This window comes from Mya arenaria, chromosome 11 (genome assembly GCF_026914265.1).
Source record: "Mya arenaria isolate MELC-2E11 chromosome 11, ASM2691426v1".
Classification (NCBI taxonomy): domain Eukaryota; kingdom Metazoa; phylum Mollusca; class Bivalvia; order Myida; family Myidae; genus Mya; species Mya arenaria.
In genome coordinates this window covers 44,603,536-44,657,190 of record NC_069132.1, presented here as the reverse complement: position 1 = coordinate 44,657,190, position 53,655 = coordinate 44,603,536, and the positions used below count along the sequence as shown (strand labels likewise).

At 35.7% G+C, this 53,655-nt stretch overlaps 2 protein-coding genes across 2 annotated transcripts; one reads left to right on the top strand and one right to left on the bottom strand.

Annotated features, from left to right (window-relative positions):
* The first annotated feature begins 10,963 nt into the window (after positions 1 to 10,963).
* Positions 10,964 to 22,641, top strand: LOC128208897 (procathepsin L-like). The gene is made up of 9 exons (XM_052912587.1): positions 10,964 to 11,118; positions 12,991 to 13,172; positions 13,563 to 13,668; positions 14,480 to 14,647; positions 14,831 to 14,957; positions 15,545 to 15,645; positions 16,360 to 16,514; positions 17,506 to 17,625; positions 21,404 to 22,641. Exons 1-9 carry the CDS (start codon positions 11,113 to 11,115, stop codon positions 21,501 to 21,503), a joined length of 1,065 nt encoding a protein of 354 aa, XP_052768547.1. The 5' UTR covers positions 10,964 to 11,112; the 3' UTR covers positions 21,504 to 22,641.
* A 13,148-nt stretch (positions 22,642 to 35,789) lies between these two features.
* Positions 35,790 to 38,565, bottom strand: LOC128208565 (putative nuclease HARBI1). Its single transcript, XM_052912120.1, has 4 exons — positions 38,228 to 38,565; positions 37,691 to 37,798; positions 36,517 to 36,644; positions 35,790 to 35,794 (listed from the first exon to the last, which is right to left on the bottom strand). The coding sequence occupies exons 1-4, from the start codon at positions 38,551 to 38,553 to the stop codon at positions 35,790 to 35,792; spliced, it is 567 nt and encodes a 188-aa protein (XP_052768080.1). The 5' UTR covers positions 38,554 to 38,565.
* Positions 38,566 to 53,655: the final 15,090 nt, after the last annotated feature.

Here is a 53,655-nt window from a genome sequence, read left to right as displayed (position 1 = left end):
AAAAAACGAGCAAATATTAAGCTATAAGAATGAATAGCAGAGAATAATTTCTCAGCAAACCGAAAGTAGAAAAGTTGACAGCTATAATTATGCATGAGGGCCGCGCCCCACGGGTAGCGGCGTAAAGCCCACCCTTTTCAAAAAAGGGGGTAATTCAGAAATAAATAAAAAACAAACAAATAAAACTCCGAAAATAAGCATAAAAGAAACAGAAAATTTGTTTATTTCAGTGTAAGATCGTATTTAATTTCACTCGTGATCATAAAAAAAACTACATTTTCACTCGTGGCTTCGCCACTCGTGAAAATATGTTTTTCAATGACAATCGTGAAATAAAATACGATCTTACACTGAAATAAACAAATATCCTCTATATCTTGAAACAGGATGCAAATATTTAGTAAAATCATATTTATGATGACAAATACTTTTTTGGTTCACATTTTTAACATTCAATTGAGCATACTTGTTATAGGGTTTATATTCTTCCGAAATCTTATTGAACATTGAGATACTCGATAAAAATTCATGCAGCAGACATTGACTTAACAGAACGACACTCTTTATAAAACAATAATACACAAGTCAGAAATAAATCATATTCAGACAATTAAAATTGTCTCCGTGGTACGGAACCAGAATGAACGACTGTCGAAACATTTGCTTAGTAGTAATTCGTAGTCAAAACAAGTGACCGCGGGAACATGAGCTCAACGATGCTGTTTGTATCGAGCCTACGGCTGTCGCAAAATCAGTCATTATGATTGTCCCGAGCCATCGACTGCCAAAACATTGACACATTGATGAAATGTATTCATAGATTTTTTGCATATTATACAAGAAAACTTCTAAGATATTGATAATTGAGGGCTTCTTAATTTTCACTCAATTAATTTAAAAGTTGAAATTTCAACTTTTCGCCATTTGTTCTAATTTAAATGTTTGATTAGAAAATTCAATATTTAATTTAAAACTCATCTCATATCAAAGTCAATAATCAAGAGTGACTCCTTAACTTTTTACTCAATTAATTGAAAGTTAAATAGTTCGTCAATTGTTCAACTAAATGTCAGCTAAATGTCAACTGAATGTCAACTGAATGTCATCTTAATGTCAACTGAATGTCAGATTTTATCGAGGTTGATTTCTTTTAACTTGAGAAATAGAAATAGTCAAATGAAATTCTGCACCAATAAACCACCAATACTGATCTACTATTACTTATCATGGATTAGATGTTGAAAAACTGATGAATACAATCATAAAAAACTGTGTGAATACGGCCCATTGACGCCATAAAACAGAATCAAGAAAGAAGACAAAATGAGAGGGCGTCTATTGCAATATGACATTTTTTCGTTCACGTTAAACTAATTAGTGCAAAGGACACGAATGCCGGATCGATCAAGCACAACAAGTTTGTAAACAGGTTTACCGACTTGGCGTGATTTCATATATCTCATTAAATTTTTTATGATAATCCCAATTGCTGAATAATTACGTCTTATCCTTAGAAGTCAACAATTTTTCTTGATATTGCGTTTTTACTAGTGAAGAGTTAGTGTGGGATATGTTCGGAAACATTATTCCTTTTTGTTACGGCTTAACCATAATAAACGTAAATATGATTGCATGTTGTAAACTATTTTTTATCACATATTTCCATTTTATTGGTTTTATTGTCCGTTATCTCATATTAAATTGCGTTGTTATCTCAGCCAATGTACATGTATAATACGAAATGAGGGCGCAATAATTGGGTTCATCGACCTTGGCAACTTATTGAGCTACTCGGTCGTAGTTCAATATTTCATGATGAAACAGAGTGATATAAAAGTCTAATATATGTCGTATGTGACAGTTCTATCACCAGATGGAATCAGTACGTCTATTTGCATTTATTATCCATCATGAGTAGTCTTCACTTATGGGTTCAGAAGTTCAAATGAAGCACAGACCTATTGAAAATATTGACATATCAGAATACACGTTCTCTTCAGGAAAGCCCAGAAGCTGAATCTATGAAAATGTGGCGAAACTTTAATGCAGGCAGTTAACTACGCGCTGTATGATACAAGTCATTTTGAACATTCTCCAAAAATCATTTGGTTTTAAACATTTTTCTTATTGTTGATCTGTCAGCCTTAGGTCAAGACAGCTAATAACCATCTGAATGAGTATTTTACGCTAGCATTACTGCAATGTTGAGGCAGCTAGCACACATTGCTCTCCCCTGTAACAATTAGTGTCGCACATAGCCATTTTTAAATTATTTTCATAGTGTGCCTCTCACCATTTTCTTTCTGAAGATTGATCTCAAAAAGCCATCTCAGGAGCATCATATATAATCCTGTCTGATAACTTCAGATCGGAATCCATTTTGTTACGTTTCTGTTTGCTCTCGTCTTTTGACAAATGACAAACTCGAAAACAGTTATAAGGAAATGATGTGATACATGCAAATACTCAAAATAGAAACATTGATGTATCTACACGATAATACATTAATTTCAGCAGGTATGCATCATATTTTGTAAAGTATACTTTTCTTCAGGCATAATCTATTTCTTGAAATACATTAGAAAACACGAAATAAACAGCTTTGTTTTCATTGTTGATTATATGACAACAGAAAACAGACATAAAATGTCTTTTTAATTCTGAAGAATGTATACTTTTTTATCATTGTTTATTTATTATATTCTGATTCATTATATATTCTCTTCTTTCGTTAATCATCAATTCCAATGCTCAAGTTTTATGTATTACTTTACGAAATAATTACTGGTTAACTCCAAATACGAGATTTCGCTATGTTTAGAATGTCGCTTGACATCAATACATATGGTTATGATAAACCAGTTGTTCCATTGCCGAGGCCAATGATAATTGTCATTGTTTCGTCGTGATATGTAACGATCCCGAGGAGTAGCTGAAGGTACAAAGAAAGAGAGGAGTAGCTGAATGCATCAAAAAAGAGGAGTAGCAGACGGTGTTAAAATAGAGAGGAGTAGCTAAAAGTACGAAGAAAGTGAGGAGTAGCTAAAAGTACAACGAAAGAGAGGAGTAGCTAAAAGTACGAAGAAAGAGAGGAGTAGCTAAAAGTACGAAGAAAGAGAGGAGTAGCTAAAGGTACAAAGAAAGAGAGGAGTAGCTGAAGGTACAAAGAAGGTGAGGAGTAGCTTAAGGTATCAAAAAAGGGAGGAGTAGCTAAAGGTACAAAGAAAGAGAGGAGTAGCTAAAGGTACGAAGAAAGAGAGGAGTTAATAAAGGTACAAAGAAAGAGAGGAGTATCTAAAGGTACAAAGAAAGAGAGGAGTAGCTAAAGGTACGAAGAAAGAGAGGAGTAGCTTAAGGTACAAAGAAGGTGAGGAGTAGCTTAAGGTACAAAGAAAGAGAGGAGTATCTAAAGGTACAAAGAAAGAGAGGAGTATCTAAAGGTACAAAGAAAGAGAGGAGTAGCTAAAGGTACAAAGAAAGAGAGGAGTAGCTAAAGGTACAAAGAAAGTGAGGAGTAGCTAAAGGTACAAAGAAAGTGAGGAGTAGCTAAAGGTACAAAGAAAGAGAGGAGTAGCTAAAGGTATCAAAAAAGGGAGGAGTAGCTTAAGGTATCAAAAGATAGTAGCTTGAGGTACAAAGAAAGAGAGGAGTAGCTAAAGGTACAAAGAAAGTGAGGAGTAGCTAAAGGTACAAAGAAAGAGAGGAGTAGCTAAAGGTACAAAGAAGGTGAGGAGTAGCTTAAGGTACAAAGAAAGAGAGGAGTAGCTGAAGGTACAAAGAAGGTGAGGAGTAGCTTAAGGTATCAAAAAAGGGAGGAGTAGCTTAAGTTATCAAAAAGAGAGTAGCTTAAGGTACCACGAAAGAGAGGAGTAGCTAAAGGTACAAAGAAAGAGAGGAGTAGCTGAAGGTACAAAGAAGGTGAGGAGTAGCTTAAGGTACCGAGAAGGTGAGGAGTAGCCTAAGGTTTCATAAAGGGAGGAGTAGCTTAAGGTATCAAAAAAGAGAGGAGTAGCTTAAGGTACCAAGAAAGAGAGGAGTAGCTTAAGGTACAAAAAAGGGAGGGATAGCTTAAGGTATCAAAAAAGAGAGGTAATAGCTTAAGGTACCAAGAAAGAGAGGAGTAGCTTAAGGTACAAAAAAGGGAGGAGTAGCTTAAGGTATCAAAAAAGGGAGGAGTAGCTTAAGGTATCAAAAAAGAGAGGAGTAGCTTAAAGTACCACGAAAGAGAGGAGTAGCTTAAGATACAAAGAAAGAGAGGAGTAGCTGAAGGTACAAAGAAGGTGAGGAGTAGCTTAAGGTACCACGAAAGAGAGGAGTAGCTTAAGGTACAAAGACAGAGAGGAGTAGCTGAAGGTACAAAGAAGGTGAGGAGTAGCTTAAGGTACCGAGTAGGTGAGGAGTAGCCTAAGGTTTCAAAAAAGGGAGGAGTATCTTAAGGTACCAAAAAAGAGATGTAATAGCTTAAGGTACCAAGAAAGATTTGAGTAGCTTAAGGTACCAAGAAAGATTTGAGTAGCTTAAGGTACCAAGAAAGACAAAAGTAGCTGAAATAGAAGCATATAACAAGGAGTACTTATATATGAGGTTTGCCTCTTTATGCTTGCCTACCGCTTTACTAATTGATTTGTGTGACACAGCATTTATGAATGAATTACGTGTAAGAAGTGACCTAGTTGATTTTGCGTGAAAGATGAAGGGATCCTTTATTTACTTACTATTCATTCCATTAATTTAACAGTTGTAAAAGGGACCTTTCATCAATTGTAATTATTTAAATATTTGAATAAACTATTTAAGTTTAAACTACTCTCATAAAAAAGTAAATTGAATTTCAACTGAATGTCAGATATTTTATGTCGATTGCCTTTTCGAGTAATATCAAACCAAAGTTCTGCACCATGAAAAAGTCAACATAGATCAACGAAAATGGAAAAAAATTCCAACAACAACAGTGAACAAATATCAGTATTACCAATCATGAATTAGAAAAAAAATATTTTAAGGATAATGCATTCGCTTTAAAATTCTAAGTGAATAAGGCCCCTTGACGCCATAAAACAGAATCAAGAATGTAAAAGACGGCTCCTTTGGCAACCATTGCATTTTTTATTCACGTCGAACCAGTAAGTGCATAGGCTACAATTGCCAGATCGGTCTGGCTCAACAAGGGTGTAACCAGGTAAACCGACTTGGCGTGAATTTATTTCACTAAATCAACTTTTTCCATGATATTCCCCCGTGCTGTATAATTACGTCTCCTTATGAGAAGTCAGATAGTTTCTTGATATTGTGTTTTTCATTATTCCTTTTTGTTACGGCGTTACCGTAATAAACTTAAATATGATTGCATGTTGTAAATATTTTTCATCACAAATTTCCTTTGGTTTTATTGTCTGTAATCTTGTTTTGATGATGCATTTTTATCTTAATCAATGTATACTTAATTGTCTACCCTTATGATTATTAAAGACAGGGACGTCTGAAATGAGGGCGCAGTACTTGGGTTCATTGGCCACGGCAACTTATTGAGCTACTCGATAGTAGTTCCTTAAGCTTCATGCTGAAACAGAGTAATATAAAAGTCAAAGTATATGTCGTATGTGGCAGTTCAATCACCAATTGAAATCAGTACGTCTATTAGCATTTATATTTCAACATGAGTTGTCTTTAAGTAAGGGTTCAGAAGTTCAAATGACTGAAGACGACAGTGATAACTAAACAATGTATTCTCAGACCAAATAGGTCGGATAACAATTCAATGTTTACACCCATATTTGCTGATAGGCAAAACGTGTTGAGGTCAATCACCATCACCATCACCACCACCAGCAACATCACCTCCACCTCCACCTCCACCTCCACCTACGTCACCACCACCTTCATCACCTCCACCTCCATCACCTCAACCTCAATCACTATCACCATCACCTCCACCACCATCACCACCTCCACCTAAATCACCATCACCATCACCACCACCAGCAACATCACCTCCACCTCCACCTCCACCTCCACCTACGTCACCACCACCTTCATCACCTCCATCACCTCAACCTCAATCACTATCACCATCACCACCACCTCCATCACCATCACCGCCACCGGCTACTAGTAGTTCCTTAAGCTTCATGCTGAAACAGAGTGATATAAAAGTCAAATATATGTCGTATGTGGCAGTTATGTCACCAATAGGGATCAGTACGTCTACTTGCATTTATATTCCACCATAAACTGTCTTTAAATAAGGGTTCACAAGTTCAAATAAAGCACAGACATATCCAAAATGTTAGTGTGCAATTGATTTGACTGAAGTTCGACATTAATAATCAAACAATATTTTATCGGTTCAAATAGGAATTATAACAGTTCAATGTTTTCATATATATTTGGTGATTGTCCAAAAATGCAAATACTTGTCATTGTTCCATGTTTGAAGGTGTTTATGTGTGCTTTCGTCTTAACAGTAGCTCAATATCGGAACGGTAACACTACGTGGAGCATAATCGTTCAATAACTAGCATGCGGATAGATTACAACGATATTCACTTATAGTGCACGCTAATTATTGAACGTTGTCATTGACAACATAGTATAACACAGTTACGTAACCCACTTACCTCGTATACCTAGAATTAAAGCGGGCATGCATACTTCCTATAAGTTTGGTTGTTTGAGCCGTAACCGTTACGTGTACCATATTTTCTATGTTGTCGTCTGTATATTAACGTCCATATGGAGACGAAAATAGGCGGATCTACGTGGTTCAGTAACTAGCATGCGGATAAATAAAAAAGATATTTACTTATACCACACGCTAGTTATATCGCTAGTTGTGCTTGACAACATGGTACAAAACAGTTATGAAGCGCTGAATAAAAGATTCAATAAGACAGCTTGGAGCTGCATTTTTCTTCATGCTTATAACGGATTGGATGCTGATTTTAGGCAAAGACACAATAATTCGTGTAGTATATCGAAATATATCGAAGCAACATAGTATGATTTTACTTCATTAGTCAATCTCATAAGTGAAAGTTTAGAAAATGAATTTTTGTTTGAAATGAATGACATATTGAATTTAAATAAATTCAAGTAAAAACTCATCCATGTTGGCATTTCAGAAATATTCTTTCTCTTTAGGAAAGCTAAGAAACTGACTCAATGAAAGTGTGTCGAAACATTAATGCAGTTAATTTAGAGCTGTATGTTGCAAGTCTTTTATTTCATTCTCCAGAATTCATTTGGTTTTAAACATTTGTCATATCGTATGTCTGTCATCATTAGATTAAGACAATATATAACCGTCTCAATGAGTGTTTTACAATCTTATCTGCAATTTTGAGGCAGCTAGGGCACTGTTCTCTCCTCTGAAAACAGTTCATGTACCACACAGCCAGTTTTTCATTATTTTCAGCGTGTGCCTGTTATCATTTTCTTTCTGAATAATGACGGATCTCAAAGAGACGTCTCAAAAAGTTTCGTACATAATCCTGTCTGCAAGCTACTTCAGATAGGAATACGATTTGTTACGTTTCTCTATGCTGTCGTCTTTTGATTAATGACAAACTCAAAAACAGGTTTCAGGAAATAATGTATGACATGCAATAACTAAAAAAACAAACATTGATGTATCTACATGATAATACATTAATTTCTGTAAGTATATATCATCCGGCCAATATCCCATTTTGTAAGGGAAACTCTTCTGAAGGCGTCTATATTGTGTTTTCAAATGATTTGTGGAAATACATTCGAAAACACGAAATAATCAGCTTTGTTTTCATTGCTGATTAAATGACAACAGAAGAGAGACTTAGAAAGAAACAATTCATCTTGTTTTTTTCTCAATTCTGCAGAATTAATACTATTATTAGATTTTTTTTTATTATATTCATTTTAACTATGTTTTATCTACCTTCGTTATTTATCAGTTCAAATGCGCATGATTTATGAATTATGTTTCTGAAATAAATACTGGTTAAACCAAAAACACGAAATAACCCAACGTTTGAAAACTGTTCATTGACATCAATTATTATGGTGAAGACAACCCTATAGCTTCATAGCAGAGACCTTTCAGGGGCGGCACTGTTGTCGTGATGTGTATTAATCCCGAAATACCAATATTTCTCCCACCTGAGATAAGTAGATCCAATAATTTAACCATGCTAGATACTCTTATCTTGTCCACGGGCGATAAAATGCCCGTATGGAACTCCTTTTAACAATTGTAATTACCTCCCTTGTTGAAGACTATCGTCAGTAGCATCAAGAAAATCTGGTCTTATGGTAATATTTAGAACGCTTATTAATTATTTCTCGCTTCAAATGTCACCATAAAACAGTTTTCAGGCACCATTCAAGATATAATGCTTCATTCTCCTTAGAACTATTTAAAAAGACCGATTTGACTATTAACATTAACTGGATCACTGCGCGTATATCCATGAAAACCACGTGCTATCGCATATCCATACGCAATTATTTTCACTAACCAAAAAAAGTTCCAGCAAAAAATACATCTTTACTTAATTTTGTTTAACTGAGGTGGGAGAAAAAGCATCTACCATAGCCGCTCGTATAAGATAGGTTCATCCCGACCCTCGCGCAGGGTGTTTTGCGGAAATTCGGTAAACCTCGTTTCCGCAAAACACCCTACGCTAGGGTCGAAATGAATCTATCTTACACTCTCGGCCATGGACGATACTTATAATGCTAACCTTTAACAGCCGCCAAACAAACCGCAGCTGTATTGTAACATATAAGAAAAAAAATCCTAAGCACAACTTTTATCCGAGATTTTCCTCATAGGTTTATATTAATGTATTTTTGCACGACTGTAAAGACAGCTTAAAGCTGATATGAATGACCCTCGAGTCCATTTCCTGGGCAGAAACCATTACTTTGTCCATTTTAAGATTCAAGATTCTATTTTTCATATTCACTCATGGGTTGGTATTCAATATTCCACTTAAGTTAATCTTATGGCAATAGATCATTTATTCCATTCACGCTATTGGTCAGTTATAAATAACAAATAATCCGATTAGCTACATCTTTCTTAGATAAATTAAGACCAATATTGAATACCAGCCCTGCGATTATTTTTTTTTAATGTAATCTATTAGTTGTCTAGTGAATGCCAATAATGTTAATCATATTCACCATGTAACAAAACGCATTACATGTTTACGTTACTTAATAAATATGTTTGAATTGTTTAAAGCTGCAGTCTCACAGATATACCATTTTTACAACTTTTTTTATTTTTGTCTTGGAAAGAGAAATTATTTACGTAAATGTCTGCAAACCAATGATATAAGATTGCTGACAAAAAATGAGATCATAGATTTTCATATTACCGTTCGGAAATTAATGTTTTATGGCTTGAACCGTTACTAACGGTTTAAGAAAAATACATAAACATCATTTTTTTAACTTAAGTATTAAAATCTGCGATCTTATTTTTTGTCAGCATTCTTATATAACTTGTTTTCATACATTTTCGCAAAAATTGGCTCGTTCCAAGATAAAAAATAAAAATATTGTCAAATCGTCCAACCTGTGAGAGTGCAGCTTTAAATGATTAAGACGGTTTGAGAAGAGAGAGTTAAGAGTACAAGCAATGTATAGAAAAAAACACCTAACCTTCATAGCTTGTCCTTTCGCACAACTGCCAGAGGTGAGTATATTTACGATATTTTATATAACTTGTTGCTCTCCATATCCGGGTTGTCAATACGTTCAATCTGTGAGAGTGCAGCTTTAAAGACGTCATGAAAAAGTAACCCTGGTTGGATTCGAACCCATATCTTGGGTGAAAGGCGGACACCTTTACCACTTTTGCGTAATAGATCTGTGACAAATAGTTAGTTTACTCGTCCAAGGAAAACCGACTTGCCATGATTTATATTTCAGTAGGTCACTGCTTATGATAATTCCATCCTTCTAAATGACACCTTATTATTCTAAATCATTTATTTGTTCCTGACATTTCGTTTTTATTTATTAAGAACATGCGTAGGCTGTCAATTTAAAGGCCCACTTAGTTCGAGTTACGGAATTTACGATCTACGGCTTAAAGGCCTAGTCAAAGGAATGTTTGGCATGATAATCCCCTGCTGTGCATCTCCTGCTAATTGCACTAGTGTCACAATATGGGCCGATTTCCATTGTATTCGCTTATTGGCTCAGGGCCATTAAGGGTCCATTTTTATAATAAAACATCCCAAACTGAACAGCAAGATACTCAGATTGGAGATCCGATAAGACAATTAGGCAATAAGATTAAGATCAATAAACAGAGGTTTGTATAAATACACGTTTTTTTGGGTTTTTTTTAAGGGGGGGGGGGGGGGTCACTAATAGCAGGCTTAAACTAGGCCTTTAACAAGATTGCATGTTGGAAAATGTCTTCCAGCCAAAATGAATCACTGTTTTATGTATTTCTGAAATTAGATTTTAGCCTGATTTTATTTTCGGTTTTCAATTACTAGTATCTAGGTTTTGTTACTTTAATACCTTTCTTGTTTTAAATTCAATGGCATTAACTAAGAAGTACGATTATTATTTGTTCTAAGATTTAGAATTTTGCGTGCAAATGTAGTTAATCTTGTACCTTTATTTTATTTACAAACGAATGAATTTAGTGCTGAAAACAAAATGATGAATCTGTCAAAATAAATTCTGTTTACGATCATCGTTAAAGTTCGAATAACTTAAACGTTTAATTGTTTAGCTATTAGTATTTATTACCATTTTAAGTACTTTACTGATTTATCATTCAATAAAACTAATTACTGGTAAGCTGTAGTTTCCGACAAAACGTAAAGAAAATTAAAATCCCTCCTTAATAATGAGCATTTAGGAAACTGTTCCATTACGAACGGTGATAAGCGACACGGATGCCACTTAACCATTACCGTATATCGCAACAAAATCATCCCGTCATAATGAGCAAAAAGGAAGCATGTCACTCGCAATGGCGATAAGCGAGCCGGACACCACTTGCCATTTGCTGTCAATACTTTCTGACCCGGATATGGAGAGCAACACGGTATAATAAATATCGCAAATATACTCACCACTGGCAGTTGTGCGAAAGGACAAGCTATGAAGGTTAGGTGTTTATTCTATACATTGCTTATACTCTTAACTATCTCTTCTCAAACCGTCTTAATTATTTAAAGCTGCATTCTCACAGGTTGAACGTTTTGAAAATATTTTAAAAAAAAATGTCTTGGAACGAGCAAATTTTTGTGAAATCCATGGAAAACAGTTTTAAAAAACTTCTGACAAAAAATTAGATCGCAGAATTTTATATTTTAGCTCCAAAAATAATGTTTTATGCATTTTTCTTAAACCGCTAGTAACAGTTTAAGCTATAAAACATTAATTTTTGAACGGAAATATGCAAATCTGCGATCTAATCTTTTGTGAGAAATCTTTTATAATTTACGCAATAAATGCTCTTTCCAAGTCAAAAACTAAAACAAAAGTTGTAAAAAGGGTATATCTGTGAGAGTGAAGCTTTGAAGTTCTTATTTGTTAAAATGGCTTACTTAAATGCGCGGTCGCTTTCTGCGAATTTTCTTGTCACACGAAGTGTTAATCTCGTAATTATTTAAAGAATGAATGATTTACATGGCATATTTTGCAAATTTCAAACTATGTTTTCGAGAATTCCAACTTGAAGGATAAATATATATGGGTCGATTGTTTAGAACTTTGTTAGTTTACAACGTAATTGACGTCATCGTTGTAAAATCAATATTGCTCGGCAATTTTCTCAGATACACTTATGATTTGCAATATTCTTAACAAGAGTTAAGAAAACTGTTTCAGTTGCACTTGTGTTATTTAGATATGTGAGCACATCATCAACTATTTCACGTTAAAAGTTAACAATGATGTCGTTCATCAGGTTGTTAACTTTAACAAAGTTCTGGACAATCGGGCCAATGTTATTCTACTGTTTTGCGACGTTGCTATCGTAGTTGTACCGTTTCCTTCTGAAGTAAGCACTTTTTTATCGTCTGTTTGTTGTATGACGCATTTATTCGTATTCATTACTATCCGTTTCTCCTCCGTTAACGTATTCATAATTATTATAACGTCATGCGTTCCAGTGCATAGTGACGTTGTTTGCGCTATTGCGCTTGTACCGCTACATGCAATGTGTTCCGCTATTGACTATTTGTTCTCCGCGTCGAATGAACGAGGGTTGCCTTTTTCTATTGTGTCTGTGTAAGGCGACGTTGTCACCGATAATGTTAGGGTGGGACTTAAACCTCCCCCCACTGAAATGTGTGCGTCTTTAAAACGGCCCTTTTTCTCACTTTGGTATCTTTCTCTGACGTTAATGCGCTGTCCGATTTTGCACGAATACGGGTAACGTTTTCTTTTTGTTTTAACGTGCATTAAGTTATGCAATTGCTTTAGTGGGTTTCGACGTTGTTTGTGCTAGTCGACGCAGTTATCAAATGCCTTTTTTCCAACCCTTCTTTATCAGTACGTGTATACCACGTGATAAATTGCGTCATAAATGCTACGTCGGATGAAGACTTTAAACAAAGATCACTTCACCAATTTAAATGAAACATAGCGCAGTCTACGCCGTTAAGGAGGCCCGCCTTCGGTATTTTACCAGAAGTTGATTGAAATTTTAGTTTCTTAAAACACTTTGACAAACCTGTTCACAATACGGCCGTCTGACGGAGCACTGTCAAAACATTATTTTGGAAACAGGTTTGTCGAAGTGTTTGATGATACTAATCACCTTATCAAACTCCGGTAATAAGGCGAAGGCGGGGCTCTTGACGGTGCATAGACTGCCCTTTTTTTATTTAAAATGGTATGGTAAAAGAAAAGTTATCTTTGATTTAAGTCTTCATTTTAAGCAAAATATTGCCTTCTGACGTGGCAAATATGACGTAATTTATCACGTGGTATACACACACTCTTTATTCCTTTAATCGTTTATTGTTGCAGTGCGTGGCGACGTTTGCAGCGCTACTGTGCGTGTTCCACCTAGGGGCTGCATTAAACTCATGGCAGCTCCCAGACGATGCCAACCTTTGGTCAGCCATCAATGCCGATCTGGACATGGACTGGGTCGCCTTCAAGAAGTCGTACAACCGAACATACAGCTCAAATAGAGAAGAAATGGAAAGGTATATCATAGGGAATTTTAGTGGAATTAGTATGCTAATACTAATTAATCAAATGGTTCTCAAAAAAGCGAGATCTATTGTATTACTAACATTTTCTGATTTAAATAATAAAAAAAGAAATAAAGAAAAAGTTGGACCAGTGTGGAAATATTTCTTCAAACAGTTTTTTTCTCAAATTTTATACAATTGACATTCAAACGTTAATTGAAATTCACCATCTCATACAAATTGCATGACGTTATACCATCAGATTGATTACTTATTAATTAAACTGTTGTGAACGCTTGAAAACCGCTTTAATTACAGGAAACTCGGTTTCCGCTAACCACTTTTGTTTCAATTGTCCGTATAGATTCCATTGCAGGATTGTATTCTACTTTCCTTTTTCAGGCGGATCTATTGGGAAGACGCGATCAAATTCATCCAAGAGCACAACCTCCGTTTTGACAGGGGCGAGGAGACGTACTCCGTCGGGGAGAACGACTTTGCTGATATGGTTCGTTGAGCATCCTTATATATTGAGTGTGTGTAAACCACGTGATAAACTACGTCATACATGCTACGTCGGAAGGCAACAATCTGCTTAAAATGAAGGCTTAAAGACAACGACCTAGCGTTTATGACGTAATTTATCACGTGGTTTCACACACTGTATACTGCAGACCCTCACACGTACACACAAAAATTCAATTCTGTACGTTATGCGTCTTAGTAAGTTTAAACGCCCGAGTAATCGTTTCAAATGTGATTTTGTACGTTATTATGAGGATTTGATATGTTAACGAGACTTGCTCATGAATTTGGACCATTTTTTCCGTGGAAATGCATCTGAAAACACTTATATTATAATTATTATAGTCGTTGAAACCGAAATTGCAGAAAAAATACAATTAATGTATAAACAGTAGATCTGGTTTTAGTCGGGAGCGAACTAGCGCTTGTACATCCAATATTTATTTTTAGAAAAACCGACAGCTTAACCTCTCGGCCTAGAGGACTTAAACATACCTTATTCAATATTTTAACATTTATTAAACACTTTGAAAGCATTACGTAATAATGACAATCAACCAATCACGCTACAGCCTTTGATGAAATGCGTTAGCAACGGGTTTGGAAATTTGGGCTTACATAAGACAATACTTGAGCATAAATCAGCATTTGTTGAAGGGTTCCAGCTGTCAGTACCTTAGTTTTAACATTCCTGGTGATTGCCACACTTTATTTCGTCATGCGAATAATTGGCGAGTCGAATCAAAACTGGGAGAAACAGATGCATTATCCTATAGTCGAATCTGCGTTTTTAGGCTGAAGACGAGTTCCAGCGTATATATCTTAGCGGCCTGGTCATCCCACCTGAGGTGGAGCAGGAGCTGGAAGAGGAAGTGGTGGATTACGAGGACGACATGGACGACGACCTTCCTCTTGAGGTCGACTGGAGAAGCAAGGGCGCCGTCACTTCCGTGAAAAATCAGGTTTGCCTTACTGTTGGTTTAATTCAAAACTCAAAATTACGATTAAAAAAATGTGACATTGTAATTTTAAATTTGGAGTTCTACAAAAAAAATAATTAAGTTTGAAAATCCTGTGCCACTGGTACATGTATAATTTTATATCAATTGAATTAATGGTTAATAATATATGACCCGTATCATCAGGGCTCCTGTGGTTCGTGCTGGGCCTTCTCCGCCTTAGGATCCCTCGAGTCCGCCGTCAAAATCAAGACCGGAAAGACAGTAGATCTCTCCGAACAGGAATTGGTGGACTGCGCATACCGGAGCTACGGTTTGTTTGTACTTGTGAACATAGTTGTACTGAGAACTTCTCAAGTTAAGAAAACAATACCGCCACCAGACATCATTCATGTAATACATGTCGAATCCCGTTCGCTCGAACTCCTACGGACCGGAGAAAATAACCGCGAGCCTCGGAAACTTCGAGCCAAGCGGGAATGATTACATTCCGTTTAAAGAAATCGGTCCATTACATCAGGTTCGAGTCAACGAGTAATTCGAGCCAAACCAAATGAGTTCGAGCCAACGGGGTTCGACTGTATATCAAAATATTATTTCCAATAAAAGTTAGGAGTGTCTGTTTGGTCAATTAAAAAAAAACGGAGTTCAGTAGCGTTAAGCCGGGGAAATGAAAACTCTATCCCATCGTTTCTACAGTTACCTACAGATAGATACATAGATAATTTATTCACTATAAGGTTATAGCCCATGAGTAATACATGTTTTAAACAATAATCAAGAGAATAAAATATTTCCGGTATGCAAAATAAAAATACTTATCTTTTTAAATATTTCAAATATCAGACAAATACGTAACGGAATATACTGTATATTATCCCTTATATCTGATTATGACAGGGAATTATGGGTGTCGTGGCGGCTGGATGAACAACGGTTTCAAATACATCGAGAAAAGGGGCGGCGTTGACTCTGAGAGCTGCTACCGCTACACAGGAAGGGTGCGGTCTTGGTTTATTGATAACATATATACGGCTGTTTCTACAATCATTGCATTCGGCAGTCCTTTGTCATTTTCAATTGAAAACAACCTCGGATGTAAGCCGGTACATCAGTAGAAATAGTTCGTAAAATTTCAAATAATAGTATTATATAATAAGTGTTTAAACGTTTATTTGGTTTCTCCAAGTTTAAATTAATTCTCATTAAGTTTAGCTACTTAATTGAAATTACAACTCGATCTACTTGCAGCGTAGTTAAATGTAAAGATTTCTGACATTGTAACCGTCCATATACATCCGTGGTTGTTTTCGATGGACACATGGATCTATACATGCACAACAAACATATGTTTTGAGTGATAAACCTTTAACTGCTTACTAAATAATGCATTTATGGAAACTATTTATTACTGATAACAAGATTATAACTGTGTTTTAATTACTGAAAACGCTCAAAGATAAAAATGACCGGTGAGTCCTAAAAATTTTACAGTGATCAAATGTCGTCTTATAAGTTAGAAATACCGTGTTTTCTGCACATTTCTTTCAATATAAACACGGTATCCTTCGTAAAAATCATTGTTTTCAATATTTATTCATTCTTTTCGGTGAATTAAAACATTTGTATTGATTGTAGTACATCTTATTTGAGAATAAGAGTGCATCTTTAAAATGACGGATGGCCTCATCGTTACTATCTCGTTATATCTACAGCGATCGTACCGATGTCAACACAAGAGTTCCTGTGTGGGCGCCCGGATGGCAGGACACAGAAATACGAGGCGAGGGTCTGAGAGTGACCTGGCCCGGACTTTGTCACAGCGTGGCCCCGTCGCAATTGCCGCTGACGTCAGCAGCAGAGGTTTCATGTAAGTGTTTGGAGGAGACACATTATTGAACATTAATGTCAAACGACATCAAGATAGAACCATGTCATCTTAGAAAATACAACTTGGTCCGCATTCATAAAGCATCTTAGCAATTAATTACAACTTGGTGAAAGTTTCCACATTTTTAACACCGATTTTTGTTATTTTTTTACTATTTGTATAATTATAAATTCATTCAGTTTTCAAGTGTTTCCACTATGCTGTTTTATGAATACGGCCCCTAATGGTCGAACCACTATGATGCTTTATGAATACGGCCCCTAATGGTCGAACCACTATGACGCTTTATAAATACGGCTCCTAATGGTCGAACCACTATGATGCTTTATGAATACGGCCCCTAATGGTCGAACCACTATGATGCTTTATAAATACGGTCCCTAATGGTCGAACCACTATGATGTTTCATAAATACGGCCCCTAATGGTCGAACCACTATGATGCTTTATGAATACGGCCCCTAATGGTCGAACCACAATAAATAATTGTTGGGATGTGCATTTTAAAAAAGAGATTATTAATTAACGATCGTTCTTAAAATGCATGGGGTTTATAATAAATATATTTGTTATTCGAAACCTTTCTTAATCATAACCAGGTGTATACAGTGTGATATTTGGGCAATAAATACTATTGTAAGCTTAATCATACTCGCACTCGGGCCTTGCCCATTCGGCGAGTTCTCCGTTAAGATTGTTAGTCATTTTAGGTCGTTGGTGCATAGTGCACAGCCAGAATCTAACCCTGGTTAGAACTACCCTGGTTCTTTAACGTGCACCAGTGTATAGCACTGCCACACGGGACCCCCATTTAACGAACCTCCCGGAAGACGATTAGTATTTGTTAGTGATGCTACGGGGAATCGAACCTGCGACCCCTGGATTGATAGTCAAATGTGTTACCACTAGACTACGGATCCGCCACTCTAAAATTACTATTTCTACAAACATCCTTATCTATCCCCATGTAGGCATTACAGAAGGGGCGTGTACTACAACCCCCGCTGTAACAAACGGCGAGTTAACCACGCTATGGTTAATGTAGGATTCGGAGCTTCCAGCCGTGGGAAATACTGGATCATCAAAAACAGGTGAGAGATGACGTCAGGGGACCGTTTCTATAAATAGTTTTAGCCGTAAATCTGTATCAAAGCCAAGACTGGGATAAAATTGATTTTTCTTCAACTTCGCTTTCAATTTCATTGTTGGCTTTAGCTCAATTCACTAGTGTTGGGAATCGGTTGCAACTTTACTATCGATGATCGGTTCCACTCAAGTAACCGATTATCGATATTACAATCGGTTTTTAAAATACTAGATAGTACCTGAGTTCATTGTGGCTTTCATCAGCCATTTTGTTAAAGATAACATCTGAACACTTACTAATATTTTTTTTTTTTTGTTCGATAATCGATTTTAATTAAATACTATCGATCGTCGCCGATTTCAGGCCCAACCAATCGATTTTCGATTATAATCGATCATCGGAACATCACTACAATTCACACAAATATGTAGCAATAAAAGGAATATATGGCACTAAGATTATTTCAATTTACGAAATTTACGACTTATACTCTATTGAAATGGTGCACAGGGCTGGTCTTCATAAGACATATCAAGTCGTTTTCTTATTTATGTATTTTTCTTAATAGAAATATCTCACTTATAATATCATACAATCGCTTAATAATATCTGAATTACTATATATTTATTGATTCGACTAATAAAACCAAAATTTTATGTAACACATGTTTCTTTAAATTTGACTTCGAAATTTTAAGGAAATTGACTTAAGTTAAGTGAAGAAATGACTTCAGATGTTTTATGAATACCACCCCATATCATATAAAAACAACCTGTTTAAAATGATTTGTCGACATACGTTAAATTGACACAAGTTCAAAAGTACACTCGTCGAAATAAATAAGACAACTTGTAGTTATATAACTTGTCAAATTGACATAAAACAAGTCGACAAGACTATATAATCATAATATCAGAATGCTACATGCTTCCATAAATCACATGATGCCGCGTTAATGTATGTGGCTGCGTTCGCCACGTTAATGTATGTGGCTGCGTTCGCAACGTTAATGTATGTGGCTGCGGTCGCCACGTTAATGTATGTGGCTGCGTTCGCAACGTTAATGTATGTGGCTGCAGTCGCAACGTTAATGTATGTGGCTGCGTTCGCAACGTTGATGTATGTGGCTGCGGTCGCCACGTTAATGTATGTGGCTGCGTTCGCCACGTTAAGGTATGTGGCTGCGTTCGTCACGTTAATGTATGTGGCTGCGGTCGCCACGTTCACGTATGTGGCTGCGTTCGCCACGTTAATGTATGTGCCTGCGGTCGCCACGTTAATGTATGTGGCTGCGGTCGCCACGTTCACGTATGTGACTGCGTTCGCAACGTTAATGTATGTGGCTGCGGTCGCCACGTTAATGTATGTGGCTGCGTTCGCAACGTTAATGTATGTGGCTGCAGTCGCAACGTTAATGTATGTGGCTGCGTTCGCAACGTTAATGTATGTGGCTGCGGTCGCCACGTTAATGTATGTGGCTGCGTTCGCCACGTTAATGTATGTGGCTGCGGTCGCCAAGTTAATGTATGTGGCTGCGTTCGTCACGTTAATGTATGTGGCTGCGTTCGCCACGTAAATTTATGTGGCTGCGTTCGCCACGTTAATGTATGTGGCTGCGTTCGCCACGTAAATGTATGTGGCTGCGGTCGCCCCGTTAATGTATGTGGCTGCGTTCGCCACGTTAATGTATGTGGCTGCGGTCGCCCCGTTAATGTAAATGGCTGCGTTCGCCACGTTAATGTATGTGGCTGCGTTCGCCACGTTAATGTATGTGGCTGCGTTCGCCACGTTAATGTATTTGGCTGCGTTCGCCACGTTAATGTATTTGGCTGCGGTCGCAACGTTAATGTATGTGGCTGCGTTCGCCGCGTTAATGTATGTGGCTGCGTTCGCCGCGTTAATGTATGTGGCTGCGGTCGCCGCGTTAATGTATGTGGCTGCGGTCGCCGCGTTAATGTATGTGGCTGCGGTCGCAACGTTTATGTATTTGGCTGCGTTCGCCACGTTAATGTATGTAGCTGCGGTCGCAACGTTTATGTATGTGGCTGCGTTCGCAACGTTAATGTATGTCGCTGCTTCGCCACGTTAATGTATGTGGCTGCGTTCGCCACGTTAATGTATGTGGCTGCGTTCGCCACGTTAATGTATTTGGCTGCGGTCGCAATGTAAATGTATGTGGCTGCGTTCGCCACGTTAATGTATTTGGCTGCGTTCGCCACGTTAATGTATGTGGCTGCGTTCGCCACGTTAATGTATTTGGCTGCGTTCGCCACGTTAATGTATGTGGCTGCGGTCGCAACGTTAATGTATGTGGCTGCGTTCGCCGCGTTAATGTATGTGGCTGCGGTCGCCGCGTTAATGTATGTGGTTGCGGTCGCCGCGTTAATGTATGTGGCTGCGGTCGCCGCGTTAATGTATGTGGCTGCGGTCGCAACGTTTATGTATTTGGCTGCGTTCGCCACGTTAATGTATGTGGCTGCGGTCGCAACGTTTATGTATGTGGCTGCGTTCGCAACGTTAATGTATGTGGCTGCGTTCGCCACGTTAATGTATGTGGCTGTGTTCGCCACGTTAATGTATGTGGCTGCGTTCGCCACGTTAATGTATTTGGCTGCGGTCGCAACGTAAATGTATGTGGCTGCGTTCGCCACGTTAATGTATTTGGCTGCGTTCGCAACGTTAATGTATGCGGCTGCGTTCGCCACGTTAATGTATGTGGCTGCGTTCGCCACGTTGATAAATTTGGCTGCGTTCGCCACGTTAATGCATTTGGCTACGTTAATGTGTATGGCTGCGTTTGCCACGTTAATGTTTTTTGCTGCGTTCGCCACGTTAATATATTTGGCTGCGTTCGCAACGTTTATGTATGTGGCTGCGTTCGCCACGTTGATAAATTTGGCTGCGTTCGCCACGTTAATGCATTTGGCTACGTTAATGTGTATGGCTGCGTTCGCCACGTTAATGTTTTTTGCTGCGTTCGCCACGAAAATGTATTTGGCTACGTTCGCCACGTTGATAAATTTGGCTGTGTTCGCCACGTTAATATGCATGACTGCCTTCGCCACGTTGATGTATTTGGCTGCGTTGCAACGTTAATGTATTTGGCTGCGTTCGTTACGTTAATGTGTATAGCTCCGTTCGCCACTTATTGTGAATAGCTGCGTTCGCCACGTTAATGTGTATGGCTGCGTTCGCCATGTTAATGTATTTGGCTGCGTTCGCCACGTTAATGTATTTCGCTTCGTTCGCCACGTTAATGTGTATGGCTCCGTTCGCCACGTTAATGTATTTCGCTTCGTTCGCCACGTTAATGTATATGGCTCCGTTCGCCACGTTAATGTGTTTGGCTGCGTTGGCCATGTTAATGTGTTTGGCTGCGTTCGCCATATTAATGTGTATGGCTCCGTTCGCCATGTTAATGTATTTGGCTGCGGTGCCACGTAAATGTGTATGGCTCCGTTTGCCATGTTAATGTATTTGGCTGCGGTGCCACGTTTATGTGTATGGCTCCGTTCGCCACGTTAATGTGTATGGCTCCGTTCGCCACGTTAATGTGTTTGGCTGCGTTCGCCATGTTAATGCATTTGGCTGCGGTGCCACGTTAATGTGTAAGGCTGCAACGTTAATGTGTATGGTTCTGTTCGAAATGTTAATGTGTTTTATTCTGTTCGCCACATTAATGTGCATAAACCTGTTTGCCATGTAAACATGTATGCTTCTGTTCGCAACGCTCATGTGTAAGGTACTGTTTGCCACGTTAATGGTATCGTTTGTTTTACAGTTGGGGACAACGCTGGGGTGATCAGGGCTACATTTTTATGGCGAAAGACCGAGGCGACACGTGTGGACTCTCAAACTATGCCAGCTACCCCGTGCTGTAACAAAGTGGCGACTTGCTATAAACCAGTCCAGGATTTCTCGGAATATCTTTAGTCCCTGATGACAGATTCATTTTAATTCCTCTTTTTTGTTTTTGCAAAGATTTTTGTGATACCTTGACAATAATCACGATAAGCCTTTTTTATGTAAAATCAAGATTAGGTTAGAAATTTGGCTTATTGTGTTAATAAGCTTTACTGAAGTTTGTAACACAAGTAATTTCGAGAAATTGGGCCAGTAAAGTCAGTTATAACCATTTATTAAGTCTCAATAAAAACTATTTATTTAAAGCAAAATAATAAATTATGATGTTCTATCTGTGATTATCTTTCTCAAATGTTTAGGCAAGTATGTTTAGGCATTATATTTTGTTATTCTTCCCAAATTTATATCATTTCCGTCCTGTTTCGAGTGTGCCATTTAAGTTTATAAACTATTTTTTAAGTCCCTCGATTAACGAGTATAGTGTTTTACAAACAGCGAATTTATCGAAATATAAGTTCACTCCTTCATTCTTTTTTTGGTTATTTTACTGTAAAACACGAACTTTATCGCACAAAGTAATGGAAGAAAAAATAGTGATGTAATTACCGGTATGACGTTAGAAGGCCATTTTACAAATTAGTATCAATTTATTTTTGACTTTAGTGTATAATTATCACCACATAAAACAATAAAATTGTGTCTGTATAAGATTGCAATATATTTAACCTCGTGAACACAAACAGTGAATACTTGACTCGTGGCAAAGCCACTCGTAAAATGTAACCTGTCTTGGTCACTCTGAAAACAAACAATGTTTCACTCTGTATATCTTGTCCATAGTTGATATTTATGTCAAACAGTTATTTTGTTTGCATGTATACTGTATCCTTACCATATTTGTACAGGGCTGATGACCTTTGCAATTCGAGAATTTGTGCAACGACACATTTTTCATCATTGTTTGCGTTGTCATTGATTATGCTGCTGATTTGTTAATTAGAAAGCACGTGACAAGCACGTGACACGCTGTGAATTACAGTTCACACGGCATATTACTTGAATGCAAAGCCAAATGTAAATAGATGAAGCCCTGTTAATTAAGCATATTATATTTATCTATATAAAATACAAAATAAAACAAACAAAAACAAGGAACATTGCAGTTGTTTCTTCATTATCGCCAGACATACATAACATAACACAAGTCCTAATAATCTTATAAACTGGTCATGGAACTACATTTACCTCTGATCGGAACACCTCGGCCATTATCCAACAGATTTGTCCGATAATACGGGTCCTTAAAAAAAGTCCATCATGTCGGTGCCCATATTGAAAACGTGTTGCATGTGTATATACCGGTCCTGAAAGGCAATTTTTCAATTTTGTTTTCAAGTTTTGAACGATTGATTAAATAATTCATTTTAGTATATTGTTTACGTTTAAATTGATTTACTAACTCATCAGTCAATTGTAACCACGCCCCAAGGCCCGGGGGTATACCAGGGATCGCGTGGGAAATGGGCCATGTTTTTACCTTCCAAGTGGCCCTGCAGTGCCGTGTGAATGCGGTGGTTTTGTTTTCGCGCCGAAAACAGCGGGGAATGGGCCTTACATAGGATGTCCTCGGGGTGCGGGGGCATTTGGCGGGGATTTAACAACAGTTTGTCCCCGTAGAGCGTTTTTTAACCTTGGTTTGGCTGGACCGAAAGACCGCGTTGTGACGATTGCATTCACCTAGTGTATCCCGAAGCTGGCCGGATATTGCCGGGTTGTACGATTGCACTACCATCGTGTATCCCGAAGCAGGCCGGAGATGGTCGAGTAGGTAGGATTGCATTTACCTCGTGTGATTGCTTGTCCAATCAGTTTTCTTTCCAGAACATAGGTAAGTTATGCGGCGTAGACTGCATTATGTTTCATTCAAAATGGTGAACAAAATAGTGATTATATCTTTTTTTAAAGTCTTCATTCGAAGCAAAATGTTGCCCCCCCCCCGACGCATTTATGACGCAATTTATCACGTGGTATACACACACTGTCGTTGTACCAAAAAGTGGCCCAAAGTTAAAATCATTCAAAGGGTTACAATTTGATATTGCCATATACCTATGTGTCGAGTTTCAAGCAATGAAGTTTCAATGAAAGGCATAATTAAAAACACAAAAAACACACTAGTGATACCATGGGGAAATGGAAAAGAGACAATGTTACAATATATCAATGTGGTTAAAGCAGAAAAGTTGATGCGAAGGATTCCATAAATGTAGTAAGCCGATGTCCGTACAGATATTTTGTGTCAAACCTAATAACAAGCGCTTACTCTCTCTTTATGATTAATTTGACAGCAGCGCTATTTTAAGGATGTTTACAACTCAGTCATGCCAGAAATCCTCTATTTAAAATTGAGTTAACGAACTTTTAATTTGATTTCCTAGACACCAAATTTCAAAATGAATATCAAATTTCTTTTACTGCTATACATGTCAGAAGCAACATACGCTTATACGAACATACACGTGCTTGAAATTAATAATGCAGTGCTGGTGTCTGTCACTTTTTCCTTATGTATGATTATGCAAAAACATAAATCGAATAAAATATATGTCATCCAGTCATTATGCATTTTTGGCCAAAGCATATACTCTCATTTTGTTAAAGCTATGCTGGTCCAGTTGGTGCTTGCCAATAAGTTGTTTTTCAACTATGTTCTAGAAATATGAGGTGTGAAATCAGTTGTTATTACTGTTGCAGAGGTTCATTTACAACAATGGTTAGGGCAACATTGTTGTCAAGTTTTATTTACGCTCAACACATATGCATGTGAAAAGAGGTAAACATGACATATTGTAGCATGACATATTAAAATATAAAGGAACTAATAACTAAAAACCCGGCTTTCGGGTTCAGATATTTTATCATATAGTATTTGAATATGAAAAGACATTACATATTTTTAAGAATAATTCCATTAATTGCATAACCAATTATAAAGAAAATTAGATCAGGTTAGGTTAGTTTTTAATCCATTGAAAACATAAAAAAGAAATGATGTAAATTCAATGTAAGGTGGTAAATACTTTTTTTGAGCCTTAGCATACACAATTTTAGGAGCGGTTTATTTGATCGTCGTCAATGAAATGTTCCCGGAGGACCAAGAAAAAAACAACTGCAAGTGGGCAGAATACGCGATAACCTTCAACATGCATCACACAGTCCTTTTGTCAACAGTGGTATAATGTAACAATAACTATCGAAACAAACTATAAAATTTGTGGATGGAATCATGTTTAAGGTATATTAGATAGAAACAACCACTCAAAACAACAAAGCGAAGCCACTGTAACACACAAACACATTCTCATTTCAATTACCTCCCTTGTTGAAGACTGTCGTCTGTAGCATCATGGAAACCTTGTCTTGTGGCAATATTTGGATCGCTAGTTGATTATTTCTTGCTTCAAATGTCACCATAAAACAGTTTTCACGCACCTTTCAAGAAATAATGCTTCACTCTCCTTCGAACTTATTAAACACCGATTAGACTGTTAACATAATCTGAATCACTGCGCGCATATCCATGACAACCATGAATGCTCGCATATCCTTACGCAATTATTTTCACTAAGCACAAAAGAGTTCCAGCAAATTTTTTTTACATTTTTACTTAATTTTGTTTAACTGAGGTGGGAGAAAAAGCATCTACCATAGCCACTCGTGTAAGATAGGTTCATCCCGACCCTCGCGCAGGGTGTTTTGCGGAAACTCGGTAAACCTCGTTTCCGCAAAACACCCTACGCTCGGATCGAAATTAATCCATCTCACACTCTCGGCCATGGAAGATACTTATAATCTGAGGTGGGAGAAAAAGGTCTTGATTCGAATTCGTGGTAATAGCAGAGCGTGATCCGATTATTCATTACAATCATTATTTCGCATTCCGTTTTTTTTTGGCAAAAGGACATCTTCAGTGAGTGAAATGTATTTTTCGACTATAAATAACGGTATTGAAGGTAATGAATTAAGGTTTAGAAAAAATCCCATAAATACATCATCTATGCAACATGTTTCTTATTAGACAGAAATATATAAAAGCATTTAGTGATGATAAATACTAGGTAAAATTATATAATATTTTCATAACATTTACAATTGGTGCCGCTGGTTTCAAAATGTTACCAATTGTATGTTTAAGTTGCTCGAGTGTTGAACACTGCTCAAATGCAACTTTTAATAACTAAAATATCTGGGTCAAAACGATTTATTCCGCTATATCGAAATTCAATTTGATAACAATGAACATTTATGTTTGCATCTTATTTTTTCCTGCTGATATACGTGCATAATGTTTTGGAATATGCGTAGGACAAGCGGTGCGTTTGTTTTTTGGACGAGTTGTTAGTACATTCAACCCAGATAAACCGAGTTGCCATGGTTTTATTTCAGTAAGTCCTTTTTTATGATAATCCCTTTCTGTAACCTCGTTTATTATTAATCATACGATTGATAATGCGTTTTATTAAGTAACGACACGTTTGGGTTTTCAACTAACAATGTCCCTTATGTCGGCTTACGGCGCTCACCATGTCCATAACTTCGGGTTACGGAGTTAACCATGTCAATAAGTTAGGGTTACGGAGTTCACTATGTTACTTAGGTCGGGTTACGGAGTTCACTATGTCACTTAGGTCGGGTTACGGAGTTCACTATGTCACTTAGGTCGGGTTACGTAGTTCACTCTGTCACTTAGGTCGGGTTACGGAGTTCATATTGTCAATTAGTTTTGGTTACGGAGTTCACTATGTCACTTAGGTCGGGTTACGGAATTCACTATGTCACTTAGGTCGGGTTACGGAGTTCACTATGTCATTTAGGTCGGGTTACGGAGTTCACTATGTCAGTTAGGTCGGGTTACGGAGTTCACTATGTCACTTAGGTCGGGTTACGGTATATAGTATAGTATAGTATATTGTATATAGTTATTCAACGGCACAAAAGACTCAATGGTTGCAAACACGAGTAGTCCATCGAATATTACCAACGAATTCTTTGTTATATAAAAGAAAACATTGCTGACAATAAATTCATTTTGTGAAATCTGTGAAGAAACACTTATACATTTATTTAGGGATTGCCATAAAGTACAACCTTTCCTAGAATATGTAATACAAAACCTGATCAATGTTTATCCCAGCATTACCATTACTAGTATGTTAGTACAACTTGGATCTGGAAATAAGAATGTTAAGTTAGATTTTCTTTTTTAGAATTAAAAAAAAATCATATTTCTTTGCAAAAGGAAAAAGACAGTTCCAACTGTACAAACAGTATTAATTTAGCATGGATAATTTATAACGATACAAATATACCAGACACAAATAAGTGCAATTTGTCAATTGTAGAACGTTTTTTGTTGTAACTATATACCTAGTACTTATGTATTAAAATAGGGTACTTTTTCGAAACCTCAAAAGGTCCAGAATGTAGGTTGATGCCAAATTATTTAATTATGTTTAACTCATTGGCCTTAATGATCGAAACAAAAAATGCATTCGATTAAGGATCAGATTAAAAAAAAGATTAGCGATATTTTGACGCTATTATAACTGGGGAAGTTGTGTTTATCTAGATAGCAATTTAAAAAAAGTCAAATGAGTTAAACATAAAATGCATTAAAATGAAATTATACCTAAAATGGGCACTTGAAAGGTTATAACACGGACCTCGTATAATGTCGGCACCATTTAAATACATGAATGGAAAGAAAATAATATTGATATATTTTTATAAGGGCACTGATCATTTGAAGTTAATTTTCGGCAAACGGAAACACGTATATAGTTGGAAAAGCCTGACAGTATCTCTTACAAACATAATTCATTAATGGCAAAGTTTTAATAAATGTCAGATGACAAGTTGGACATACCAATCCACCAAAAGAGTCCAATAAAGTCTAAGATTACAATGAAATCAAGATATTTGGCCTTTAAAACCATATTTAGGTGGTTTAAAATAATAGAAACTCTGCAAATACACTGAAAGTCTTTATACACTGCCTTATTTATTTTTTCTATTCATATCAATAATTAGTCTAACGCCGTAAGGTATAACAAATCGAAATCGCAATCATGTACTTTTATCATTTCTTATAAAAGATGTTTAAGATATGCATTCTGCTAACATTTAATGTGTATTCTGTTAAAAAAAACCACGGTGTCTCCTAAGAGTGTTTTGCATCACCCGAGTTACGATCTGACCAAATAGCACACATCTAAGCTACCTTGATGCTGAATGTTTCCGATTTCTTTTGTCCATGCCTGCAGGACATTGGAATATCTAAATAAGACCGGAAATGAAGCAATTTGGAGAATAGCCTGACATGACACATATTTCATTTGACATAGCCATATTGTCACCAGCGGCAGTAATAATGATAAACGGTGAAAGACGCATGCCATGAGGTCCTTGAAGACGATTGACTTTGATTGCTTTTTTCTAGTTACCATTTGTATTTCAGTAATATTTAAAGCAGGGAGGGCACTAGAATCGCGCAAAGTAATAAGAAAAATAACTAAGATGGCAAAATACCAAGCGGAAGTCTTAGAAATACATTTGGTATGACTCAAATATATTATTTCTGCACATGCTTAAAGTCAGGAAATAAATATGCAAGTCGGTATTTAGGCTTTTTTTCCAGACCGAGCATGGTACACTTCATTTATACCCAACACATACCGAATATTCTATTTATCTTTTCATTCCACTTTTCAGCATTTTATTTAACTTTCAGCACTTTATACAATCGTAACAACTCGGCCATCTCCGGCAAGCTTCGAGATGGACCTCGTAAATAGTAGTAAGGATATACAAAAGTGCGATGCGGCTACCGGCGATTAACACCGTTTTCAATCCGCGTAAAGAAGGCCCATTGTAACAATAAGGAAATGGATTGTGTTAAATTAAATGTGCTCGTTTAAGAGAAAATATTTATTGTAACCTCAAACAATGTTCGTTTTATGAATATTTAGATGTTTCCTTATACATGAAGCACTCTGTTTCCTCTAGAAAAATCATGAGCCCACAGAAAATGTACTTGACAGTAATTGAAATGATCATACGGTTCATGGCATGCATGAATCAATACATAGGATTAAATGCATGCATGTACTAAATGTCAGCATTTTCTCAACAGCCATACGATAACCCTATGAAATGTAAGTTTTAAGTCATACTTTGCTAGTGTTATTTTTCACACCATGCTTTGCCATTCTAGCAACATTACTATTCTGTAAAATCATTGATTGCAATGTGCAGAGTTTTGTGGGTTGTTGGTGGGTGTGAGCTTGGCACCCAGTCAGTTTACCAGCTGATAGCCATGCATGCCTTAACTTCAGCATTATTGGGTTTTGGCTGCAAAGTGAATGTTCTGTGGCCAGTGTGGGTTGGGGTGGGGCGGTGACTAGCCACCCAGTAAGCTCAATTGGTAGTACCATACAACGGTCATGTGGCTATGCACAAGTCAATTGTAATCCCCCCCCCCCCCGGTCCGGGGAATAGCGGGGACAGTACAGCCAACCCCGGCTAAAACCCGCCATGCTAAAATGGTAAAATCCCTGCAAAATTCCCCCACACCCCAGGGACACTAGTTAAGGCCCTTTCCCCTCTATATTTTAAGCGAAGGCAAAACCACCGCATTCACCCAGCACTGCAGGGCCACCTGATAGGTAAAAACACGGCCCATTTCCTCGTTTAACCCCAGTATACCCCCGGACCTGGGGTCGATGGGGGGTGGTACAATTGACTGGTGCACTAAGTTGACAGAACTTGTCTTCAAATAGTATTTGTTCACGGCAGGTCATGCTTCACTTTACCTCATAGGCTTTGGAGAAACCCACTCATTAAAAGTTTCTTTACAACTATTTGTCTTAATCAATAATTATAAGTCTCAATATCTTTGAGCAAATTGTCTTTTTTTATTAAAAACAACAACACCAAAACATTAACTGATAAGATACTCAATTGATTTTTTTGAACAAATATTTAGCCTTGTTACTGAGCTTTTCAGCAATGTATACCAGACCTTTTTCCTTTAATACTTAATCTATTTCGAATAATTAGCCTTTAGATCACTCTTCACACAATGACTCTTAAATGTCCAACTCCATAAAATGCAAACAAGAATAATTACATTTTTGATCAAAATGCCCCTTAATTTTATTTTTAATACAAGTCAAGCAATAACAGATCCATCTGTATGCAATCCAATGTAAAATTAATGATAATTTAGTTTTTGCTCCCATTTTTACTTTCATTTCTGTGCCAAGCCCTTATAAGTGCATTGAGTATATTTACCGTCTCCGTGGCCTAGTGGTTAAGCGTCCGCCTGCGGAGCGGGAGGTCGTGGGTTCGATCCCTGGCCGCGTCATACCAAAAGACGTTAAAAATTGGTTCAAGTAGCTCCCTTGCCTGGCGCTCGGCATTTAAAGGGTAGTGCTTGGAAAAGTGGTGTACTCAGTACTGGTTTAACCCAGGAAAGTTGTACCCCGTGTATCGGTGCTTTACACCGAGCACGTAAAAGAACCGAGGGGTCTCTTCGAAAAAGAGCTAGGGTATCGCACCCGGACGTTCTTGTATCCCACCACTGTCTCTTCAGCGTGCTGTCCCTTCAGCAAAAACAAAGGACCCCGCTGGAAATAAGTGCTTGCACTTTCACGGGTTATCCTTGACCGCAAGGTCTAAATACAAACATACATACATACATACATACATTTAATCCCCATATATATATATATATATATATATATATATATATATATACATATATATATGGCTTTAAGTTGCCATACAAATTTAAGTCTTCATTATAAAAGATACTGTACGTCTCAGTCTTAACCATAAACACACAATAAGAGGACTTAAGCATTACCATGTGTCAGAGTTATAGATCTTTCTATGCATTTTATTTGTCTAAATAAATTACCGGTCTCTTTAGCAATATCCTTGTGCCTCTTTGAGTACTTGGTTTGACGGTTTGGTTTTTAATACATTGTTTTGATGATGACACTATGCTATGCCAAAGCCTCAATACATTTTCTTCAAACTAAAAAAAGAACATTCAAATTAACTTTTATTACATCATTTGAGAAAATAAACTCATACAATCAACAAAATAAACATGCATCTGTAAAATCAAAAGTCATGTTATGTGTTCGTTTAATTCAACTTAATAAAGAAAACAATTCAACACAAATGGAAAAACTGTTTGCAATTCAGCTAGTATCTTATTTTATGCCTAATCAGATTGCTATGCAAGCAGGAGCTAACAGAAACACTCTTAAGTATGTTGCCAAAGTAGAAACAAGTACGGACATCCTTTTCCTGAGGTCATGAGAAAGTATCTTGGAGGGGCTTGAACCCACAACCTTGAATTTGAGGCTTTTCCTCTAGACCACTTTCACCTTTTCACATTTTAAAGAGCCCAGTTTTTTTTTAAATATGGCATTTGCAATGATGTGCCCTATTAAAGGCTTTTCTAAATTATTAAAAAGTTAACTGAACAAAATAGTTCTCCTTTATTTGGTCTGAAATGCCATCTGTTTCTGTTTTTTGTAGTTATCTTCCCTCCTTAATATAGGAAAACCACTTTAAGCGTAGATAAATCCTTTACCATATAACGCTTTTGAAATATGTGTTTGGGTGTATCTAATAATCACGGGCCAACAGATGACTTTTATCTGCAACTTCACATCAGTATTGAGTCATCCAATATTTGAGATGACAAGATTTTTCACTGAACGCTTTGTTTCCATCTTGCACTCATTTCCCCAAGGTAGGCGTTGCAGTTGTGTTAGATGATTTCCATGCATTGCAGGTCAATCCTCATACAATGGCATTTTTGTTTTATTTATTTCATTCGGATTCCAGTACCTGAAATAGAAAACATACAACAGAAATAATAGGAATTATATTTTCAGATCAATTATTTTAAAAGCCTGTCCACAACAGAAAGGTATTCACAAACTATTAAATGCAACACCAATTTAAAGCTGAATCCTTACAGTTTTACTGTTCTGCCACCTTTTTATTTTTGTCGTTAAACGAGCCAATTGGCAATTATTGTGCAAATGTATGGACACCAGTGATATTAGACTGTTGACATAATATCAGATCACAGTCTTTCATATTCAAGATTGAAAATTTAATTTAAAATTAATATTCATAATTAAAAATTTAATTGCTTTAAGCCATTTATTTGTGTACATTTAATTTTATTATTCCTTTCATATCAATTGAGGGCTTTTGAAGAATGACCAAGAAGAACTTGTCAATCTGTGAGAGAGCAGCTTTTAGCTCTGGACTACTGGTAAATTTAATAATATGAAATGAAATTGTTATCATGTTTAAATTCCACTACAATGTTGATATTTTAATAATAATAATATCAAACCCTGTTGATTAATTGTACAAACATGCAGGTACATTTGGGCTTGAACATATAGGATACTTGATTGGTAAATTATTGTTCCAATTTTGAAAATAGCACAACCATTACCTCAGCTGCCTTTTTTCATTAGAACAAGCCAAAAATTCAGAGTCGGCCACACCACTGGTACCATACTGCTCTTTGAAAATGACAATAATATTAAAATTTAAATGTCTGCATTTCATTGGCACAGTAAAAATGTAAGCATTTTTCAATGTTTCTGCATCACCACCACCGGTGGATATCATAGAATTTAACCATGAAGTTGAAACTGGGACCAATAATAGTAATCTTACTCCCAGCTTGAAAGAAATGTGTGCTGGTTTATGCGTTCAAACTCATTTTGCTAAACCACTAGAATGAAGATCTAATTTATTTAGAGAGCTATATTAGTGAACAGGCATCAATTGTGCCATTACATTAAGCTGTTCGATACCAACACTGACGGACATATAAACCATACATCCTTGGTTAAAAGAATGTAAATTTTACTTATAAAAAAATCGAGTTAATGAAATGAAATGTATAATCTTTGAATATGTCAAATGGAAGAAGACTTTACCCCACCGACTAAGAATTAATGACATTTCCATTTAGTTTCTCATTAGGGCTCTTTTAAAACCATTTTTATATTTTAATAAAATGCAATAAGTATAAAAATAACTCTTACACACAAATAAGTGGTAAAAGTTACGCTCCTCATTTTGTCTTCGGTTTAACATATCTCTTGGTTGTTTGAACATCTTCTTGGTCGGCCATGATGGACTATTTTCTTACGACCCGTATTATATCCGAGGCCATATCTTGATACTAGCCGAGGAGTTCCGATTGCACTTTATCTAAAAAACGTTCTGCTCTTTTTTCTCATGTTTTTAAAATACTGGCCACCTAGTCCGGAATAGCCGACCGCCAGTTGGGATAATGGGTTAATACATATCTGGAAAAGCTTCAAAAGAGTTGGAAAATTACGCGATGCTAAGCAATATTTTAGCCCTGTTAAATATCAAATGAAAAGTAACATACAATATTATACCTTACATAAATGTGTCCTTTATATGTAAAGTCGATCAGTCCGTATATCAGTGCATTTTACCCAGTTTTATGACGTCAGCGGTCAATACCTCGCCAAAAAATAATATGGACCGCTGACGTTATATTATATGGACCGCTGACGTTATATAATATGGACCGCTGACGTTATATAATATGGACCGCTGACGTCATAAAAAAGGTTAGTACGACTTGCAATTTTCACCACGGCGAACAATTGTCGCAAGTAAACCTTAATTGTTTTTTTCAATGAAATACATTAATAGCGCTTTCAAAATATTGAATAGTAATATGAATTGTTCGGTATAATAAAAGGAATATAACGCCTCGGTCCATATACACCTTCGTTGGCTGACTGGCCGGTCCTTATAATGTATTATGGCCCTCAGTTATATTTCTTAATAAACAATCACGGCCAGGGGCCGTATTCAATATACATCTTAGATCTGTCCTTACAATTTGATAAAATCCTTATTTCTTAATCTTACGGAAGGTTAGAGTCGATCTTATTTATTAGTTATATTCAAAACTAATCTTGTTCTAAATCTTCCGAAAGGATAACCTCAAATCTAAGATCGAATCTAAGAAATCGTTGTCAAGCATAGGCAAGTGCGTGCCGGAATTTCTTTCTATTAATAGCTCCGGAAGTGACGAAAGGTTTCCCCGGTATGTTTAAAATAGCACGCGCGAACCTTATCGAAGACTGCAGACGATCGAAATGGCCGCTCCGATCGCTTTTTCGGAAAAGAAGGATCGTAATCCTAATTTTACACCGGCCGATTGCATTCTGCTGTGCGAGGTTATGGGTGGACGGTCTAGTGTTGATAAGAAACTAACCAACTACGCCGTATATAAGGCTAAATCTGTTCCTTGTAAGTATTTTTTTAGGTTTGAAACATTTGTTTACATTCTGTTTAACTTAAAACGGTACTCCACATTTTGTTAAACATTTTACATTTTTAACATTAGACATGTTGGTTTGTTTGCATCCCCACATTGGGAATTCGGGGAGGGGATACCCATCTGTTTTCGTATACAGTACATGTATATTTTTTATAAGTTATTATATTGAGAATGCTATTTTCTTGACAGTCCACACGGGCACACGTTAAACTTTATGTGTATAAGTGATGAACATTTTATCAATAAATATAAACTATCCTAAAGAATACTTTTCTCTACCCAAATGTCCTTTTATATTGTTTTGTAATATCAGGCGATTTGTATTTATTTAATGATAATTATGTAACTATTTAAATGCATCATTAAAATTTGCAGGGATAACATCAACAGTGAAAAAAGAGCTTTGGCAACACATAAAAGATGATTTTAATGCACAGTCGCATTACCCACGGTCATCTGCAGACCTGTCAAATAAGTGGGATAACTTGGCCCAAACACACCGGGCCAAGTACAGTGACTACATAAGAGATGCCACCAAGACAGGTTATTACATAATGATAATATTATTGCATACCATAAAATGAGTTTCATAAACATTTTCAAATTATGTCTTCATTTCTGTCTTAAAATCTCAACCTGCTTTCTTTCCTGTGTGTTCCATACCAATATTAAATGTTCTGATCAATCTGAGGGTAAACATTAAATCATAAGATTAAGTCAAAAATATATATCTCATAATATTATTAAATCAAGACAATGTGATATTGGTGATTGTATTCATTAAGAACATAGTGTTGTGTTTTTGAACCTGTTACAAATAAAATGTCTTAACAGGAGCAGCAGGTGGACGAAAGAACCCACTGAACCCTGTGACCGAGGCTGTAATGGATGTTGTTGGTCGTCAGACCGTTAACATTCATGGCATAATGCCAGCTGCGACAGGGTTCGACACTACATGGATGCAGTGTACAAGGTTGTTATCATGTTATATATTATTAGTACATGTTTTATTAGTATAACAAAAACAAATTAGCTATTCTCTGTATTCCATGCCATGTATGTAAAATTGAAGTTATTATAGTGATTTTATCAATGCCTATTTTCCATATTATATATCTGAATGAAAAAAAATTGTTTTAACTTAACAACATATATTTTAATGTGATATGCTTATATATCAAAAAGTGCTGACTGAATAAATGTACTAAAACACAATGTGTGGCACTGCAATTCACCAAACATTGTCAGAAAATTGAAAAATTCTGCCAAGAAAGATTGAATAGTTAAAAGAAGTAATATCTTTGTTATATGGCATTATATTTCAGTGTTGGGTCATCACCATCTAGTGTAAGCGTACTAACAAGTCAACCAACATCTGCTTTCCATATAAATCCGTAAGAATTACAACAGAAAACATTTCATTTTTGTTATACAATTACTACCGAGAAGCTCAGCCCAAAAATCGTTATATAATCAATCCGTTCCTGACATTTTCACCATTTCACAGAAATGACAGGAAACAACACACATTTAGTTTCATTTTTACCAAAACATGTGGCAAAAGAACATCAAAATCATCTATAAAAAAACTTGAAACATTGTAATAAGTGGTGATATGTAAACAAGGGTTTGAAACACTTGCATGCAATTTAATGAAGTACAAGTTTCATGTAAAAATGCATATACATGCTACATTTCAGACTGCCCCAAATAACAGATGTGTGCGAAGATGCTGTTACTCCACATAGTTCGGAAGCACAGACGTTTCCAGAATTCCAGTCAGTCTTAAATGTGGACACTATCTTTTCTTCAAATGACATTTCATGCTCCAATCAATGTTCACACTGTAAACTATGCTTGGAAGTGATCAACCTGAAAAAAAGAAAGTTGGAGTTAGAGGTGGCACTGCTGGAAAAAAAATTAAAGACAAATTAAACTTTTTAGATATTGACATGCATTATTTGTGTACCAGTATTTTTTTTTTCAACTGTTTAAGCACAATATTTTACTCATATCTGCAGAAGTATTACCTTGTTAATGTGACATTTTCAAGTTGATAATTACCAGGCATACTTTATAGTGTATTGTTCTACCATCATATGTGTTGTATTCAATTTTATTTAACATCTTTTATGTATATGAGTCATAACTATACTTACTAATTTTAAATGACATTCTACATTAATCAAAACTGTCCAAATCAAAATCTTGGATGATATCCAATGTTTAAATTAATTATGGATAAGAAAGTATTTCAAATGTTACTGTCTGTAGTGATGAAATGACTCATTCAGAGATTTTGGTTGCAAATAGTTGTTGTATTGTCATTGGTAAAACTTATTCATTTAATATCACTTTTATGAACAAATAACAAAATGAAGTTTGTGAAACATTTGAAGGTACTAGCACAGAAAAAATGTAAAACTGTCAATGTTATATTTGCTTCTGCTTTTTTGGTGCCATTGAATATGTATAACTGTTTCAAATGCCTAATTGTAACATAGACCTAAACACATGACAGTATTGGTTTAACAAAATATGCCCGAGTAACATACGGAAATATGTAGCAGCAAAATAATCCCTGTATCGCAAACCGGGCATTTGGTCTTGTGGCCTTGGATCACCATTGTTGTTATTTCCATTGTCATCATCTTGGTTGTCAGCAAATGGAATCCCTCTTGCTTTACACAGGTTGTGCAACACAGCACAAGCGATGACTACTCTATGATAAAAATGATTAAATATTTAAAACATAAGAAAACATTTTCTATGTATAATTTGAATTTGCATCTGATAGATTTAACCTTTAACACCATTCAGTTACTTCCCCCTGCTTTTTTCATGAACAAGCATCAAAATAAGACAGTCATATAAAATATATATAATATATAAATCAAGTCTATGTCTATTATGAAATATTTTCAATTCCAAAAGCTTCTATTTATTACTGAATATTGGTGGTTTAATTGTAGTAAGATTTCCTTTTTACAGATGATGTCATAGGATAATATATGATGTCATGACAACCATTTGCTTTGCATTGCATTACCCCATATCTAAATGCTTTTCAACAAGATACATTTTCCATATATACATCATGTACATGAGACTTTATTGTGCACTTACTATAACTCAACTTTATAAAGATGAGGTTTTAAGGAATCAAACCCCTACTTGGCCGATCACTCAAAACCTTGTTTAAATCAACAACATGATTAACGACATTGTTGTTAATCTTTAAACATGAACTGATAATGTGATAAAATATTCAAGTAATAAAAGATCTACATATCATAACTGTTTCCACTAATCTTTCAGAGTGGTAACAATTTGAATGTTAACAGCCATGTTGTTAATCATGTCAACTTAAACTAAGTTCTGACAGATTGGCACAATATGTCAGTGTTTGATGCCTGATGACCCCTATCATTCTGGTGTCAATGTTCAATAGCTTTGTCCATTATGTATTTGTTTTGTAATTTTTTAAAGTTGTTTGCTGGTTTCCATTTCTCTGGTGTGTTTGGTGGTCGTTTGATGTTATTTATAAAATTCAGTTGTTCATTTTACATATTTGTAACCAGTAAGATGCCAATATCAAAACAACTATACTTAAATAAAGTCCGGTATAAACTCAATCAACTTTTAGCTTTAGATATACAAATCTAACAAAGTGTTCTTCATTTGTGATGGTTCGGATACCTTAATATACATTTCATGTAGAGAATATAATCGTCAAACAGTTGTTTGAATCATAAGGGTGCTTCTTACTTGCAGGCTTTTTCTGGTGAAAGGGTAATCTCTGTATGGAGCACACCAAATCTCCTCTTCAGCTGTCCAATGGCTTTCTCTACCCTGGATCTTGTTGTTTTGTGGCTTCTGCAATGCATTTAAAAGTTTAATGGAACTTTTGTTATGTTAATAAGGAATGTCAGTATTAAGTAATGAATAAATTATAGAAATTGTTAATATTAAATATCTACAAAGAAATTTGTTGACAGAACATGTTTTATCAATGTCTGATATTCCCTTTCAAGATGAAAACAGTTTAATCATTTTATACATTTTTACATGTACATTTTAAGCTTTCATTCTGTGATGATATGGGACTTATAGTATAGTGATATTTAGAGCCAGTGATTGTTACTAATTTTGATTACCACTTCAAAGAACTGTGATTGTTTAAATGTTGATATTTAATTATACTGTGATCATATTATACAACTGTTTGCCATACTTATCTTTTAGCAAAATTAAAAAGTAAATGTTCATATGTAAAATAAATACAATTAAGCAATTACTGCATACCTGTTGTAAGCTTCTTGTGCTAAACCTTGGGGGTTCAGATATGGTGTAAGCAGCCATCGCTTACTAGGATAGCCGCTATCACCCAGTAGATGGAACTGTTCATGGCCTCCAAACCCATTATCTAAGAGCTGGGATAGGCCACTTTCTCGCAAAGTTCTGGCATCGTGAACAGATCCCGGCCAGCGGGCTACAATGTCGATGATTTTGTCTTCACCATCCACAACCACCTGCACGTTTATGCTGTGAAACTGTTTCCTGTTTACATACATATATTCGTCTTCTGACGGTGCCCTAATTCGTATGTGGGTGTCATCTATGAGGCCCATCACTTTTGGGAAGTTTGCAATTCCCTCAAAAATTGTAGCGTTCCTCCTCAGATCAGCTGCATCTGTGGGGAAGGAAATGAACTGTCGTACCAGCCTTGGATCTGACAAGACATTCAGCATTTCTCCAAGTACTCTTGAAACAGTCGGTTGACTGACACCATGAATGTCGCAGTCATTCAGTTGGATTGGACCAGTCGCGAGATACCTTAAGGTTATAAGTAGTTTGTGCCTTGCAGAGATGGCATGGTTTCGATACGCTTTTGGCGTTATTTGTCTTGATAATATGTTTTCCACATAATCGATCCCATCACGATCAAGACGGTATCGATCAATGATTTCAATGTTTGTCAAATCATCCAGATTAGGTCTTCTCTCCATCTGTCAATTCAAGGGAAGAGAGTGATAAATGATTTTAGGACATGACTCATTGTATTATAGTATTACCAAACTGTATCACTTATGATTACTAGTATAATATTTTAAATTTAGTAATACTACATTCAGTATGTCCATTCCAGTACATCATTTTATGAAAGTTCATGATGTAATAAGGTTACAGAAAGAATCATGTACGTGGTATAAAATGAAGACCAAATGAACTTGTAAATTTAAATGTAAAGAGAAGAACTGTAGACTTACTGATATCGACAAAACAATCACAATGACACGAATCATTGCCTCCACAGACCATTTACCACTCACACCACATCTGTTTCCCACATATACACAAAAAAGACTTAACAATCTATAAGAAGCTGCCTGTATGTCTAATACAATTACAGCTACATGAATCCTGTTCACAACAAACCTTTTTCTTAGTTTACAGATATTTAACATTCATAAAATACAAGACACAGATGTCACAGACTGCCATTCACGCATATCAGTTGAAACCAGTATCCACTTTGCCTTTCAACAAAATATACCAATTTATTGCTTAACAATGGGCAATAACTCTCTGAATGACAAGAACAGAGTTATGGGCCCTGCAAACTGTATTCCATCTCAATAACATTTTCTGCACTTCTCATCACTATTTGTATAATAACAATGAAGTCAATTTCCTGTTATGCTCCAGACAAGAATTGAGAAGATTAATAAACAAACGGCTACAACTCCTAAAATAATGCAGCCAGAGTAGTGGTAATGTGCCATGCATTTCGTCACAACAAGATATACTATGATGTTTGCGGTCAATATTTCAAAGCCTTTTTCAAGATATTCTAAAGACCTGAATTCGGAAAAAAATAAAAAAGGGCGATTACTCCAATAAATACTACAACCACATTTATGGTTTTTGTCCATGGCACTTATGCCAATTGACATATTTAAAGTTTTAAGTTAATAAAAACATTTCTCCCTTTTGTCAGCGAAATCAAGGAAATAATTATATGAACAATGATCCTTTCCAGTCTATCCCATATGGCAGACTGATTTGGGTTTTGAACCAAATACATTGTCCTTTCAAAATAAACATTTATTTGTTTGCATAGTTTGACCAATTGTCCATTGACTTGTACGTGAAATGCTGCCTCATTTTAGTTATATGTATATAGAATAGAAAAAAAACTTGCTTCTTGGCAAATTATATTATGTTCTTTATTTCAGCAATTTTCAACAGTTGATAAGAATTAATAATATTATGTTCCAAAAAAATGATAAAACATTTGTACAAGAAATAATAAGCAAGTCAACAGATATGAAAATATTTGACCCAATGTTTCATCAAGGTCATGTATTTTCTGTCATTGTTCAAAGTTAATTATAAGTAGTATTCCATTGGCAAGATCAATTCAGCAGGTTAAACAGGACTGGCTGAGAGGTAGAGTTCTCTGACTCATCTAGGCGGAACTGAGAAGGTATATGCTGGCACTTGGTAAAATCTATAAGGAAGCTCCATGACGTTCCAGTGCAAGTCTTATACCATGACCATGTCCTTCTCCTTGCTTTTTGTAACTAATCAGTAGTGGTTCTAGTATAGAGTTGTATCTGAAATAACAGTCTATTGCCCCTGACCTTTAGACACAGTAATGTTATGTGATATTCATTTTGAAATTTGGTGTCTGAGAAATCAATTTTATAGTGCGCTTGTTTAGTTAAATCTAAGTCTTCATGCATTTTTTATTGGAAACTTTCATTTAACAGGACTGCTGTCGGTTTAATGACATTAAAAATAGAGAAACTTTTTTTAATGAGCTTCAACACAAAAATACGTCTAGGGAAAACGGTCTACCAGAACTACGGTTTCGTCAACTAAATATTTAACATTATTTTAATATTGTTACGGTATCTTTACTTAAGTATCCTATTAGTTTCACTGTTGTGTCTTTTTCTTGTTTATTTTTAGTTTACTAAAATCTGGTTTAAAGTCGCCAAAATCACACAGAGATGATAAACAAAAGTATCAATAACCGAACATCTCATTCAGAGCTTCATTCGTAATGATTTACTAAGCCAACACAACTTTACAAGTCTACCAACAGATATAGGATCCCAAATGAACTAGACCGTCAGATAAAACATTACTGTGTCCTCGATGAATGCCACCAATGTACTCCTGTTTGATCCTGCAGACAAACAAACAGACGGACGGACGGACGGACGGACGGACGGACGGACGGACAGACAGACAGACAGAGTTAAGTCGCACTTTTATATATCCATGAAATATATAAAACAAAAACATTTGTATTTGAAGAGTTATGAGAAGTCTAAAATACATGCCCATACATTCCCTTTTTTTCTCACAAATTAAGATCTCTCTCTCTCTCTCTCTCTCTCTCTCTCTCTCTCTCTCTCAATCTCTCTCTCTCTCTCTTTGATGATGTTGTTTTGCTTACAGCAACTGTCCTGTTCAATGGGATATATGCACAATTTTGGTCGTCAGTACGTTGTAAGTTCGTTGTCCGCTGCGTCAGCGAACAACTGCAAGACATTGACCCAGTAATGGAATATAGTTAGCTAGGATGTTCAAGACCTATCTTTGCTAAGATTAATAGTTATTCAGATTGTTTAATACAACAGTTTAAAATTGTTTTGATAAAGAAGTGTAGCAAGACGGAAACCTACAAACTTATTCACTGCCTTTTTCATTAAGAATGGTCGCTGGTCAGACGCCGAGGCTATTTCCCTTTGTCAAGGAAAAGCACTACGCTTAAAAGGCGCTACATATTCACATGCATACAGTAATGCTAGGGTTTCTGAAATAATCGATTCATTTCAGGCGACTACGCATTAACCATAATGCAGTGCAAGGAAAGACCTTTATAAACTCAAAGAAGGCCACATATTAACCTTACACGTATGGAATATTTTCAACATATCTCCAAAAATTGTAGACATTTAATTCGCTGCCATTCGGATGGTGGCAGGATACATGTTTTATTTAATCTTTAACTTGTTCCTGACAACATGGCGCTCTCTTGGTTTGTTATTCAATTCATGCCATCACTGCTTATTTAAATCTCTTATTAGAACGCTTCATTTTATTGTAACCATCGTACAATAATAACAAATATATTCACACTAAAACCTATTTAACCGTGTCTTGTTTTACAATTACTTGCAGGCAATTTTATGTTTGCAATTGTTTTAATAAGCGCATGTTTCATTGTCTTAATGAAGTTTATATTTATTAATTAAATTTATTGCTTAAACATAATATTTTTGTTTGAATAAGTGTCAACTATCAATAAACCCCCCCAGGACGAATGATAATACCATGTGCATTCTCGCGATGCTTAGACGACCTTGTAAATAAGCTATCTATTGCAGCGGTTTCGTGCATGCTTTCCACCAGAGGCACATTTTTCCTGGTGATATTGTGCACGGAAAACTAATAACTGCATCTAAATCATAGGTTAGACACTGAAACGTCTTTTAAATCACAAAGGATATGACATCTTTTGTCTTTAAGGGCATATGTAGGGAAATGATTTGCATTGATATTCCTCCTAAGGAAACCATATATAACTATGATAACATTAAATTGTGCAGTTTTGTCACACCATTGTCAGCTCATGCGACTGCAATTTCCCCTTATCAATATTCAACAAAAAGTTATTCAAGACATTATTCCCGGTCCTTAAATGAGGTATTTCCTTCTATATTTCCCTTAAAAATATTCTTAAAAAAAGATTTTCACTATTGTAGTTGGACAATTTAAACATTCTAAGTTTGAAACTGCGATCTGGCTTCTACGTCACGCAATAACTCCTCTAATGTGAATAAAACAATTTGACTTTTGCATCACACGATAAACCCTCTACTGTGAAAAACAAACAAAGCCTGGGTGTTTGAAGACGATAAAACGTTGTTGGAATTCGAACACATCTAACTGACTTATTCTTACAAAGTACTAGAAATGTTGCGACTCTCATAGTTCGGATTTTGGCAAGTTATTTAACGTTACCCATTTGAATTATTTCCGGGGATAAAAAACAACAACAACACCATGGTTTACTTCTGCAGGGTAGGTCTTCACCCTTTTCTAGTGCTTCGGGATCATTGAAATTATATATTGTTGACACTTGAAAATGATATATCGTTGCCTGTTCACAGTGCTGCGTTACAACGAACAGTCTAATGAAAACATGCACTGCCATTGTGATACTGTTTCATGCATCTGATGATCCGAATGTATGATTTGCTATGTAAAGGAATGCAAATAAGAACCTGGAGGGTTTTAACATTTATCTGATCGTGTGTCTTTCGCTATTAGGATATTATTTTGTTTATGTAATACGTATCTCAATCAACATCATGTGTAATCATGAAACTTTTGGCAACTAATACTGAGAATTTCCTCCTCTGAATTGATTGTCGTCATTTCAGAATAAATGTTTTTTCTAGGTTTATACTGCGTCATGTCTAGAACACGAAGCATTGCAGCTATGAAAGTGTGTAAAAACTTATGGGTAACTACCTATGTTTTGTATGATGAACGTAATGTCTTGCTTTCTCCGAAACAAAATGATTTTAAATATGTTCTTTTCCTGTGTTTGCCATTATAAGTATGTTTTTCTGTCTGCAAAGACCCATCCCAAAGACAATCATATATAATCATGTCCGATCAGTTTGGCAACTTAAGCCGATTTTCAAAAAATAAGTGTCCCTGTATGAAAGAAAAACACTGTTTTGCAAACGCTTATATGACGTTTAAATGTGGCAGTTATCTTTTCCTATTTATCGTGCGTCTAACATTATAAGTGTTTGGTTTTGAACTATATCAAAACGTCGTCTAAAAGAGCATTATGCGTTATCATTCCTGCAAATTATTTCAGAAAAGAATCAAATTTGTAACGTCTGTAGTGCTATTTCCTGTTGTATGTCTTTACCAGAAGCAAATTATATAAGTTTTTACTATACATGGTAATTGTATATGACATGCAATACTGAAAATATAAATAAGGATCTTAATTTAAGTACAATTATTTCATGGGTATTTGTAAATAGCCATTATCAAAATCAATTCATACACATGTATAACAAACATCAATTTTGACTCATAAGCCTTTAACTACTTACTTAATGTGGAACGCGACTAAGATTTTTTTTTCGAGTGACTGTCTGAAAATTGGTATACGTATAGAAGAGCATATGCCCAATTAGGGACTGTTTTACTTTTTCAATATTCGGAACGGTTTTGAAACTATGAATCCTCAAAATATACCACTGACGTCAATTTTAAGACGTCTCTCATATTTTTGCGTTCCAGCTACAATAACCGATATTTTCATCAATTCTTCGTTTACCGCTAAGAAATTTAAACCTCAAGTAGGTCTTGTGAAAACGTTCACGCTCATATATTTTGCTTTCTCTTGTTTTACGTTATTTATTTAAGATTCGTCTTTAACGTCATTTTTCGCGGGAAAAACGGCGTCGTGTTTCGCTGAAAAAAGTGCGCCTTTTTTAATTCTTGAAAAAACTGCTCGTTTAATTTTTGATTTTTTTAAATACATGTATTCAATGTTTTATTACAATTCGCCTGATATCAAGAAAAGGGTACCTCACCGACTTCGCTTTTGCGCAGTATCAAATAATCTAACCCCTATACCTGTTTCTTTTTCAATACGTAGTGTATTTAAACGTTTAGCATGACGTTAATCGAATTGTTTTTGTTTATTAAATGGAAAGATTAGAAATCTTAGAGTGTCTGATCAGTTTTATGTTAGGTATATTGAATGTCTCAAAATTGACGTCAGTGGCATATTTTGAAAACTCGTAGATTCAAAACTGTTCCGAATATTGAAAAAGTAAAAACAGTCCCTAACTGGGCATATGCTCTTCTATTCGTATACCAATTTTCAGACAGTAACTCGAAAAAAAATTTTAACCGTGAATTCAATAGCAGAAAGTGCAAAATATTAAATGATTGGTGAATGCTAAAAGATGTATTGTGGACTACTATTGTCTCCTTAATAGGTAGAAATACCGTGTTTTATGCTCATTTCGTTCAAATTAAACTCGGTATCCTTCATAAGAACCATTGATTTCGACATTAATTCATCCTTTTTTGGAATAGTAAAACAGAATTAATAATTGTAGAAAATCATAATTGGGAGTAAGAGTGCATCTTGAAGTAAGAGTAGGTGTCGGTTGTCCATCTTGAAGTAAGAGAAGGTGTCGGTTGTCCATCTTGAAGTAAGAGTAGGTGTCGGTTGTCCATCTTGAAGTAAGAGTAGGTGTCGGTTTTCCATCTTGAAGTAAGAGAAGGTGTCGGTTGTCCATCTTGAAGTAAGATTAGGTGTCGGTTGTCCATCTTGAAGTAAGAGTAGGTGTCGGTTGTCTATTTTAAATTTCACTTAGTTCTGCTTACGGAGTTTACTAAAACAGCTAGAAAAAACATTTTATGTTGTGAACTTCCAAATCTAATGAATCGATGTTTTATGTGTTTCTAAATTAAGGTATTGTTTTTCTGCATTTTTAGTTGGATCTCATTTGAATTAAATAAACGTGTTTGACTTTAAAGATAATTGGCGTTGCTTTCTAATTACTAAAGTATGTTATGACTCGTCAGAGTTTAAAGAGTGTGTGCAGATTCTCTTCGTTTATTTAATTACAAACAAAATAATGAATATAGTGCTATAACCAAATGAAAATTTCAAGTAAAGTATCAAAAAAACTCTTATAACAGTATTGACAACATTCCTCTGACCGACTGCTTGATGAAATAAAAGTTTCTGTTTTTCATTACAGATAAATACCAGATAGACAGTAGCCATTTACTGAGGTGCGAGTTTTTAAAGTGGCGCAAACTTAAGTTTCAAACTATAAGGTGACTAGATTAAATCCACATTGATATGTGTTTACCTTGATCACGATATCTTCTCTGTTTTTCTTTCGGTATATAAGCTAATAGATGAACACGAATATGAATGTATCTCGTCTAATATATAAATGAATACGGTGTCTCGTAAGAATATTTTAATATCAGCAGCTACGATCTGACCTCACAGAACACATTAAAGCTTCACTCTCACAGATATACCATTTTTACAAAAAAAAAATTGTCTTGGAAAGCAAATTTTTGCGTAAAAAACTGCAAACCAATGATATAAGATTGCTGACAAAAAATCAGGTCGTAGATTTTCCTATTTCCGTTCGAACAATGATGTTTTATGGTTAATAACGGTTTAAGAAAAATACATTAAACATCAGTTTTTGAACTTAAATATAAAAATCTGCGATCTAATTTTTTGTCAGCAGTCTTATATAACTGGTTTCCATGGGTTTTCGCAAAAATTGGCTCGTTCCAAGACAAAAAAATTAAAAAGTTGTCAAAACGTTTAATCTGTGAGAGTGCAGCTTTAAGGATGCCTTTATGTTGAATGTTTCCGAATATGTATGTGCATTCATGCAGGACATTGGAAGATCTGTACAACACCGGATTTTCGAGAATAGCATCTGATAGGTCACTTATTTCATTTGACGTAACGCAATTGTCACCACGGGCAGTAATAATGATAAACGATGGAAGACGCGTGCTATGATGAGCTGGACTATGAAACAAATAGCTTTGATATCCTACGGATGTAAATTGGCCTCCTATCACTAGTAGAGAAAAAAACATGCGAATTTGCAATTTAGGTTCGTGCATTTTCAGAAATTCCAGCGCTTTGATCTTTCAAACCTTTCAGGGTTTTTTATTGTAAAAACCGGCCGCCAGTTGTCGGATCACCTGCCGTCAGGTGGGTGTAGAATGCTTGTATCGGCAATAGTCAAAATTAAACTATATGGACATGCATTTTGATATGATACCATAATATTCGTTGAGCCTTTTAAATACAATGAAAAAATAATATGCTAGGAAACAAAGTATGTTACTCCTGACCGTTATACAAGTTAGAGCTAATTTAATATTTATTTTCAAATTGAATGTCTGAACAATTAAATTAATAGTTCACTTATTAAATTTAAACTGAGATCTTATGGCATGATTCAATTGTAAACTTTCCTTAAAACAGGACTGCTGCCAGTGTAATTGAATTAATCAAAGAGAAACCTAGAGAAAGATCAAAGCGATTGTCATTATCTTTGACACATGAATGCCTCTGGTGACCTTGTTATACTACTCATATGGATTACTTAAAATCAAGTTTACACAATTTCTCTATTTATAATTTCTCGATCAATTTTTCCTTTATTTTCAGTGTTGTTTCGATTGGATTTAGGTTTCTTTCAAGACTACCTTCACTCAAATTTGTTTTTACCGTCACAAAAATGACACGAAAATAGCAAAAACACAAATAAAACTCGCAGAATATATTATTAAAATTCAGACCAAATCATTTTCATACACTTAGCAACACTACGTAATAATATGATGATCCGGGAATGGGGTTCAAGAGGGTTACGGAAGCACATATAACAGCCCAAAACACATTATGCGCGGTGTTAATGCTACAAGGATAGCCACCACTAGCTTTTCGAACCCTTTTTAAATGGCAAACGGATATCATACCATACCTTCCGGCGTTTTTTATTGGCACACGGACAGCCACTCAAACCATCTTGCGCTCTTGTTTATCTGCAAACGAATAGCTGCCGAATGCTTCTCACACACTTGTTTATTGGTACAGGGATAACAACACAAAGGTTCTTACACCCTTGTCTTATGGCATATAGACAGCAGTCCAAAAAGCTTGCGCCCTTGTTCAACTGATCACGAAAAGCAGACAAAAGCTTCTTATGCTCTTGCTTATTGGCACAAGGATAACATCCCAAAGCTTCTTGTACCCTTGTTTCATGGCACAAAGTGTCTTGCCCCAATGCTTAATTGCACACGTATAACAGTACATTGCTTCTTGCGTTCTTGTTTAATGGCACTCGGATATCAGCCCAAAGCTTCCTTCCCACATGCTTAATGACATATAGTTAACAGTCCAAATCATAAAATGCCCTTGTATTATGCCACACAGATAGCAGCCCAAATATCCTTCCGTGCTTGTCGCAAAAACAGGCATCGCTGTCATGTATCAAGGGGCAATACTATTATGCCTTCCTAATCAAGAATTGCAAAGTGGTATTTGCATCTGTTAGTAAAACTTAACCATTGAAGTTCTCGAATTAATCCATCGGTTTGCGATCGTTTTTTTTTTAAAGATTTTCTTTGCAATCCGTCTTTGCAAAGTCTCAGTCTATGTATATAACAATGATGATCTTTACCCAAAATATGACAACACCAGTCAAGTACATACGCATTGTAAAACATAGCTTTCATCTCATCTGTGGATAAAAAAACTTAATAATCTTCAGAAGCGAAATGTTTGAGTTGAGTTATTTTGCAAACAAAACTATTTTTGAATGTCATTCTTGGTCATTTTCTATGTATATTCCAAGCAGTCGTTGTACGTTTACATTTTCTTAGGTAATGTCATTGATAGTTAAATTTAATTTAGCAGCTTGATTTGCCTTATAGTGTGTGCCTATAACCATGCATTTTTATCTAATTGTATAAACACACATTTTTTTCATTAAGTATCAATCAACGATGAAGTTAAGATAACATTGTAGTTGAAATTCAATGCTAGGTAGACTGCTACCATATTCGTGCAACGTTGAATCATCAGCAAACATTTCCATATTAATTTAATTATTTTAACTATATATATATTAGAAACACCAGTGGACTCATTATTGTCCTTTGCGGCACGCCTGATGATATCGGAAGCCCGCCAGAGTGTATATTTCCTAATAATGCTTCCTGTTAGTCTGATACGATTGAAATAACTGTAAGGACATTTCCGAAAAATGATATAATTTTCATTTGACCAAAACAGTTTGATGGTCTACTACATCGAAGGCTTTTCCAAGGTCAAAACATATAGCCCAAACACGAGATCGTCGGCGAAAAAGGGTAAATCGTTAGCTAAGGAACACAATTCAGCGTTATCATGATATCATAAGTTTATTATTTAATAATTCTTATGAATGCTTTTTAGTCGTATAATAATAATTCTATTACATGTTGATATGACGACTTCCATGTGTTTAGTATTCAGATAAAACTAATCTGAATAATGAAAGTGACTTGAGATCTCTCTTTTACCATTTCTTTGCTGCTCTGTATCCATTTTATTATACTGGTAAGGCCTAAAAATACATTTGGTTCGGGTTACCCGACACTACCTACGGAATAAGCGCCGTCTCTACCTTATTTATAGTCAGTTTGAAAAAAAAAATGAAAAGAAAATGTAATTGGTTTTCAATATGCAGTTTTAAACCTTAAATGCTTATACAGAAGATTACTTTAACACCATTCCGCAATGATGAAAATAACATTCTTATATATAGCTTAATAAAAAAGAAAAGAAAAAAAGATTACCTACCCTACCTATTTTTGAAAAGGATGTAACCCTAACCAAACATTTATGTTAGGCCTTACCTATCTATGGATGTTTTGCTGGTTTTAATGAATTAAAGTGAAAACCTCTGATAAAAATTCTCCTTTATTCAAAATATTCCTATTTTGGTCAAATTGTCCAAAGTATTAGGTAAAAATGTCCCAAAAACGTCAGCGGGGTCAATGAAAATACTCAATCAAACCGTGCCTGCACTTTACATATATCGCTTTTCCGAATTTACAATGCCTTGAACTGCTGTCCGTGTGCTTGGATCCAATATTACTCTTTTCCCTTTAAGCGTTTTCCTTATGGTTTGCCATAAAGGAAACAAAAGCTGGATAATGCTTTTATGAACAAGTAGCTACTTGAACATGACATATCACTGTTGTCCACTAGATGTCGATGCAAGTAGAACTATACAAACCATATATATCAAAAGGATAGAACGATTAGGAATCAATTCATCAGCTGACCATTTTTATCAGTCCAATACATCTCTATAAATCAGTCGATGCTGAAGAAAAGACTGGGGTGGTATTCGATATTGGTCTTAACTGAATCTAAGACCGATGTTGCTAGATTGCTCGATATAAATAACGGACCTAAACATTGAATGGAGTCAATGATGTATGACCATAAGATTGACTGAAGTTGAATATTGAATACCGCACCAGGCCCACAAATCTGCAATATTTCTTATAGTCCGCCATTATCCTAAATATATGGTCTGATATTATTCTTTCGGGAATTAACTTTCAAGTCTTCAAATTATCGTATAATTGCTATTCTCATAAAAGAATAAGCCTAGGATTTCTATGCACTTAAACTTTTTCTGAATTCAATTACCTAGTTGACAGACCAATCCTCTAAAGGGAATAGCTGTTTTCATAAAAGATTCTCACATTCGGTTGCATTTAAGTTATATAAGATTTTTAAATGCTTTTCTACATAACTGATTTGATAACCTATTTACCGGTTTCCGGGTTTAACAGCAATTTAATTGATTTGCAATTATTCCCAAGTAGCCCACTACTTACGTTCATAATCTTAGATAAAATATATACACGGAATATACAGAGAAATATATTTTTCACCTGTATATGATATAATATTTATTGTGTTAGAATATATACCAAATTATATTCCTTGCTATACACTAAATTATTTGACTTGTAAAGAGTTAAGATGTTTGTGCAAACTCAGTTCGTATATTTAATTGCAAACAAAAATACAGTGTTGTAACCAAATGGAATGATCAAGTAGGGAGTGCTTTGAAGTCATCATTTATGAGTCAGCATTTATCACAGCATTATCAATGTGTTCAATAAAAAAAAATCCAGTTTCTAAGATTTTATCAAGATTCATTGGAGATTTGATCCAATTGCAGGCCCTTGGTTCTCAAAATTGTACTACTTTGATCAAAGGAAGCCAGTCTTCAGACAAACAGAATGATATCAAGTCATTTCGAGCTCTGTTTACGACAAATTAAACGTTTCTGATCTGTTACATAAGTTTAAGCAAAGTCGAGTCCACCGTTGACCTGACCTGTCAATCTCTTACTCACTGTTTTCCCTCCCTATCTCCCTTTTTATGACTTCCATATTATCACCTATTTTAATGTTGTTTTGCCTCATATCTTTCAATCTTATTCAACATATCTCATTTGGTTAATATTTGTTTTAACACAAAAACCTTTACACCATTATAAGCAACTTGACAGTTTGACAGAACCGAGAACGAACATATGCTTCAAAGCTTTCTCCTTAATTCTTTATATCTACATAATAAACAGCTTTTATACATTAAGCGCACGTGCCGTTGTTTGTTTGGCGCCATGGCAAGTAGTAGTTCTTTTTCAGACCTCAAAACTATCCTAAGAACACCGCAATTATAGTTGGAATAAATTTATTTTAAAATACTATTAGTTTGATTTTTTCATTTTTAAATTGTATGAAACCACATTTTGAAATATTTTAAATTCACGCATGCATGCTAAAAACAACCGACAGACAGCAGCATTCACTGAAATGCATTTTCATTAAAGTTGCGTAAAAATATTTTAAGCTCTTAGATACCAAGGCTCGAGGATAAAATCGCAACAGTATATGATCACTTTCTTTTAAAAAACTTGTTTACGAAACCCGTTCTTTTTCTGTCTGAAAATACCATTTGTAAACCAGACATGTAAAAGTTGAAAGTGCTAACCTAGCGAAAATTATTTAAGGAAGGGGGGATGGTAAAATACGATGGAAATTTAGAAATGAATTCATTTTGACACCAATATATAAACTGTAAACATGCTCATTTTACAAGTCAAGATATAAACATGCGAACTCGCAATTCAGGTTCGTGCTTTTGTTTGTAACGACCTTGCTACTCGTTTTCTATATTCAACACTATCATATCATATCTTTCCGCTTCTTCCCTTCTGTTAAGTAATTAATTCAAATTTTAGCAATACAAGGGCTTTCATCTTTCAAACCTTACAGCTTTTTTTGTTCATTCCGCCAGCAAGGTGCGAGAAAGCTTGCCGGTAGATTAAACGCTTGTATCCGGAATAGCCTAGTAAAATAAAATAAAACTAAAAATGCTCTTTTTTATATTATCCCAGTACAAGAACTCATTTAGCTTCATTTTCTCCAATGAAAAGTAAAACGTACAGGAACAATGGCTGAAATTTGTTACTCATCAACGTTATAAACGTTATATGATATTTTATTTCGAATTTGATGACTGGAAAATCAAATTAATAGTTCACTTATTAAGTTTAAATTGAGATCTTCTGGCATGATTCGATTGCAAACCAGGGCTGCTGTCAATATTATTGAATTAAAGCAAGAGAAACTGAGAGAAAGATCACAATGTTTATTATTATCTTTGATACAAGAATACCTCTTAGGACATTGTTCTACTTTACGTACGGATTGCTAAAAATGAAAGTATAAGCCTTTACAGCTAATGATTCTTGTATTAGGTGCCTTCACTCCATTTCAACATTGGTATCACTGTTTTTTTTTTCAGTTGTGTTTGTTTACTGTACCTGATCTACCATAATGGAAAATAATGGTCGGCTCGAGCTTAGTCAAAAGCTTCACACACGCTTTTTTATGTCACACGGATAAAAGACCTATGCCACAGTAATAAAAGCTCATAGTTTCTGATGACCTTGTTAAATGACACACAGTTAAAAGCCGAAAGTTTCTTGTGCCCTTGATTATTGGAAACGGATGGCAGCTCAAAACTGTGTGCGCGCTTGTTTAATGGCACAGGGATAGGAACTCAAAGATTCTGAATCCCTTGTTTAATACCAGATGAAAAGCAGCACAAGTCTTCTCATGCCCTGGTTTATTGGCACACGGCTTACAACCAGAAGCGCCCTTTTGCATGGCAATCAGATTGCAGCACAACTACTTGCTATCTTGATTTAGGACACACGGACAACAACCGAAAGATTCACACGCCCCTCCTTAATTGCCACGAGTAGCAGACTGCACCTTCTTGCGACGTTTGTTCGATGGCACACGGATAGCAGCGCAAAGCTTCCAATGCATTTGCGTAATGACACACAGATGACAGCCGGCATCTTCTCACGCCCTTGTATAATGACACACATAAAGCAGCTCGGTTTTCGGTGACCTTGTTTAGTGACACACGCATCTTTTGCGAACTTGTTTAAAGACACATTGATAGCGGCCAAAAAGTCCTTGCTTGTTTAATTGCCCACGAAAATAATATCAATCATTCACACGCCTTTGTGTAATGACACACGGAAAGCAGCCCAAAACGTTTTACATGTTTGTTTCAGTGAATTGAATAGCAGCCCAAGGCTTATTGAAACCTTTTTAAAGTCACAACAAGAGACACACATTACTATTTGAATCCCATTATACTTAGTCAAATACTATACCTATGTCTCTCACGAAAAATCTTCTCTCTTTGGTGAAACAATTTGATAATTTTGAATGTCGTTTATGCTGTGTCACTGGATGGCAGAAGACATTCGAATATCAATACAAGACAAGAAATGACATGAAATACGTTGTATTTGACATAATAACACCGTCGGCAACTGAAAATGGCTAGCCAGTAAATACAATTAAACTCTCGTATGTTGTAGAGTACATCGTTTAGATATTTCCCTCTTATTTTTATTTTTCAAATTGAATAATATAAATTATATAGCATGTTACTATGAGCACTGACAAAGGTATAAAATTGAATTTTAAATAATCTCAATCATGAAACTGGTTGTTACATT

Bases quoted from the DNA above. Each gene is read 5' to 3' on its own strand.
- LOC128208897 (XM_052912587.1), top strand. The intron at 14,958-15,544 runs GTTTGTTTGTAC...TGATTATGACAG, and splicing joins CTGCGCATACCGGAGCTACG to GGAATTATGGGTGTCGTGGC. The intron at 16,515-17,505 runs GTAAGTGTTTGG...ATCCCCATGTAG, and splicing joins GTCAGCAGCAGAGGTTTCAT to GCATTACAGAAGGGGCGTGT.
- LOC128208565 (XM_052912120.1), bottom strand. From the start codon at position 38,553: ATGGGCCTCATAGATGACACCCACATACGAATTAGGGCACCGTCAGAA. The intron at 37,799-38,227 runs GTATGCAGTAAT...AATGCATTGCAG, and splicing joins GCACAAGAAGCTTACAACAG to AAGCCACAAAACAACAAGAT. The intron at 36,645-37,690 runs GTAAGAAGCACC...TTTTTATCATAG, and splicing joins TCACCAGAAAAAGCCTGCAA to AGTAGTCATCGCTTGTGCTG.